The 72,089-nt window shown below is 48.4% G+C and overlaps 1 protein-coding gene across 1 annotated transcript; it reads left to right on the top strand.

Moving 5' to 3' along the window:
• Positions 1-28,316: 28,316 nt before the first annotated feature.
• LOC144103828 (uncharacterized) lies at positions 28,317-48,236 on the top strand. The gene is made up of 2 exons (XM_077636528.1): positions 28,317-28,670; positions 47,849-48,236. Exons 1-2 carry the CDS (start codon positions 28,410-28,412, stop codon positions 48,119-48,121), a joined length of 534 nt encoding a protein of 177 aa, XP_077492654.1. The 5' UTR covers positions 28,317-28,409; the 3' UTR covers positions 48,122-48,236.
• Positions 48,237-72,089: the final 23,853 nt, after the last annotated feature.

Below are 72,089 nucleotides of genomic sequence, written 5' to 3' on the forward strand. Positions count from 1 at the left end.
AATGTATAGAAGTCCACTCACTAGGGAACGCAAGCACGCGCTTTCTTCGAATTAATGCGTTCATGTTTTACGGTACACGAGCAGATCTTTTCAGACAGAGAAGGATTATATTTCGGATCCTCGACTCGCTGCTAAAATGAGGCTAGACTACTGCCTCCCGGGAAGTCCTTCATACACATGCAAATAAAAAAGTCCTATAACCAAACCCATATATACCCGCCTAAATTGAACGCATATTGCGCACGTTCAACGGTATTTAGAACGAAAGAGATGTATTTACGACATAATGATATACAAAAAGGCGGTTTGAATTTTCTCTTCCTACAAAACCCATACCGTGAGTTTTGTAATATATATCCTGCGCGTACTGGATACGAGCTCTTTAAAATGAAAACAAGCCTCTGATTGTTCTCTCCCCTAGTGCGCAATTTTTTCTCACCTTCTCCCCACCAGACTGATCGAATAAATGCCGAGGCCTCCAACTCATACATCTTTGCTGTACCCCGTCATCTTTGCTTGCTCGCAGATAGTGATGAGTGGCTTGCCGGGTTCAAAGGCCAGAATCCAGTGTTTGTCCCACCTTCTTCCATACTAGCAATGTTTGGTTCCACAACAAATACCAAGCGCGTTATTCACTCTCTTACTAGAGATATGCACTGTGCCCTCATCAGAAGTCATTTCAAAATATAACGAGAAAGGCTTGATAAGCAGGCACTTTTCTCTACACGTCCCTGGCCACACTCGGGAGCAAACGAGGCTTGACCTCTATTCACGGGTGAGACGCACCGGAGTCAACGCTTGATAGCACAAGCGCGATAAAGGTAGACAAGCTGCCTTATCGGCTTTCCATGCTCAGCAATTCTGCACAAAAGCACTTTTGAGCGGGAAACTGTTTTAGAATGCAATTTTTTCATAAAATTTAGCATTTCACTGTAACAATCAACATATTCGCAGAGCACCTGATTGCATTGTTGTAATTTTTTCCATTCACGTTTTTTGCTATAGTCAAAAGCGTTCCCTATTGGTTTTCTATTGCAGTCTTAGCTGTCAGATGCGATCGCTGGAAACTCTTTAGAAGAATGATTTTGCTACGCATCTGAAGAATGAACTATTACGTTCACTATTTTCATAAAAGTGTCACAATTTTCCAATTTTCAAAGTTTTCCCCGACAAAGCTGGACTTGCATATATTATAACCACAGCAGTCACAGGAAAAGAAGAAGACTTTGCTGCGCACTGTGGCTCCGCCAGGGATATGTGGCATTAAGCTTCAGGACATCATCATCATCAGCGTGACAATGTGCCATCAATTTTCAAGCAACAGAAGTAACAACATCGTGTCCAGCAAGATTTTGAGTTCATTCTGCAGTCCCCACCCACATAGCGCCCATAAAAATCTTGAAGTAGAGGATAAAGGGCAAACAACAGATGCGTAGCCGGAAAGTGAAGGAAGCAATCCCCAGGGTAGGATTTGCCAAACTTTGATGCGGCTTGGGTGCTAGGCATACTGGGGCTCCGCTGAGCCTCACCGAATATGAAAGTGCCTAACATGTGGGTGCCACTGGACCCTCGGGTCGTCGCAGCGACCTCTGCAAACACATGGGAAGTACCGTACCGGGCGTTTACATGGGTATGCGACCCTGCTTGCTAATCGGACTACAACCTGTACTCGAACTCACTGGTATATATGTCTATAGATATTTGTTTCTAGTGTTTTGTTTGCATACGATTTTGCGTTTCTTTTTACTTTATTTCTTTTCTTTGGATAGGTTGTCTGGGAGGGGAGGGCTCTGTATCGCAACAACATGGACTGCTGCTTTGGAAAAAGGAAGAGATGCCAGGCACGCGCCGGCGAGAACGTTGAAGGCTGAGTGGCAGAGTGGACGTGTTGCTCACTGGCCCTCACCGGTCATTGATACTGAAGCCATAGGCAATAAATGTGGGGCTGCATCTAGCGCACACAAGAAATTACATCTCAATTTACCAGATAAGTGTTTTTTGCCACTATCAACGACCAGTTGTTATACGTTATAAGTGATGATATAAATGACTGTTGGACGTTATAAATGTGATATGGCAAGGAGGAGGAATACAACTCGACAGTGGCCCCAACATCGAATGCAGGGAAACCTCCTACAAGCCTGCAATCTTTGCGGCTGATTTCGCGAACGCCCACAATTTGCAAGATTTTTGAATAAATGATTGCCACGTGCCTATAGTGATTGGAAACTGAACAAAAATGCGATGCTCTACAAAGTGGGTTCTGTATAATCCTTGGCAGAGAAACTGGGTTGGCTATACTAGCTGAAGTAACACATTTGTCGCCTCATAGCCACATTGGGCGTACTGTGGTGGCTACCGACGTGGCGAATAGTTTATAGTTTATTGGGATTTACCGTCAAAAACCACTCAGGCTATGAGGTACGCCGGAGTGAGGGGCTCCGGAAATCCGGAAATTTTGGCCGTCTGGGGCTCTTTAACGTGCGCTGACACTGCACAGCCCACGGGCCTCTACCGTTTCGCTTCCATCGAAATGTGACCGCAGCGGCCGCAATCGAACCCCACGTTGTTCGGGTCAGCAGCCGAGCGCCATAACATCTGAGCTACCGCGCCTGCCCAGACTTGGCGGAGGTATACGACTACGTGTTACATGCAAAATCTTTGACAACATGGAACGTACGGGCATCACACTACAAATCATAAAAGCGGTACATAATCTGCTTAAGGGCAGAGAGTTTTCTCTCTGCAAAAAGAGACAACAAATCGATAATTACACCTCGAACAGGGGTCTGCCCACAAGGTTCAGATATGACACTTTTGATATTTAACATCGCACTCATACGATTGACAAAGAAATTAGCTTAAATAGCAGAGGTGCAGTTAATTATTTGCGCAGACGATGCGCGATTTGGTCTGCCCATAAACAGCTTGAGGCATAAAATTTTTATCTGCAAGAGGCCTTAAATACAATTGATGAGTATGTCTATGGTGCAGGCCTGGAGCTGTCACTACAAAAGTGCACATGGTATTGGCAACTAAAATATTCACGCTAAAGAATGTAAATCAGTCATTACAAGAGGTAGGTGAGTTGAGAATGCTTGATCTTGGCATTGGTAAAGCTTTCTAAGGCGCACAGTGGCTCAATAAGATAAAAAGCAGCAGAGACTTCCGTTAACGTGATCAAACGCATTTCGTCTATGGGAATAGAAGTCCGATTGGAGATGTCAAGACATCTTGTACAATCGGTGATTCAATCCAGAGTACTCCACGAGGCCAAGTTCCAACGACTGACGAGGAGACAATGGTCAGATTTGTAAACAATAAATAGGAACGCAATGCACACCATCACGGACTTACTGAAACTTACCCCCATCCTGATTCTTAGAGAATTTGCACAGGTGAATAGATTGACAGGAGTAATTCAACAGAGAGAGGCAAGAACTCTGAAGCGAAAGTACTTAGCCCATACCTTCCTTGTACAATGCTATTTTAGTGCAAACTTCAACAGGTGTTGAGCCCCCTTAATGGGAAACTACAAATATTACGACAAACCAAACGACTAAACTTCGTCGTAAAGACAAGCTGAGAACTCGACCTCAGGCTGATGTATGCCCTGGAACATGTATTACATACATGGACGTGTCGAGTATAGAAAAGGGTGGTAGAACAGCCGCCACTAGTCCGACGCACAGTGAGCAAAACGTATTACATGAATATGTATCAGACCATCTGAATCTGCTTGTGATAAACCTTTATGCAGTCAGAGATGCTGTGGAGGTCTTAAATGAAGTAGAATACATAACAGAAGCCGATATTCATGCAGGACGTTAGCCGCCATAATAGAACTGAAAAGAGCGAAGAAGGCTGTCAGTCAGGAGATCAACGCAATCAACAAGAAAGCAAGAATGCGCATCCAGAAATAGACACAAGACGATATAGAACGCTGAGCATAGGAAAGTAGACAATCTAACAAACCACGCTCTCAAACATTAAGGCATTCCCCTCTCCCCCCCCCCCCCCACCCAGACTTCATTTTCTAACCTGCTCCGCTCTCCCCATCTTAGCATCCTTATGAAGGGAGCATTCCAGCCACAAGACAAAGGTGTCTGGTGTCCACAAATTTATTAAGAGAACTATTTCAGCCGGGAGAGAGCGGAGCCACCGGCAAGTCGAGAAGGCGCAGCGCCGAGCTCCGATCGCATAGCCGTCGAATTCTGCACTGCGCACGCCCGCCAAGCGTGCCGGAGTATGTTGTCTTCTTCTGGAGCCGGGCACAACGCGCTACAGGGCGCCCCCTACAGGGAGGAAGTGATATCGCAGTAGACAGCGAGCTGGCATGTAGGATGAAACGAGGACGGCAGGGAAAGGTCGTTGGCAAAGCGAAAACGAGGCCGGGTGGAGCTGCCGGTAACAGCCTCAAGCTTCGAGCTATCGGCGAAGGCTGAATCGTGATGGCCGAGGAAGAGGCGGTGAAGTCTAAGGCGGACACACTTGATGCTGGGTGTCCAAGTGCGAGCGGCCAGGGGCAGAAAAGCCACAGCGGCCACAAAGGGCACCTGAAAGGGTGCGGTATTCAGGTGACCCACTGGGGCAACAATAGCGCGGCTAAAGCAGCCTGCAGCAGGCCGGCCGCGGAATTTGATGGGTATCCGGAAGATAGCGAGCAGGAATGCGTAGCTCAGACGGGCGCACTGCAGTGGGTGTTTCCGATACTCTTGGAAAGGGCAGGCGGGTACCAGTAATGGCAACTGCGAGGGGCGTGGCGTTGTGGCAACCACAGCCGAAGCGGCTGAAGCCACACCGTCTTGGCAGGCCAGGACGTTCGGTACGGGTGGAAGGGAGAGGATGATGCAAAGCAGGCGGGAAGACAGGGGTGTCTAACAAGAACAGAAAACTAGGCTAGTTGGTATGGAATCATGTTTAACTGCGCAAAGAAACGAAGACAGAGAAGAAGAAGGCACGACACGAGCGCAGAGTTTTACACTCTTGAGCCTTGTTTTCTGTCTGTGCGCCATCGAGCAGTCAGCTGCAGCATGATTGCTCTCAGGCTCCAGCTTCTTTCGCACAGCACCACAAATCCTTGCAAGCTTATTCTTTGCCGTGAAAATCACGTCCGCCCCGAATCTCGCCCCCACTTTTTTCAGCCAGTGTGAAATTCCATGGACGTACGGAATGCCCACCACTTGTCTACGTCCACCGTCCTTTTTTACTAGCATGGGCACTCCCCACCTTGACCAGGATCCTTTCGGAGATCTGAGCCAACACCTGCTCAGGATACCCGGCTTCCTTCAGCCTCTCTACCTGCCCCAGGAAGCTAGCCTCCACTCTGTGGGTACAGGATTTCCCAAGGGACGCTTTTAAGCATGAAGTCGCGATACCCGCCTTGACGAGTTTGGAATGCCCCGAACTGACGTTCAAGAGAGATTTTTTCGTCGCTCGTGTCGTGCCTTCTTCTCTGTCTTCACTTGTTTGCGCAATTAAACATGATACCGGGGTGTCGCCGTCACCGAGACTGGATGCGAGGTCGGCACTCGGGCAGTGTAGAAATGTTCACCAGGTGATGAGGAAGGCGGTAGAGGTGCGTGTGCTTCGGCACAAGGGCTTTAATTAGCAGTAGGCGGGCCGTGCGGCTCCTCAACACTAATAGTGGCAGAATACGGAGGCGTCGCAGCCGGTAAAAAGGCGTGGGATCGTGAGAAGGCAAGAGGCACGAGTGATGAAACATGTGCCGGAGTTGAGGTCACAACTGATGGAGTTGTTAGCTGTGGCATACAGTGGGATTGGAAACGCAGGGAAGTCGGAGCAACTGAATACCCCTGGCATGTTGCTGTGCTGACGACCATGAACTTGTCGTCCGCGGCCGTGGACAGCGGAACATCCCCAGCACAGTGGGTGCTTGAAAAGGGGCAGGGTGGCGAGCAGTGGTGAGTTCGGGAATCATAGTGCGCATGGGACGAGCAGCGGCGACGAGACCAGGGGGAACGGTCTTCCCTGAGGGATGAGGCGCAAGCGCGATGTGCCCGCAGAACCGTATTGTCGGAAGGCAGCTTGTCGATCTCACGGCTGAGAGCAGCGATGGGGGCGAGTAGCCGGTCTAAGCGGTCACCGGTAGCGGAGGAACAGTGAACCGCAGGCAATACGTTCATGAGCTGGTCATCCATTTGCGCCAAGGAGGGGGTGCCTGCGGTCAACACGCTAAAGATCGCGCGCAGACGCTCAGAAAGGCGTTGCAGGAACACTGCCCGCAGCACTGCTGCGTCCACAGACGGAGAATGGTTAGCAGCCAGGTACATCACATGACGCTGCAACTCGGTGGCCTTGCGGGCGCTAAGTTCTTCCGTGTCAAGTGGGTGTTGTAGGAGACGCTGCTCCGATTGAGAAGTGCGCCAAATGATCGCGGCTCTTAGATGGTCGTAAGGGCGGTCAGTTGGCATTGAGAGCAGAATGTCTCGAACGACCGTACGAGTGACAGGAGGGAGAGCAACAATGACATGATCGTACATGTCTTCCTGGGACGTGATGCCGCTGAGCAGAAACTTGGACTCGGTGATCAGGAGCCAGATTTCCGACTCTCAGGGTCAGAATTCGGGCATCTGGAGCAAGGAGACATCGTGCTCATGCTGGTATTGAGGCGGGGACGACAGAAGCGACGAGGCAGTGGGCGAAGCTGCTGCCATCGGTTAAAGAATCTGTGGCATGCTTCGAAGGTAGACGGGGTCTCGTGCTCCGTCTAGCGGTAGGCATAGGCTGATGCAGGTACCGGCCGGGAACAGAAGCTGGGCAGCTCGAAGTATGGAGTCATCAGTTTGTGGATGGAGCATCCCAGACGCAAGCCGAAGGTGTATGGTGTCCAGAAATTTATTAAGAGGACTTGTTCAGCCAGGAGGGAGCGGAGCCGCCGGCAAGCTGAGAAGGTGCAGCGCAGAGACCCGATTGCGTAGCCGTCGAATTCTGTCCTGCACACGCCCGCCGAGCATGCTGAGGTTTGCCGTCTTCTTTTCGAGCCGGGCACATCGGTCCATGCTGCATTCTCCTTAAAAGGGCTCTGCAAGGGGCTCTAGTAATTTTGCGGTATGCCTGGGATGTTAAACATGCAGCTTGACGAATATTGTGCAGCAAGAATATTTTGATGCGCTTTGGAGAAGCAGAGTTGTGTGTATTCAACATTTCTATTTAGCTTCTTCGCGCTTTTCCATCTGCTCTCGTGAGTTTTTCCCGCTTGAAGGTTGTTGCTCCTCCGCCTCCTCACCTCGGGGGTGAAGGTTCCTGACCCTCGGGAGATACGCGGCTGATTGAACACGGCCGTGGTTGCTGCCTGACGTCTAACCAATAACCACCTCTCAAATTGTATTCGAAGGTGCGAGTGACAGAGGAGGGTGGAGAATGAAAATATTCGGCTGTGGTTCAACTCGGCCTAACCTGGTTAGTTGGAGGGAATGGTCGGTTAATCTGGGTTAATCACGGTTTCTGTTGATTAAAGTTTAATGAATGTCACGATTTTGCTTTCACCTAATTTTTCAAATGCGGGATACTTGCTGGGTCGAAGAAGAAAAGGGGGAACCAGGAAGTGCGAATATTTGGCCGCGTTTCCACTTAGGCGAAACGCTATACTTGCCAAATTTTAATAATTAATATTTACGCTCATAATTAAAGTATTCATGAAAGCCTGAGCACATATCTGGAAGATCCGTTTCTGACACATCTGTGAATTCTCTAGACCGCGCCATCTGCTGGACCATAGCCGTACAATGCGTGTTGGAGTTTCAGTGGGTGCAGCATGATGGCGCTTCGGCTTCACGCCATGCGCGAAGGAAATTAATCGTAAACCTACTTCGCTACTCGCGTAGTTAAAATTTATGTAATTCTCATGCTCATTATTAACTTATTCATGCAAGCCTCAGTACATATCTCAAAGATACGTTTCTCAGATATTTGAGCATACAGCAGACGCGCCTTCATTCACTTCCGAGAAACGAACAGCCGTTGCGGAGTTAAAGCGCCCCGTCTGGCATGCCGAAGGCAAGTGTCTGATACCCATCCACACCACAATTGGGACTAACGGCGCCAATGGAGGCAGGTTTCTCAGGGTTGCTGACTGACAAGAAGAAGCGCAGGTGCCTTCTCTGGTTCCTGCAAGAGAATACCTTCCATAGATTTTAGAGTATACAGCGGACCCAAATTGTGCTCTTGTTGCAAGTGTGCTAATTAAAAAATAACAAAAGATTCTGGGTAAGGGGCGTTGCTCTACTACAACGCCGTAGTAAAAAGCTAAGCCTTCAAATGCGCTTCGAAAAGCAGGGCGCCCAAGCAAGCTTGAGCCGTAGAGAAGATTAGCAGCAGCGAACGGGCGGCGCTTTCGAGAGCGTCCACTTTGTGGTCGTGCAGCGCATATTGACCTCAGACTCGGTAGAGTTATAAGAGGAAGGGTCTCAAATGCTTCAGCAAAAGGGCTGGATTGTAGCTTTATGATGACAACGATTGTTATAGGTAACTAAATAGATATCACCGAAAAATAAAAGTAAGGTTCTCAAAAACTGCAGTTGTGGAAGTATATGATTAGTTGAGCAAATATATTACTGGTTTTCTTTATTTTAGCAAGTGTATTTAATCTGCCATGGAGATTTGCAGCGATTCATGCACAGAATGCTCACCAGTATTATGCAAATTTGTTAATTAGAAATACTAAGCAATACATTAGAAATACACATTTTAGATAAGGCAGAATACCGCACTGGATAAAGGTGTTTCAGCTAAGATTTCCACAATTTTTAAAAATGGGCTTTTCGAGATAGAAGTGTGCTTTTATGGCATGGCGTTGTCGGCGGTGGTGTAGTGCATCAAAATACAACTGAGACGTGCTAACTGGCAAGCGGCTTGTAATTTTAATACTTAGATTTTTAACGATTATGTTTAGGCCTAAAAGAGACATGTAGACCACTGGAAGTAATATCCATATCAATTTCTGTAATTCCGAATACATGGTTATTCTGGCGCTGTGGTCCAACAAATTTTTGCTACGTCACGGCAAAATACATGCACTTTCGAGAAGCTTAATTGCAGGCCAAGCAACCTTTCAAGTTCACGTAACTAGTCAAAAAAGTGAAATTTTGTCGAGCCATTTCATTGCGCCAACCGTAATCGCGTTTTCTAATTCTAAATTCTAAAAACGGTAATGCCCAATATTAATGACCGGCTAATAGCTTCTAATTTCAAATAGGCACTAATAAGCACTTATTGATAGAAAGTTATTATTTAAAAATGAGTTAAAAAGATTCGCCAGTTTTCTGGTGCCCACCAACTTTTCTGATACTATTGCGCAATAGCCATATTTCACCCCAAGAAGTCTATTTGTGAAACTTTAATTAAACTCGTCCCTGAAACACCTGATATACAGCCGTACAGTGAAAGGCGCAATGAACCACACGATATATGCATCAAAAGTGAACTGCAACGGACTAAATAACGCCAATTTGGGCTATAGGGTGCATACTGTTCGAGACGGATAATAATAGCGCTAAAGAATGAAAGACACGCGTAAGACGCACACAGGACAAGGGCTTGTCCTGCGTGCGTCTACTTGTGTTTGTCTACCTTTAGCACAATTATTTTCCGTCTCACGCACTGAAAAACTTTACATAAGTTTACTGACGTTTGGATAAGGGACGAGTTTTCCCCTGAGTAATCCTTAGCTGTTACACGCAAAAATAAATAGCGACTGGAAGGGAGGTTCTGTATTGCTCCTAAGTTGAAACAGCATCGGGTAAAAGAGTACGCTCCGAGTATGGAACCGACATATGCGCGCCTTGCGAAGTGGATGCTGACTTATCGAGTCTCACCTTCGCAGGAAGACGAAGACGTTGTTCGACCTGCTTTCGCCTTAGCTGCGTCTTTACCTAAGTTAGCCTAATTTACTTAGTTTTCTTGGAACACTCGAGGACGGCTACATTTTCAAGCCGGTACTGTCCCTATGGGAACAGTACGGCTGCTGCGGCGCCGGCATGTGTAAAGGGACCACGCCGTGGAGGCTCGCTCAGAAGAGGCGGCCATGGCTTCCCAGGCTGTGGAGCGACCAGAACATGGAGACCATCACCCGTCCAGTGAGACCTCGTCGCTTAGTGGGGATGAGTCAACGATCGTGGACGGTGACGAGTCAGTGGCCGATACGGCTGACGTGGACAACGAGGGCTTCAAGTTGGTGAGTCATCGCAAGCAACGAACGGTCGGGATCCCGGTAGTGGTTGAGCCCACAGGGAAAGGGGTTGATTTAAGAGAGAAGAATCCCATCCTACTTTTCGCGGCCATTCAATCACTGCTGGGATCAGCTCCGATTCGTAGTCGGTTCTCCATGCATGGGGCTCTTCACCTGGATGTCTCGACGGAACTGCAGGTTGACAAGCTCCTGCAATGCAATCAGATTGGTGACATCAAAGTTAACGCGCGGTTGCCCTTTTCCTACATGAAGAACACCTGTGTTATTAAGGGTGTACCAAACTGGTATTCAGAACGCGACCTACTTGATTATTTGAAACCTCAAGATGTTCTGCACGTGAAACGAATCGTGCGTCGTGAGGAGTCTCCAGAAAAAGAATGGGCTGCGAAACCTACCAACTCTCTCGTGTTGACATTCGCTACCAACTCAGAGCGCCCCGAAAAACTGATCTGGGATTTGCCCCGCCGCGCTAACTCAGTGGTTAAGGCGCTTTACTACTGATCCGGAGTTCGCGGGTTCGAACCCGACCGCGGCGGCTGCGTTTTTATGGAGGAAAAACGTTAAGGCGCCCGTGTACTGTGAGATATCAGTGCACGTTAAAGATCCCCAGGTGGTCGAAATTATTCCGGAGCCCTCCACTACGGCACCTCTTCTTCCTTTCTTCTTTCATTCCCTCCTTTATCCTTTTCCTTACGGCGTGGTTCAGGTGTCCAACGATATATGAGACAGATACTGCGCCATTTCCTTTCCCCAAAAAACCAATTATTATTAATCATTATTCACGAAATCCGCAGTGTCCGATTTCACTGATGCTCTTCCACCGTGTTTTAGATGACAACGGTTCGGGCATGTGGCCAAAGTTTGCACAAAAGATCTACTACGCTTTAAGCAGTGCGGTGGCGACCACGATTACAAAAGCTGGAAGGCCGATTTTTTTGGCTAATTGCTTTGGTGGTCATCCAGCGAGTTTCGGAGGCTGCCCTTCCGTGTGAGCGCTCCCCACCGTCGAATATCCTTTATTGCTGGTCCCAAAACCCAACCCTCTGAGACACCTGTGTCAGGATTGGACGAGCTCCCAGTGTTGTAGTATGATACTGTCTCGTTATCCAACAATGTCCCTAAGAGACCTGAGTCCTGCAAGGCGCCAAGGCTCGCTGTGTGCGAGTCGGTTGGTCGACCTCCAGCAAAGTGTCCATGTTCCTGAGCGACCGAATTACAGCCAGGCTCAACAGAAAGGGAGTCCCTCATATGCACAAGTGACAAAAAAAAACGGCTACTGCGGGCAAGAGTGTCCCCTTCGGCAGGTTCTTGGCATTCTTCATAAAGAAGAGAGTGACGCCCGCAGAAGTGAGTGCCTTGTTTGGGGCTGTTCCCCCGTCGTGGGGGCTTGTGAAACGCGTTTGCGAACTCTTAAGGTCAGAACTATGGCGACAAGTAAGGCTATACACCGACTGGCTACGCGCTGCATGTTTTGCGCGCAACCCGGAATGGATCGCGCCAAGACTGTTTCATCACCTCAGAAGTGAAGGTGCAAGACTGACGGAAGTCTTGTGGAACAAGAACTTGAAATGGATTGTTGCTAGCCAGCGCTGTGTTCGTCCTTCTTCTTTTCCGTCGTTTTTTCTATGGCTATGTGCCGTTGCGCTGGAATACTATGAACGTGAAGCAAGAATACCAACTAGCCCAAGAACTGACTCTACTGAAGTACATTTCTTATACATCGGTCTCGCCTTTCCTCTGTGTTCCTCGTCTTCAGGATGCGAATTTGCTCCAGACCAGCATTGCAAGAGCGACGTACCGTGCTAGGTTCCTGGCATTCTGCATAAAGAAGAGAGTGACGCCGGCCGAAGTGAGAACCTTGTTTGGGGCTGTTCCGCCGTCGTGGGGGCATTTAAAACGCGTTTGCAAACTCTTAAGGTCAGAACTGTGGCGACAAGTAAGGCTATACACCGACTGGCTACGCGCTGCATGCTTTGCGCGCTACCCGGAATGGATCGCGCAATGACGGTTTCATGACCTCAGAAGTGAAGCTGCAAGACTGACGGAAGTCTGGTGGAACAAGAACTTGAAATGGATTGTTGTTAGCCAGCGCTGTATTCGTCCTTCTTCTTTTTCGTCTTCTTTTCTTTGGCTATGTGACGTTGCGCTGGAATACAATGAACGTGAATCAAGAATACCAACCAGCCCAAGAAGTGACTCTACCGTCGGGATCTTTTGTTGATGTTGTAAGTACGTTGCACAAAATAAGGAGCTCAAATAACAAAGTGTGTCAGACGTTCTTCATGTTTTGTTTCGGGCCCAGCGTTCATATGTTCCAGCGATGCCGCCTGGTAACCTGATGAACTTCCTACAGGTAGTGCTTTCTTTTGAGTCCCTAATTACCACCTTCGCAGCGAACTTCCTTTTTATCTAATATAGATGGTGTTAAACCTCGTAAATCTAATATCCACCGAAATGTGCCATTTATAACGCAATAGAACTGCGCTGGGACTTCAAGTTGTTTAGCTTACCTGAAACTATTCTTGAAAGAGACTTGTGTTCCAGTATTGGCCCTGTCGGAAGCTGACCTCCCAAGCGGGAGATGTTTTACTGGATATGTCGCCCATAAAAACTGCAGCGTAAAGTCATTTTATGCAGGAAGAGCCGCGCTTCACATAACAAGGGAAATTCCCCATGTTTCTCTAAGCCTTACCGATCTTTGCACGGATGAGATTGAGGTAGCGGCTTTGAGAATTCAGCTCGGCTGTCGCACCCTTTCTATTGCATCCGTGTACGTGTCCCCGCGGAAGAAGGTAGCATTGGATTTGTTTCTACAGCCGCTCAGCGACCACGGCCCAACTCCTCGAAACATCTGCGGTGATTTCAACGCCCATCACGCAGTCTGGGATGACAGGAACACAGAATCCCGTGGACGCAAACTCGTAGACGTTATTGACAGTTTGGACCTGTATGTTCTCAATGGCGGAAGCCCCACTTTCTTCCGGCCTCCAGCCTCAGACCTGACTCTGCATTGACCTGACGTCCGCATGAGGTGGGCAACAGCGCCTGACCGCATGGGAAGTGACCACTGTCCGATTTTTGTGTATGTGCCGACTTTCGTATGCGTGGTCCTAAAATCAGCAATGTGGTCAACTGGCACACGTACAGAGAGCACCTAGAACGTGTTTCTGGTGATGTTATTGACAAAATGTTTTCTGGTAAGGTGGCAGCAACTACGATGGTCAAGTTACCTGATCATTTTTCGGCCCGGATTTAAAACTCAGGAACCTTTGCGCAGCGAGAAGAAGGGCGGAGTGCCAACTCATGCGGAAGAAGGGCGACAGGGAACTGAGGACGTCATTGAATAGGCTGAATTCTGCCATTCGATGGCACACGAACAAGCTCTACAGGTCGCAATGGGCCTCATTCTGCGCTAGGTTGGCTGTGTTCTCACCGGAGACGAGAATAGGAACAGTTATTTCTAGCCTTGCTGGAGAATCTCGCCCTTCGAAGCCTTTTGAAGCTCTTGCAATACGCAAGGAAAAACCTAATACGTGCTTGGCAGAGGAATTTGCAGACGCACTCGTACGCGCTGATTCTGGAATGGATATATATACCCCACCTGCTTCCTTCAGGTCTATCATGGACGTCCCTTTCACGCTTCGTGAGCTTCAGACTGCGCTCAGTGGCCTGCGGCGCCGGTGTGTACCAGGTCCCGACGGCATCACCAATCAAATGCTGAATAATCTGCCCTTGCAACTCAGGATCGAGCTCCTCAACATCATCAATCGAGTTTGGGAGACTGGCGATGTTCCTCTGTCATGGAAAGTGGCACATGTAGTTCCAGTACTGAAGCCTGGCAATAAAATGACGGACCTTGCCTCCTATCGCCCTGTATCATTGAACTCCTGTGGCTAAGTTGATGGAGAAGCTGGTAAATGAATGCTAATCGTGGTGGCTTGAGGACAGCAAGGCACTGCCAACATGTATGACAGGATTCTGCCGATGTCTTATTGCCCAAGATAGCATCTAAGACTTGGTAAGTCACATTAAACACCAGGGAGCTTTCGGCCTTCCCCCTTAGCCATTTTTCTTGACGTTCCAAAAGCTTATGATAACATGCTTCAGAGCGCAATTCTAAACAGTTTGCAAGGCATGGGCATACAGGGGCACATGTTAAGATTCATTTACAAGTTTATAAGTGATCTTGCGGTTCGTGTATGGCTAGGGAGTACCCTGAACCCCAAAAGGGTACTATCACGAGGCATGCCTCAAGGAAGTGTTCTTTCCCCCACGCTTTTTAACGTCGCATTGGCTGGCCTTCCCGAGTCGTTGCAAACAAGTTGCAGGCAAGTGCGTATGTCAATATATGCTGACGACATCTGTATTTGGATTACTCGCTGCCAACACACGCGATTAGCCCTGATAGCTGGACATGCTCCACTTTTGGTACAAGCTTACCTTCAAGGTGTGGGTTTGTCTCAATCATGTGAAAATCCGGCTTTTTTTCTGTTTCCAGGTGCAGGAAGACGTCGAGCGCGGTTGAGGTTAGACTTTGGTCACTCTTCCATCATTCAATTCAATCACACGCTTTTCCTTGGCGTCATCATGGACTCCCGTCTACAGTGGCGAAAAGCTGTCGACGCGATTGTTTCATCTCTGTATTCGCGTCTCAATGTGATCCGTAGAATTGCAAGTGAGCAATGGGGAAACCATCCTTCTTCAATGGTCAAACTTCATGAAGCGCTGGGGGTCGGTCACATAATGTAGCAATAAACTTCAATTTCCCCCTCGGCATCACAGCTTGAACGTCTCGCAGTTGTCCACAGAAAGGGCCTAAGAAGAGCCATTGGAGTTCCTCAGACGGCTGCGAATAAGGCAGTAATTCATGAGTCTCTCCCGAAACATCTTAGTCTTGGCGCTTCTGAGAGACTACTAATGCATCTTGGCCGCCTAAGAGAGACGGTTTCTGGGTGATTCCTTGCCCTGCGGCTCTGCAAGAGATGCAAGTCGAAGGTCTACTTTGCACTTAATACTATTAATTCTTTCTGCCTAAATTTCCGAAGGCTAAGGAAATGGCTGAAACCCCCTACTCTTTTCCAACCCTCCACTGTCAGGTCACAATTCCCCAAGTAAGCGCAAAGCGCAGCTCTCTTTTGATCGTGCGCTCGAACGTGTTCGCTCGTACTTGAACATTTGGAAACAGAGTATGCCCGCTATCTTAAAATTTTCACGGATGGTTCTTTGGGCAAGGTCAAACAAGCTATCGCAGCGGCTTTTTGCATTCCTTCTTTACACTGTAAGTAGTCTGTACGCTTTTTTGCTGTCGTATCTTCAACAAAGGCCGAAAGTGTTTTCCATTGATGCGGCTTTACGGATTATCCGGCTCAACCTGTTGTCATACTGATTCAAAATTTGCCCTCTAGAGGTTAAAGCGCGGATTCCCTACTGATGCCTTGTCTACAAGCCCTCTACGCTTGGTGAAGATTCTGCACAGCAGAGGCTTTACTCTACATTTCCAATGGGTGCCCTCTCACATAGGGGTCAGAGGCAATGAGGTGGCAGAGAGTCTCGTCCATAAAGCTCAGTCAAGGAGTCCATATAAAAAAGTACCTCAAGCTGAAAAAAATCTCTACAGGAAAACGGTGCTCGATCATTTCAGCACCCTGTGGAGTGCGCTCTACAAGCCATGTGTGACCAAGGGTCTGAGAAGATCCCAGGCGACTCTACTACATCGAATTTGCACTACTGCCTGGAAGCATAAGGCGGACATGGCATCGTCTCCGCTACGTTCTTTATGTGGTTATGTTCTTCATGTACTGCCCAGAGTACAACGCTGAAAGGTATGTGATGTTCGCTTCCTTCAAGAAGACTGGAATCCTTCACAGTACTCGTCAGGACATTGTCTAACCGAGTGGAAACCAGACATGCAGAAGGGAGGCTGCACGCTTTAATTTAGCGTTTCTGCAGGACATTGATCTTGTTTCTAACTGGTGTCAGCAGGAATAGTCTATAGTCTACTGTGATTGAATGTGTGCATAAATGGTGTCTCCTGGAGTGGACTATGTTATACTGTGAGTGACTGTGTGTATGGATTGTGGCACTGCAATGGACTGTGTTTCTACTTTGTCTGAATATGTGCATAGATAGTGACTTCTAGAGTGGACTGTAATGTGGACTGTGTGGAGTGAATGTGTACATAGATGGTGACTGGGGGAAGGGATTGTGTGTGATTATAAGCGACTGTGCGCATCGTAAGGTAGGTTCGACAGGTTTCAGGAAATTATTAACATAAAATTGACGCTACGGTGGAGCAATTTCCGGCAGAAAAAGCAAGGCTAATCACACCTGTAGCATTCAACACCTCAACTCAACTCCCACCATCGCATACATCGGCCGTCCTTCAGTTTCACCATAGCGACCACTTTCTAGCCATCTGCAGTTTTTTGAAACCTTCTTCCGCTTTTCAAATCTTTCCCTCGATGAGAGAAAGCGCCCCACCTTCGCACAAATTTCTTCATCCCAGACAACCTCCTCCCTTTCACTGTTTGATCACTTTGTCAATTTTTAATGTTTTTGCCTTTACTGTTTTCCGGATTTCTTCCTGCTATTTTACACTCTTTTCGTTAGATAGACATCCAAGCATATTGAGAGATCTCAGCGGTATTTTGTTCTTCGCTTCTGTTTTTCATCATTTTCCCCATTACTTATGGTTTTCTTTTTTTACTTTCATATTAATTAACACTTTTTAACCTCTATTTTCCGTTTTATGGACCTCCTTCACCCCGCGACGTCACGAAGATGCGGTGGCGCTGATGTTAGCAGCGACTTTCGCATGGTAGGCAAAAAACAGGTTCCGCTTGCCCGTGCCTACCGCAGCTGCCGCAGTTACCGGCGGCTGCTTCAAGCCTGTGCACTGCAGAAGCAGCATATATTGACCAGCTGCGTCACTGCTGGATCCGCGTAGTAGCATAAAAAATATTAGATTAGCCTCGATAGGTTTCTCGCGCATAAATGCCGCATTCGGAAACTGGCTAACAGGCATTGGGCCACGGTAGTAAAGCGCGAAGTCTGGGAGTCGATAGGCACTGCCACTCAATGCACTTAATGCATGCAAGTTACTGCGTTCATTAACCTGAACTTCAGGATAGTAGGCTGATAATTGCTCAAGGAAAAAAAAGACATATGTAGCTGCGCACGTACTTATCACCTTGAGCCGGAGTGCACGGGGCGCCGACAGGTTCACTCGCCCCCAAGGAATGCGTTTTTTTTTGTTAATAGCACACCATGTTTAAATGGCGCGTTTTGTGACATTTAATAGTCACTTGAAACTTTTTCTTGATATGACGACGTAATTATTTCATTCGAGTAGAAAGAAGTCTGGTAAGTTGTGTCAATCTTGCGCGGTCGCGTTGGTGTGCTTAGAATAGCGTACCTTAAGCGTGCTAAACGCCATATGCTTTTTCATTGCATCATGCATGTGTCATGTTTCATGAGGTAATACATGATCGCGAAGCTTGTTTGGAAAGAAGCAGCCGCAGGCGTGCTACTAACAGACACATGGCGAGATTGAGAGGGGACGCGGCATGAAAAGTGTTTTCGTTATTCATGCATGCGATATGTAACTAAACTTGGTGCAAATATGAAATTCCTACGCTAGTTTCAGTCATTCCTTTTATTTATAGCTATACCTGGCGCAGTTCTGGGTAATTATATAACACCGTCGTCAAGTCCCCCCAAGCTAGGTCTCAAATAATTGAGTAGATAGTGCGCAGTTTTTTTATGCCAGCATGTGCATAAAGCCCTGTTCTGTATGATGACGCGATTAGTTGTTTTTCTATATGATCAGTACTTATGCATGCATAGTTACATGAAAACGTTTCTTACAAAAAATAACTAACACAATACTGCACGTGTAGGGAAAAAAATTGAGAGATTTATTACGCTCCTCAACGTCTCAGGAATAGTTTGCGACAAACGGAATCATTTGATTTTCATGCGAATTACGAAGGTGAGTGATCCAGTCGCAGAAAATGTGAGAGGTCAGAAAACGAACCTTAAAGTTTATTCCCTCGTTTATGGCATCTTCGCTTTCGCTTTGGTCAAAAAAATGCGGCACTGAAATCAAAGAAATTACCTCACATTTTTTGACGACCACACTTCTAAAGAGCGTAATTTATAAATTTGTACTCAATATTTTGCTATAATTTTTCGTCACGAAACTAGACTTCAGGGCTAGGAAAGGAAATAATTCTAGAAATCAAAAATTTTCACCAAATCGACCAGCTTAACAAGAGGACAAGTCGGCCTGGCTGGTGCGTGGTCATGCGGCTAAAAACAGCGCTAAGCGAGACAGGAGATCGGGGACACGACTCTGTCCCCACTTTTCGCGCAGCGCGACACGTACGTATGTCAGCAGACGATGAGCGCATGTCTGCTCCGGCGAAACAACGCCAGCACTTCCTTTCACTACTGTCCCGAAGTAAAATCATTCCGGCGAGTGCAGAGTGTCAAAACTTGTTTTATTCAATGCCTAGCGCATAAATAAACGGCAGGAACGCTTTCTACATGTTTACTACTAACCATATATACAATACACAGTGGCAAACTATTTCTCTTTATAGGCCGCACGTGGACAACGCGAGCTCGTGTACTTCGACAAATTACTAAGTTGGAAGCATCGACCATTGCTGTGATTCGCAGAAACTGGAAACGCGCCTACAAGCCTTGAAAACCCGCGCACAACACCTATCCGCGACGCCACTCCCCGACCTTTTGCCTACCACGAGCTCGCTAGCGACTGCAGCGCCACCTCGTTTGTTTACAAACATGGAGGAGGTCCATACTCTTTCAACACACTAAGCTGTTTTCACGTCCTTGTACTACATCGACGTCCATGCTTTTATTCGCCTCTAATTACTCCACAACTAAAAATTTTTTTTGTTTAATTCTCATCCCCTGATTACAATTTAGTCTGTTTTAAACGTGCATCCGGCTTGCTTGCATATTTTCCCACAATTTAGACGTCCATGGTTGTTCTCACGTCCACCCACTATATCGACGTCCGAGGATATTTCGACCTGTAATCGACTTTTTTTGCCTATAACTAACGAATTACTCCACATCAGCCAAATTTGACATGCAGCATCATTTTATCAGCTGCTATCATATGCAATTGTTCTTTCACTCCTAGCACTTCATTCAACGACGCAAAGGCTGCCGACACGTTTTGCATCCAATTTCTGCGGACACGAAACCGCATGCATAGCCAAGCAATGATTTCGCATTAATAAATGCTTGTCTTGTCCTTTTCTCTAAAAAATATGAGGAGTGCAAAAATGCTTTTTAGATTTGTGTAACAAGAATTTCTTGGGGCGTCTTTCTTGAGGCGGACAGCTCAATTCGTCGCAAATGGCAATGAGTGATCGGTGGGAAGAATTGTCAAATGACAGTATATTGAAATTCCCTGTGACTAGGGGGCGTTAGACTACCGAATAGAGAAGACAAACAACTTTGTTACTTCAAAGAGGAAAGGGCTTCAACATCGATTCTCCTCGTTTCACTGTGGGCGTTGTAAAAAATAATTTATAAGCGATTGCGCCTTCGGAAGTGGAATGCATCGAAGACGCCGCCAATTTCGGGGCCCCTCTGTCCGTTTCGGTTATGTATTTTGAATTTGCTATATGAATTTTACAAATATACAGTAATTTCGCTTGTAACTAGCGAATGCATTGCTATTGTTATTTGCCTATTGTCTCTGTGGTGCTTAATACATTTCACGAAAATTGTATTAGAAACAATAACAACTAGTCTATTGAGATACCGGTTGACAACAATCAACGCATTGCAGCATTTCACAAGCAAAAACGTTTAAGGAGAACGTAAGCTGTCAATTCTGCTTTCAGTTATATTCACTTCACAGCGTGCACCATGAAGGGCGGTGGGGGAGAGGTGAGGGCTACGGAATTTAAGCGGCCATGATAAGTAGTTAAACGGCGCAGCTATGCCGTTGTTAGGCTGCTGTTCTCAGGAAAAGTACATGACGGAACCTGAAGCATGGTGACCGCTCCGGGTTATACTTTCCAAATTCAGTGAGCCTGTCCACGAAACATAGCGATGCATATTTAGTACAAAAACCGTCATTATAACCGCCGCACGGATGCCTTTATATTTCTGCAGCTTCCTTAAGAAGATTTCTGGTTTGCATGTTAGAAGGGGGGGATGAAAATGCGTGGAGAGAATGTAGCAGAATATCCTAGCTTGCTCGAAGCGCAATAACGTGAGTCTTAGAGTAAATCAAGCCTCATGACGTGTTTCTTATAACATGATACGAGTGACAGAAACGTCGACACGTCAGGTGTTTCCCTTTGGCCCGGCTCGCTTCTAAATCTAAGATGTGTAAGTGCACTGCGAGCTCTTCAGTTTGTCTCGATGCACACAGCGAGTGCTGCGCACAAACGTGGCAACTGAAGTTGTACCGCTTTCGGTATTTGTAGAGAACTTTGTTCGGTGAGCAGCTATTAAATTATAGCACCATTAATTGCACCAAATTATAGCACCAGTCATGATATGAATTTGAATAACGATAGAGGCATTTTGATTCTTAATTTAGCCAGCACCGAAAGAAACTTGAGGCGAAACTGCGGTGTGTGTCTCATGGCCATGGTATCAATATATGCATAGGCGGTCTTAATCCCACAATGTTGTGGTTATTTATTTCCGCCAAGACACGCAGCCTTAAACCGACACTTTTCCTCGCTAATGTTGCTAAACGAACTTATATTATTGCTGGCATTAGTGGTCTATTTAAAGCTCATTTTCCTACACAGAGCTTTACCGTGCTTTACGTAATGAAAGATGCGACAGCGTGGAGGATGTCTTTGGGCTGCTCAATATTATAGCGTCCTGCTCAGACAACCGCTCATGGATCATGGATGGTTGCTTAACTGCAGCCTAAGAAAGCATTTCATAGTGTTAACTTCACTGTTCCATGTATTGACAGCTCTGCAGTGTAAAAAAAGAGCGCTCGCCGCACGTTGTTCAGCGTAAATTTGTAATCAATGACACCTAGATACGAAGGTAAGCACCTTCCTGAGCGCTCTGCAAATGTGTATGCTCCAGCAGTTAGAGCGCAGAGCGCGAATGTTTGCACAGTCACCTCAACTTCAGAACAGCCGAAGCAGCCCTTTTTTCGAATTTTCTTACTGCCAAGACCACTGATCTTGGCCAGTTATAACAGAATAGCATGGCTGAAAGCGGCGCCGTCATATATTGCTATTTTTGTGCAGTAGGGTAAGTAGTGCGGATTCCTTGAACGGCTTACGTGTTCCTGCGGCAACAATTACTAAGGAGTGTCTGTCGTCTAAGAAATGCTTTCTGTGTGGCGGCACACTAACCGCACAACCGTTTTCGCGACCTTGAGCTACCGACCCTTCAGCGTATGTCCCCAGCCCTTCAAGTAATAGCCCAAGGTTATAAAAATGTTAAAAATTTTGAAGGTGTACAGGGACAAATTATTTGGGTATGCGGTTTTTTAACTTCAAAGAGGCCTAGGGGCCTGGTAATCAAGAAAGTGAATTAGAATGCCTGTGCAAAGAGCTAATAATTTAACACGATTTTGCACTGGCAGTTTCGGTCTCGGTCGGCCCAGCAGATAGAGCACATCATGTGATCAAGGTCGACCCGCTAACCTGGACTAGCACATTCTTGACGACATCGGCTCGCAAGGAAGCGCTTGTTGTTCCTGTGAACAGCCCGTGGGTTCGATGACGTCTCAATAATTAGTGCAGGCGCACCTTGACGCCAATTGATGCGGGTGGAATTGACAAATGGCTCCTTGGATAATGTTCAGAACAATTTTACACTCAGTTCCTGCAATCTGTAGCTTGCAAGAAAGCACCCCCAAATTAGCACCCTTGAGGGCGCATTTCCGTATCTATATTTGGCACTCTTGCAGACTCCCAAAAGGTTGCTAAGTATGGTTGTCACCAGAGGTGGTCATTTTACGTCATATACCTCAACCTCACCTCAAACTCAAACAAAATCTGGTCACATCACTCAACCTCAACGCCACCGCTTGAGGTTTAGGCTTCCTCAGCCACCCTCACGTCCCTTTTACAGGCGCCACTAGCAACCACACTCAATCTCACCTCAACCTCACAACTGAAAAATAAAAGTAAATAGAGCAATTTGGAATAGAAAATTAAAAATCTATCCACCAAGAATTTTGTTAGCGAAACAAGTTAAAATGATGAGATTAGCTTAGCTTTCTAGCAACCAGTTCTGGAATTTAATGGTGCCTAATTATTGGATATGTGGTGTTCAGTGACCGAAGGTGACCGTTTTGATCCAGAGGCGTGTCATTTTGCTGGTTTCGATGCGTTGCATTACAGCTTGGACTAAATGCCGAAACGAGCCACAAAAGCAGTGAGCCATGCAACCTCGACTACTGCATACCACCTTTGCACCTGACAGTATATAAACTCTCCAATGTATATGCAAGAAGAAAAACCGGTATTCGGGCACTAGAGCTCGAAGGGTTTATGCATGCGTTCTTCGTGGGTAGCTACTAATCCTTCATCTCGTTAAGGTCATTTTGGAGGCATAATTGATCAGACGTGTCATTAACGGTTTGATAAAGGACAATATCGTGAGCAATCATAAGAATTTTACAGGGCATACGCTACCGAAAAAAACGGTCGTTAGGGCGTGACAGAAACGAGTTGTATTCATTATTATTTATTAATAAGCTTCTTCTTTGTTTTATATTCAGATCTTATTATTTTTAATATTTATCACGAATGCCCACTTGTTTAAAAATAAAACTAGTGAAAACAGGTAGGCCACAGTTGCAAGTAGGTTGAAATGCGCGTCTTTTACATAGGCTCGCGTGTCAAAGTCTGCCTGAGCGAAACCTTTTCCTCCAAGGCACAGCATCTGAAGCCTCTGTAAAACACCTGAAGATAAGTGGACGATGCTGCCGGTCCTCTACAGAGCAGCTTGTCATCCTATTTCATCTGATATGCGAGGAGGAAAGAAAAGGAAAAGAATGATGAACCCTTGCCAACAGAAATCGCAAACTAAGAAAAGGACAAGCGCCGGACAAAAAAGCATAGGACAACTGCGCCTACGAACTGCACTCCACAACGTCCATTTGTAATCTCCTTTATTCATTAATTTTGAGTGAAAAAAAACAACGGGTGAATAGATTTGTGCGACCTCGACCCCAAGTTTTTCACCCATGATCAGCCCATCTAGCTACAAAATTTGGAGGAAAAGGTACACGTCTTAGGATACCTATGTGCGGTGTAGCATTGGGAATATATTTTTAACTGTGCAAATATTAGTTCCGAAGACAAATTGTCCTCGAGAAAGTGACATTGTTTACGAACCAACAAAATCAGTCAACGCTTGTGCATTAGACGTGTGTGTCAGTCGCATTATATGAGCCAGACCGTGCCATCATACATACCTTCTTTATTTGTGTTGTTTTCCCACTGGCCTGTTTTAGCACAATGCTAGACTATAGATTTTGTCAAATATAGCACGGTGTTTCGCCGTCATCTGGTTCGGTATTATACACAGTCCTGCCTCCTTAGTACGAATTTTCTTATAGATACGCTGAATAATGGACAATTTTCACAAGCACCTAAAATTTTCAGCGTGCTTACGTCTCGTTTGTATGAAAAATCGCATTTTGGGCAATTAAGAGTGCATTAATGGGGCTCTAATAAAGTTACGGTATGCATAAGATATTAAACCAATCCAGTTTTCGAATATTGTCCAGCAATAATTTTTAAAGTGCTTTGTAGAATCTTAGTTATCTGTAGCCAAATTTGAAGATTAGTGTCTTCGCGCCTTTACCTTTCCTCTCGTCCCTTTTTGCACTCTGGTAGGTCGGCGCTTTTCCGCCGGCCCCACCTTCAGGGGTGAAGCGTGCTGACCGGCCAGAGCCACGCGCTTATTGGCCGCGGCCATGGCAGCTGCCTGATGCATGAAAGAATGCAACCAATAGCCGTCTGGAAACTTGTATACGCAGGTGCGTGCAAGCGACAGAGAAGGGTGCGAGCATGAAAAAGTCACCGGGAAGGGCTCGCCAATGCTCGTGAGTAATTGTGGGTTCTGTCCTGCGTGTAAAAGCGTATTATGTGGCTCAGGTCTTCATGACTACACAATGCACTGACTGAGCGAGATTATGTGCTCTCCTCGGAAGGTGTTTCAGAACCCCTTTAAGGTAACAAAGCTAAGAGGCTCACAGTGGTGTGCATAATGCTTTCCGGCGTTTGAGCAAGCATTTCGACCATTTCAAAGCAGTAGCCTCATCTACGTGGCAGCAGACGAGTAAAAATATTTTTTATCGATCCCCTAAACTATACACCTGAGGCTGACCTGATTTGTGGCCGATGAATTTCCTCACCAGGCAGGCAGTCGTCAGGGATGGAGCATGCTAGATAGAGGTAGAACGGTCATGGAGACAAAAAACAGGTATATTCGTTTACTGTTACGGACAAAAAATATAAAATATTCGGAGACAGAAATGATAGCTGTCATGTGGTTCGACCAAATGAGCAATGCGCTCACCCAGTGTCCGTTCGCTGCTTTCCTTTGTGCGACAGTTCTTTCAAAGAGAAAAAAAGGAGTGAATGAACACCAACAGTTGTCTTGCCTGCGGATAGGCAGGAAACTCTGGCAGTGCATTTTCACTGTACATCATGCAGCCCTCGGAAGAAGCACTCCGAATATCGTCACTTCGAAAAAGCGAGACAGCACTTGACTCCAGGTGATAACTATCAACAGCACAGTAGAGTTTCCTGCGCGTCTCGGGTTACCCGCGCAGTGTATGGATCCGGAGCCCTCAATGAACCCCGCTGCCGCCCGGGCGCGGCTCTGCAACATTCAGCAAGAAGATAACCTGAACTGATTTGCCGATAACTGCTACGCCTCCTTGTGGGTTGTCCCGCTAGTGTTCTATTCTCTAATCAACACCATAATAAGCGTAGGGTAGGCAATACTGAGCAAAGCGCGAGTATTCAAAGGCAGCCAGCTGTTACGTCGTCTCCTGGCCTGCTAAAGTACCGTAAAGCGCATTCCGGAACTCGACGTGTCCAGGAAGAGAATTCACGGCAATAGCGAAGCCATCCTAGACGACGTGAGGCTGATGGTGCGATCCTTATGTCGACTGAGAATGCTGATGGTACAGTTTTGAAGTCAGCAAGGCGGTACGAATGCGCGCGGCGATGCTATCGTGGCATTCAACTCGTGGCTGCGTAAACTCTGCGCTTATTTGTGCCCGACCAAGGAAGGGGCGCTTGTCGGGCTAAACTGCGAAAGGCCTAGAACTCAAAATCAAACCTCACCGAATGACGACCTTACTCAACCTCAAACTCAAGAGTGACGTCGAGGCCGATTTTTTTACCTCACTCAAAAAATTTCGAACTGTCGCCGACCTCACCTCAACCTCACCTCAACCGTAAGGTTGAGGTTATTGTGAGGTTGAGGTCGACCTCATGAGGTCGAGGCCTCCTGAGGCTGCCCTCTTCTGCTTGTCACACCTCTACAGTAACTAAGCGATCTTTCTTTTCTACCTCGTTTCCTGATATACAGCGTACTAACCCCCGTCAATTTGGAAGGTTATAAATCCCAGCCCGATGAAATCCATAAAAATAATTGACCAAAATGACATTCCTATTCCTGATACCGAAGTTGCAACCACTCTAAACTCTGCGTTTTGTTCAGTTTTCACCAAAGAACCCGAGGGCAATCTTCCTTGTTTTCCTAACCTACAACATCCTGGCATGCCAGACATCACTTTTGAACCTCACGGCATTTGCAAATTAATCGAATCACTGAAGCTAACCTCATCTGCTGGAGTTGAAAACATCAATGCCGAAGTACTAAAAAACTCCAAAGTAATTGCCAGTGTCATCCTGTCGTACATTTTTCAACAGTCTCTTTCGTCTGGAGTGGTGCCGCTGGATTGGAAAACAGGTAAGGTCATTCGAGTTCCTAAAAAAGTATCAGCATCATCATGTCTTGACTACCGGCCAATTTCCATTACTAGGGTTTGTTCTAAGTTGACGGAGCATATCATTTTTAGCCAAATCATGGGTTTTTTGATTTGTGACTTTTTTCATTCCAGTCAGCACGGCTTCCTTAAGAATTTAGATTGCGATACAAAAGTTGCATTATTCATAAAAAATACCAGCTCCCACCTAGACTTCAACATACCTGTAGATTCACTGTTTTAGACTGCAAGAAAGCTTTTGGCAAGGTTCCTCATAATCGACTTTTCTTGAAACTTTCACGCCTAAATCTTCATCCTCTAGTCTATAACTGGTTAAGCAGCTTTTTAATTGGCCGTCATCAGTTCGTTTCCGCAAATAACCATTCCTCTCCGCTGTCTCCTGTGATTTCTGGCGTGCCTCAGGGCACCATTCTCGGCCCACCGCTCTTCTTAATCTACATCAATGACCTCCCTAACGACATATCTTCTAACATTCGTCTGTTTGCGGATGAATGTGTTATATACCGACTGATTAACAATTGTTCAGATGCCACCATTCTTCAACGCGACTTACAAACTGTAGACAAATGGTGTAAAACTTGGTTAATGTCTTTAAATGTCAGCAAAATGTCCTTAATTACTTTTCACCGCCGCAGTTCTCACGTAGTGCCCACGTATTTTTTGGTAGCCCAGCAATATCATCTGTGACATCTTATAAATATCTAGGTCTTATTTTAACACAGAATCTTTCATGGTCCTCTCACATAGCGAAAATATCTAACGAGGCTAACCGCACGCTCGGCTTTCTAAGGCGAAATCTTAAATTCTGCTCCCGTTCCGTAAAAACCTTTGCTTACAAAACCCTTATAAGGCCAAAGCTAGAATATGCATGCTCAGTTTGGGACCCTCATCAGCCTGATCTTTCTAACTCCATTGAATCTATCGAAAACCGGGAAGCTCGGTTTATTTTTAATGACTATTGTTCCTATACTAGTGTCACAGCTCTAAAATCTGATGCAAATCTTCGCAATCTAGAAACACGACGTAGAATAGCCAAGCTCGTTCTCTACCATAAGTTCTATCGTTTTACAATTGATAACAGCGTTGTATCTCCAGCCCACCGCCATTCATCCCGGACCAGTCATTCCAAGTCTGTATACCCGCCGCACGCGCGCACATCATCGCACCTTCACTCGTTTTTTCCACAAACAGCGAAAGACTGGAATGATCTGCCTGAAGAAGCGGTTCACCACTCCAGTGCGACAAATTTCAGGACAGTCATTGCAAATGTTCTTTTGTGAAGCCACCCACCCATGAAATCGTCTGTGAAGCTGCCCACCCCTCATGTAAAAGCCCTGTCCAAGGGGTGTTTGAAGACTAAATAAATGAAATAAATGAAATGAAATGAAATTACAGTTCTACCCTTTTACAGATTGCTTTGCAGTTTCATAGGTTTTATTGGCTTTAAAGGCGCAAGTTTTTTTTTTGCGTGCACACTTGGAAGGGAAGCTTTACATTCGCTACGATAGGCTGACCACAGCCTGTTTAACTTTGCAGTAGAGATACGGCATTCCCAACAATAATTAAGACGCCTAGATGTGTCTTTCACGGCGTTTCTGAACCCGTTCGCTGTGGAATCACATTTGTGATCTCGGCGTGATGTTTACTGCGTGTATTTTTTACTTTTAAAGAAAGTTCTTTAAAGGAAGCAAACCATTCAGAAAACCCGCAGGCACAGTAACACGATTTTTAGAGTACTTGAAATTTCTTTTTTTCAATCATTACGTAATGCCAGCATTCTTCCATGCTTGCGGTTATCAGGCATTGAGCCTCAGGTTATGAGGAATTGAGCACATGTGAAAACCACTTTTTAGCGCTACACTTCCATTGTGCTTGAAAAACCAAGGAGTTTATCCTGTGCTATGTGAAATTCCAGATATGAACACAAGGCCTCTCTCCCTAAAGACGGCCTATTGTGATTTTAGTACCTTTCTGTAGCGGATAAAGATAAGGAACAAAAAGCGCTCGGGCTCTGACCGTGCGAAGGACAGTAAGAAAAGGGTGGCGAGAGGCTTGGCTATTGTTCTCGCTGTTTTCTTTTTGCTGACTCGTAAGGGCGGTGAAGGGCTTAGGCCAGAGCTGCAAGTGCGTCAGCTAAAGTTCGTGGAACATTTGCAGAACAACAGCAGCCTGCTGGCATGCCGGACGCTACTGAATATGTCGGAGCTTTACCGTTCCTGTGACGTGTACCTCTGCAAGGCTCCGCCACAAGATTATCGCTCTATTTTTATGGGACTGTGCTCCCCTCCACTGAAGCAGCAGTGCATCAACCTTTGGCACAGGCACTGGTTCCTGGCGTTCGACTACGGTGACTCGCTGTTGGTTATCTGCGATGTTACTAAGGACTGCACGGGAAAGTTCACAGGATGGAAGTACTGGAAGAAAAAGGACGACTTCAATGAGACCTACCCAGATCTGGTTAGTACATCTTAGATAAAAAGAGCTAAGGTGCTTACTAAACGAAACTTCCGGCCCACAGCACATTGCATGTACATTTGCGATGTCGGGAGAAAAAAGCTATTATCGTGAGCAGGCTGCGCAGGAAAGCAGATAACGCTTTAACTTATGTGACAGCTCATATTACCTTAAGCAAAGGCGGCAACAAAGACAGAGAGAACAGAGAACATCAATATACCGAGATAATGTCATTTAAGCAAATTTTGAATCTTTGTCCATACTATAAATAGTAGTGTTTTTGATATATATTTCCTTCACTGATATATTATTTTCATAACTTTACGCTTTCTTGGCTTCAGTTATAGTTGTATAAATCTACGGTTTTATTGAAATATATGTGTGTGGTGCATTATTATTGCTGACAATATTTAGAAGCTAAGCTTGTTTCGGTTTTCAAAACTACGCAAAATTATTGTTGTACAGTATCTGCTACTCTAAAAAAATACATCCACGCCTACGCAATTTCTAATCTTCCTATTATTGTGGGGAGCGCGGCGCATATGCGGAAAAGGTAACTTCTTGCGTGCATTTGGACCTGTCAAATCTATCTCAGAATGCCATTGTTTTTAATATTTTTTTGAACAAGCCCTCCGCCACAGAATCGGCGTCAGAAAAAAAAAAAGAATTGAATGGAGTGAAACGAGCTTAGACTCCAACTGCTCATTTTTCCTGAAAACCCCACGCATATGCACAATTAGGAAGCGCCAGCAGGAGAAAGAAAGAAGGAAGAAAAACTGAAAATGAAAGCTAACACCATGAATAGTACCAACATCCTAATAAATATCCGTATAAAAACTTGGCTCTTTCTTCCTTAATGTAAGAGATGGCATGCTTACACACCCCTGTCCTCCAGCAGCAATCCTAGTCCCCTCGACTATCTCCCTAAGACACTGATCGAGCAACAATTCGAGCAACAATTCCGATTTTTTTGACCGCAGGCACGCCTGGCTTAGTACAACGACTAGATTCGTCTATATATTTAGGGCTATGCAAGCTGAGCTAGCTCTCGTTACCGTCATTTGTATTTTTGTGGTCTTTTAATCTGAGGTTTAGGCATCTGTCCGTCTGCCCAATGTATTCGCGCCCGAAAGACAATGGCAGGCGATATAAAATCATCGCAGGTGTGACGTAACGACTTGGTTGCGCATCGTGTTCAATTTTTTGCTCTTTGCTATTGCAAAGGTTTCTTCTGTTGCAAAGAATGAATAGTTTTAGTCGAAAAAAATATACATCAACGCCTACGCATTTCCCAATCTTCTCATGATTGTGAGAAGCGCGGCGGATATACGGAACAGCTTATTTCTGGGCGCATTTCGACCTTTCAAGTCTTCGATCACAGCTTGCCGGCCTTTTTTCAATTTTTAGAAAAAGCCCTCCGCCAGAAAATCAGAAACAATAAGAATAAGTTTATTTTACACAATCAATTAGTGTATACACATATTTCATAAATACAGGGTAAAGTCCGAATTCCAATGGCTGCACAGCCATTGGCTTTGGGAGAATGGCTGACCACAAGATACCAGACAGCCATCTATTTTACAGTGCTAGACTTTCTTGGATCTTGTGTTCGCAAGATTTTGTTAGAAGCGCTCATTAAACAACTTAATAACACTTCGCTTCACGAGATTGGAGCGGGCATATGCACCAGGTACTGAAGCTTCTTCGCTATTGTTAAAAAACGCGTATTACCTCCCGAACGTAACTGAATTCTTATCAGGCAGTTCACGGGTCAATATTAATGGTTTCAAGTTTCGCTTGAATACGTCATGCACGTTACCCGCTGTTTCATGAAAATCCGCCTTGGCGTTGTCAATGATTAATAAAAAATGCTATACTAATCTAAAAAATTTTATTGCACTTGATCCTTCGAGAGATTTATTAACCTTCCTTTCATGCATGGCTAAAATAGGTCGCTAAGGACAGAAGAAATTGATGTCCCAATAAATATTTCGCTTTTTTTGGCATGCAAATACCCTTTTCCTAGGTGACAAAAGTAGATATTAGGTGAAATACATGTCCCACTGCATAAATACATCAACCAATTCATAAGACAGTGCTGTGTACGTGAGATGTGCTACTGCCGCTTACCATGAAGCTATTTACTTGCAAAAACGCGATATTTTCAATGTGTCATGTATTGCCCCTGCCCTTAGCGACCGGTTCTTAGCCATGCATGACAAGAAGATCAACAAACCTCTCGAAGAAAAACGTGTATTTAAACTTGATTTGCAGAAAAACTTCTTGACAAGACCAAAACGGATTTTCATCAAACAGCTGGAGACGTGCTCGTCAAGTGAAGCTGAACTCCTTTACTATCGACCCATGATATTCCAGACAGGTATTATATTATACTAGGCTCTCAGAGCTAAAACTTCAGTTTTTTTAGTGATCACGTATAATCGCGTTATAAAGGTCGAGCGAAAAAAAATTTTCTTTCATGCTGTATCTGTCCAATGCAAGCTCGTGAAGCCAAGTGCTGTAAAATACTGTTTAACAAACGCCATAAAGATATTGCCGACACTTCCTACAAGAAGGTCTAGCACTGTGGAACCGACGTTAGTCTGACGCGGGATACCCGTAACCCCTTGTGGTTTTTGTGACCGAAGGCTTGTTCCAACGAAATGAAAAAGAAAGCCCGGCAATCTGAGATCAAACATGTGATAGTTGCGAATAAACTCAAGCAAATCTCTATTATTGCTTATATCCACCAGGCTTCACGCAATATGAAAAAAGATTCGAAAGCGAGTAGGCGTTGATATTGCATTTTCGGCTTCGTTAAAACTCAAATATATGCCAAAACCGATATCCCCGTTAAGCTGCTAATAGCTTAACGGGGGTACCGGTTCTGGCAGTCTTGTTGCCATAGGTAGCATAAGAGGGCTCTCGCACAGTTTCCGCCCTCGCCGTTAGATGACGTTCTACGTCACACTCGCGGTATAACAGGATGTGCTACGTCCACCGCTAACGTCGAGGGTGGCGCTGGTGAACACTCTCAAGGTTCGCTTAGACGTAGTAAACATAAATACCCACGAAAGCAGCAGATTGGACAGCCGTCGCCGTAGCTCAGTTGGTAAGAGCACCGGACGCGATATTCGGAGGTCGTGGGTTCGGATCCCACCGGCGGCATGGTTGCTTTTTCTGCTGCTTTATTAGTAATTTTCTTTAAACCGATTGATTGGCACTACAAATAGAAAAAAGAAAGATTAAAAACATTCCCCTATGCCCCTTGGTTTCCGTGACTGTTGGCTTCCTTAATATGTTTGTCAAACGAGCCCCTCATTTCCTTTACCTTGTCTGCTAATAGCTTAACGGGGGTATCGGTTCTGGCAGTCTTGTTGCCATAGGTAGTATAAGAGGGCTCTCGCACAGTTTCCGCCCTCGCCGTTAGATGACGTTCTACGTCACACTCGCAGTATAACAGGACGTGCTACGTCCACCGCTAACGTCGAGGGTGGCGCTGGTGAACACTCTCAAGGTTCGCTTAGACGCAGTAAACATAAATACCCACGAAAGCAGCAGATTGGACAGCCGTCGCCGTAGCTCAGTTGGTAAGAGAACCGGACGCGATATTCGGAGGTCGTGGGTTCGGATCCCACCGGCGGCATGGTTGTTTTTTCTGCTGCTTTATTAGTAATTTTCCTTAAACCGATTGATTGGCACTAGAAATAAAAAAAGAAAGATTAAAAACATTCCCCTATGCCCCTTGGTTTCCGTGACTGTTGGCTTCCTTAATATGTTTGTCAAACGAGCACCTCATTTCCTTTACCTTGTCTGCTAATCGCTTAACGGGGGTATCGGTTCTGGCAGTCTTGTTGCCATAGGTAGTATAAGAGGGCTCTCGCACAGTTTCCGCCCTCGCCGTTAGATGACGTTCTACGTCACACTCGCGGTATAACAGGACGTGCTACGTCCACCGCTAACGTCGAGGGTGGCGCTGGTGAACACTCTCAAGGTTCGCTTAGACGCTGTAAACATAAATACCCACGAAAGCAGCAGATTGGACAGCCGTCGCCGTAGCACAGTTGGTAAGAGCACCGGACGCGATATTCGGAGGTCGTGGGTTCGGATCCCACCGGCGGCATGGTTGTTTTTTCTGCTGCTTTATTAGTAATTTTCTTTAAACCGATTGATTGGCACTACAAATAAAAAAAGAAAGATTAAAAACATTCCCCTATGCCCCTTGGTTTCCGTGACTGTTGGCTTCCTTAATATGTTTGTCAAACGAGCCCCTCATTTCCTTTACCTTGTCTGCTAATAGCTTAACGGGGGTATCGGTTCTGGCAGTCTTGTTGCCATAGGTAGCATAAGAGGGCTCTCGCACAGTTTCCGCCCTCGCCGTTAGATGACGTTCTAGGTCACACTCGCGGTATAACAGGACGTGCTACGTCCACCGCTAACGTCGAGGGTGGCGCTGGTGAACACTCTCAAGGTTCGCTTAGACGCAGTAAACATAAATACCCACGAAAGCAGCAGAATGGACAGCTGTCGCCGTAGCTCAGTTGGTAAGAGCACCGGACGCGATATTCGGAGGTCGTGGGTTCGGATCCCACCGGCGGCATGGTTGTTTTTTCTGCAGCTTTATTAGTAATTTTCTTTAAACCGATTGATTGGCACTACAAATAATAAAAAAGAAAGATTAAAAATATTCCCCTATGCCCCTTGGTTTCCGTGACTGTTGGCTTCCTTAATATATATATATATATATATATATATATATATATATATATATATAAGAAAAAAGACCGGCCCCAGGATACTTCCTTGGGGAATGCCACATTTAATATCGTGGACAGTTGATGATTCTCGGCCAACGCAAACGGATTGTTGCCTTCCTGATAAATAGTTCCTTGACAGATCGGTTGATATACCACGAATTCCATAACATCATAGTTTTTCTAAAATAGTGGTGAGATTTATTCGGTAGAAGGCTTTCGAGAAATCAATAAAAATACCTAGTGTCAGCAATTGATCCGCAGTGTTGCGTACTAATAATTCCTTTTGGTGTTACAAAGTGACCTCCGTGGATAAACCTGGTCTGAAGCCATACTCAGCTGAAGTAATAAGGGAATGCTTATCGAGGAAAATGAAGAGTCTAGACTGAATTATTTTTTCCAACGGCTACGTAAACAACTTCAAAAGAGATAGGGTCCAATAGCTACCTAAACTATTTCTGTCACCGCTTTTGAACAAGGCTAACTTTGGCTATCTCGATTTTCTAACGAAACATTTCTGTACTTAAATCTAGATCGTAAATAAGCGTTATGCATGGGGCGATAATGTCTACCACGAAAAAGACTGGTTGCATTTTTATGCCATCAAATTTTTAACATTTGGTTTTCTTAAGTACAATGAATACGTTTAAGACCTCGCTACTGTCTGATAGAGCTAAAATATTGATGATTCGGAAGGAAGCCTCAAATAATTACGCATAACAGGATTGTGAGACCTCTGAGGAAAAAATTTGAAATATTCGTTGAAAACACTTGCGGACATATCTGCAACTGTTTGTTTTATATAGTTAACTCTTTAAAATAAGAAGTCTGGTTACGAGAAAAGATAACTGAAGAAAGCTGCTGCCATTGATCTTTAGTATCCTTGATACCATCAAACATGTTAGAAAAGTAGTTGCGTTTTGCATTCCGAAGTACATCGTTTAGAAGAATTCTCCATTTAATAAATGCCTGCAATGCATCCACATCACGGCTTTTGAGAAACGTCTTCTACAGTTTATACTTTTCACTTATCAATTTCAACAAATGCCGCGTCATCCATGGCTTACGCGCTCGTCTCGGCTTCACAATCTTCTTGTATGGAAAATGCTTTTTATACAGGGAGCTAAACAGATTTATAAATGTATTATACGCTGTTTCCGCAGAAGAAGATGAGAATACCTTGTCCCAATTTGCTTGGCTATCTTCGCACCTTGTCATCATCATCAGCCTTACTACTCCCAGTGCAGGGCAAAGGTCTTTCCCATGTCTCTCCAATTAACCCTGTACTTTGCAAGCTGCATTCACCCTTTGCCTGCAAACTTCTTAATCTGCTCCGCCCACCTAACCTTCTGCCGCCTCTTGCTACGCTTACTTTCTCTTCGAATCTACTCCGTTACCCTTAAGGACCAGCGGTTGCCTTGCCTTCGCATTACATGCCCTGCCCACGCCCATTTCTTCCTCTTGATTTCGACTAGGATATCATTAATCCACGTTCTTTCTCTCACCCACTCTGCCCGCTTCCAGTTTCTAAATGTTACACCTATCGTTTTTCTTTCCATGGCTCTGTGCGTTGTCCTTAACTTAAGCTGAACTCTTCATTAGCCTCCACGTTTCTGCCCCGTAGGTGAGTGCCGGTGAGATACAGCTGTTGTACACTTTTCTCTTGAGGGAAATTGGTAAACTGGAACTCATGATCTCAGAGAACCTACCATGTGTGCTCCACCCCATTCTTATCCTTCTAGTAAATTACTATGATGACAGCGGATGCATTAACAGAGTGAGCAGCACAGATTCACGCAACAGACATCACAGCTACGATGCTAGTTTGTAAACAACAGACATAAAAATGCTAAAAACCATGTTAACATCGCAAGTTGCAATGAACAGCAAAATATTAACAAGCATTAACAAAAAGCGAATACAACTCAACTTTAGAAAGCGCGCGCAAATTCTCTATTGTTAAATTTTTTTGTTTAAAACCTGTGGAATTATAATGAGTAAATAACTCATGATCCGGATCAGCGGTCACTACCTGCCCTAAGTAGATATATTTCTTCACCACTTCCAGGCCCTTGCTGCCAATTGTGAACTGGTGTTTCCTTGCCGGACTGTTGAACGTTACCTTGGTTTTCTTCATGTCAATATTTGGACCCAGCGTTGTGGTCTGCCTGTCATAACTCATTGATCATGATTTGCAGTTCTCCTCCTGTGTGAATAAGCAAGGCAATGTGATCAGCGAATCGCAGATTATTTAGGTATTCTTAATTTACTCTCATTCCCAACTGTTCCCAATTTAGGCCTCGGAATACCTCCTGTAAACAGGCGGTGAATAGCATTGGCGAGATCGTGTCTCCTAGCCTGACGCCCTTCTTAAGTGGAATTTTATTGCTGACTTTATCAAGGACTATAGTAGCTGCGCAGTTGCTATATATATCTTAAAGTATTTTGACATAAGGCTCTTCTATATCCTGATTACGCAATGCCTGTATGACTGCTGAGGTTTCCACTGAGTAGAATGCTTTCTCGTAATCAATGAAGGCTATATAAAGAGGTTAGTTATATTCAGCGCATTTCTCTAACACCTTATTGATAGTGTGAATATGGTCTACTGTGGAATATACTTTACGAAAGACAGCCTGATAATTTGCTTGATGAAAGGCTAAGGCTGCCCTGACTCGATTAGTGATTACGTTCATAAATACCTTGTAGGCAGCGGATAGTAAGCTGACCGGTCTGTAATTTTCAAATCCTTGGCTTCTCCTTTATGAATTAAGATAAAGTTTGCATTCTTCCAAGCTTCTGTTACGGTCGAGGTCATTAGACATTGCGTATACAGGGTGGCTAGTTTTTCTAGAGCGATCTCCCGCCCTTCTTCAAAAGATCTGCTATTACCTGATCATCTACAGCTGCTTTTGCGCTTTCCATTATTCCTAAGGCTGTCTTTACTTCCTCTTTTTTTACTGGCGGGATGACGCATTGCTGTGCGCTACTGTCTCTCTCTCTTTAACGCTATGATTACATTGGCTACTGTACAGATTTGTGTACAACTCTTCGGCTACATCACCTATCTTTTCCATATTGCTAATGACATTGCCCTCCTTGTCTCTTAACGCATACATGTGGTTTTTACCTATGCCGAGTTTCCTCTTCACCGCTTTTAGGGTACCTCCGTTCTTGACAGCATGCTCGATTCTCTTCATATTAAACTTCATTATGTCGGCTACCTTGTGCTTATTTATTATCTTCGATAGCTCGGCCAGTTCTATTCGGTCGGTAGGGTTAGGCGCCCTCGTGCTTTGGCGCTTCTTAATCAGATCTTTCATCACCTGAGATAGCTTTCCCGTATCCTGTCGATCTGTCCTACTGCCTACTTCTACTGCGCATTCCGTAATGATGGCTGTCAGATTATCGTTCATTGTATGAACATCAAGATCGTCTTCCTCAGACAAAGCCGAATATCTGTTTTGTAGCGATATCCTGAATTCCTGCAGTTTGCCTCTTACCGCTAACTCGTTAATGGACACTTCCTCTTCACTAGCTTCGTCCGTTGCCGCTACAAGTCTAAGCTAATTCGATACCTTACCATTCTGTGGTCGCTACAACGCACCTTTCTGAGAACGGCCACATCCTGAATGATGCCAGGTTTAGCGCATAGTATGAAGTCGATTTAATTTTTAGTCTCACTATTGGGGCTCTTCCAGGTCCACCTCCTGTTCTCTCGTTTGCGGAGGAAGGTAATCATGGCTCGTAAATTATTTACATCCACGAATTCGACTAATAGCTCTCCCCTGCTATTTCTAGAGCCTATCCCACAGTCACCTAGCGCGTGGTCGTCAGCCTGCTTCTTGCCCACCTTCGCATTGAAGTCGCCCATCAGTACCGTGTACTGCGATTTTACTGTATTAATTGCCGATTCTACGTCCTCATAGAAACTTTCAACGGTCTGGTCATCATGGCTGGATGTGGGTGCGTAGGCCTACACCACTTTCAGCTTGTACCTCCTATTCAGCCTAATTACTATAGCTGCTGCCCCCTCGTTAATACTGTAGAACTCCTCTACGTTGCCAGCTATATCCTTATTAATGAGGAATCCCACACCTTGTTCTCGTCTATCCTCTAACCCGCGATAGCACAGTATGTGTCCGTCCTTTAGTACTATATACGCCTCACCTGTCCTCCTAACTTCGCTAAGACCTATGATATCTCATCTTATTACAGCTTGTTTCTCGAATAGCACTGCCAGGCTAGCCTCACCAGATACAATTCTAGCGTAAAACGTTGCCAGGTTCAGATTCCAATGGCGACCTGTCCGGAGCCAGAAATTCTTAGCACCCTCCGCTGCGTCACAGGTCTGCCCGCCGCCGTGGTCAGTTGCTCCGCAGCCGCTTGGGACTGAGGGCCGAGGATTAATTGGTTTTTCATAGAAGGTTTTGGCCAAGTACTACACCAGGGTGGCAAAATCCTGCTCTGGTGAGGGAGTGCTTTGTCGGTTCTGCTCAGCGAGATCAAGCCGCACCCCAGGCCTTGATATAGAATTCGCTCAACACGCGGATTTTTTTTTCAAACCCGCTGGAGAATTGCGCGGCACCAGGATTTGAACCCCGGTCGTCGTGCGAGGCGGACACTCTACCTCTACGCCAACGCTGCACCATTGCACCTAAACCGACCCACGTGTCTGTATTTATGTGCTGAACACTCTGTATTTATGTCTGTATATATGTCCTGTACTTATGTCCTGGTTTCCGCTCCCAGACTCGTGGGGTAGCGGTCCATCTCGGTCGCAAAGATGCCCCGACTCAGCGTGCCAAGCTGAGCCAGGGACAAGGTACAAGGGGGTGGTCATTTGATGTTCAGCTTCCGCCAGTCGCAAGCCAGAGAATGGGTTGGAGCCATAGGTTCACAAACAAAACAAAGTTTATACAGCTTAAAGACGATACAGAGAATTTCAAAACCACTCGTACAAGCACATACAACGTGATTGACAATACAATGCAACTCATGCAAAGTAACACTCGAGAGACCTTGCACCTCAAGTGCACTAATATGAGGAAGACAGGTAAATAAACAAAACACAATTCGTTCTTCGGGCACTGCGACCGTCCTACAACCTGAGGAGCACGAAGGAGCCGTCCCGCGGGCTGGCGTACGCTGTCTATCTAGTCCGTGGCTGGGCGAGTGGTGTTGGCACGGGAATCGAGCGGGCGTGCTTCTCTCAAGCTTGAACGGCGGCTCGGGCTGACAGACAGCGGTCAACGCCGTTCATTTATAGGCGCGTCTGTTCGTTCTTCACGCCAAGGCAGCAGTTGAGTCGAGTTGAGGTGTTGAACGGTACAAGTGGAATTAGCCTTGCTTATTCTGCCGGCAATTTCTCCACCGTAGCGTCCCTTTTATATTAATATTGTCCTAAAACCTGCCGCATCTACCCCGCTATGCGCACAGTCTCTTATAATAGCTCACAATCCTCTCCCGCAGTCAACATCTATGCACACAATCACTCCACACAGTCCACATCACAGTCCACTCCATAAGTCGCCATCTATGCACATATTCAGTCACAGTAGAACAAAGTCCATTGTAGTGCCACAATTCATGCACACATTCATTCACAGTATAACGTATTCCGCTCCAGAAGACACCATCTACACACGCATTCAATCAAAGTAGGTCATAGTCCGTTCCTGCTGTCACCATTTAATAACAAGATCAGTGTCCTCCAGAAATGGTAAAAGAAGGCGTGCAGCCTCACTTCTGCATGTCTGGTTTTCACTCGGGTAGACAATGTCCTGAACTGTCCTGTGAAGGGTTTCCTGTCTTCTTGAAGGAAGCAAACATCACATACCTTTCCGCGTTGTACTCTGGGCAGTACATAATATAATGTTCGACATCCCCGCACACACCACATAAAGAACATAGCGGAGATGATGCTATGCCAGTCTTATGCATCCAGGCAGGAGTGCGAGCAGAGGCCGTGTGAATTCGATGTAGTAGAGTCGCCTGGGATCTTCGCAGTCCCTTGGTCACAGATGACTTGTGGGCCGCACTCTACAGGGTACTGAAATGATCTAGCACCCTTTTCCTGTAGAGATTTTTTCATCTTAGATACTTGTTTTGATGGATTCCTTGACAGAGCTTTATAGGCGAGATTGTGTGCCACCTCAATGCCATTGACACCTATGTGACAGGGCACCCTTTGGGAATATAGAGTAAGGCCTCTGCTCTGCAGATTCTGCACCAAGCGCAGACGGCTTATAGACAAGGCATCAGTAAAGCGTACAGACCACTTACAGTCCAACGAAGGAATGTAAAAAGTCGCTGCGCTAGCTTGTTTCACCTTGTCAGCAGAACCATCCGTGAAAATTTGAAGATGGCGTGCATATGTGTGCATATGTTTCGAAATGTTCAAGTACGAGCAAATGCGTTGCTGCCAAAGGAGAGCTGCGCTTTGCGCTCACATGGGAAATTGTTATCTTACATTCGAGGGTCGGAAAAGACCATGGGGGTTTCAGCCGTTTCCTTTGCCTTCGGAAATTAAGGCCAAAACTACTATGAGTATTAAGTGACAAGTTGGCCTTGTACTCATATCTCTTGCAGAGCCGCAGGAGAAGGAATTGCCCAGCTACCGTCTCTCCTAGGCGGACAATATGCATTAGTAGTCTCTGAGAAGCGACAAGGCTAAAAGGTTTCGATAGATACTCATGAAGTACTGCCTTATTCGCAGCCGCCTAAGGAACTCCAATAGCTAATCGTAGGTCCTTTCTTTAGACAGCTTCGAGACGTTGAAGCTGTGATGCCGAGAGGGAAATTAGAGGTAATTGATACATTATGCGACTGACCACCAGCGCTTCATGATGTTTGACCATTGAAGAAGGATAGTTTCCCCATTGCTCACATGCAGTTCTAGAGATCACATTGAGACGCGGCTATAGAGCTGAAACAATCGCGTCGACTGCTTTTCGCCACTGTAGACGGGAGTCCATAATGACGTCAAGGAAAAGCATGTGATTGAATTGGCGGATGGAAGAGTGACCAAAGTCTAACTTCAACCGCGCTCGACGTCTTCCTGTACCTGGAAACAGAAAAAAAGCCGGATTTTCACCTGATTGAGACAAACCCACACCTTGAAGGTAAGCTTGTACCAAAAGTGGAGCCTGTCCAGCTATCAGGGCTAATCGCTTGTGCTGTTAGCCAGTAATCCTAATACAGATGTCGTCAGCATATACTGACATACGCACTTGCCTGCAATTTTTTTGCAAAGAATCGAGAAGGCCAGTCACTACGACGTTAAAGTGCATAGGGAAAGAACAATTCCTTGAGGCACAACACGTGATAGAACCCTTTCGATGCTTAAGGTACTCCCTAACCGTACACAAACCGCACCCTCCGCCTCAAGGCACTGGACCCTGGACTGCGCCTTCGTCGTCCACGTAACTTAGCACGTCGCGAAGCAACATTGTTATGCCGTGTATGGACCGGTGTTGCTTTTACCAACCACTATGCTTTCCGGATGGGGATGGCCGACAGTCCTGCCTGTGAAAGCTGTGGTTGTGAGGAGACCATCGCTCATCTTCACTGGGAGTGCCCTGCATTTGCGATTGCAAGACATACACTGTGTTGTGCCCTGGACCGCCTTGATCATCGCCCATTAACAGAGCAAAAGTTCCTCGGTCCGTGGCCACAGCAGCCGACTGCCCTCAAGGCATACAAGGCACTATTTGCCTGCTTGAGAGCGGCTGGATTGAGTAACAAATTGTGACAGCGTTGTGCGTGCGTGCGTGTTATGCCTTTTTCTCCTTCTCTCTTCCTACTTTTATTCTCCTAATCCCCCTTCTCTAGTGCAGGGTAGTTAACCGGAACCCCTTTCTGGTTAACATCCCTGCTTTTCCCTCCTTCTCTTTATCTATCTATCTACACGAACAGCACGATCAATTATAAACTTGTAAATGAATCTCAACATATGACCCTGCATGCCCATGCCTTGCAAACTGTTTAGAATTGGGCTCTGAAGAACGTTGTCGTAAGCTGTCGCAACGTCAAGAAAAATGGCTAAGGTGGAAAGGCCGAAAGCTCTCTGGTGTTCACTCTGACTCACCAAGTCTAAGACGCTACATTGGGCACTAAGACCTCGACGGAATACTGTCATACATGTTGCCAGTGCCTTGGTGTCCTCAAGCCACCAGGGTAATCGTTCATTTACCAGGTTCTGCATCACCTTAGCTACACAGGAGGTCAATGACACAAGGCGATACGAGGCAAGGTCCGTCATGTCTTTGCCAGGCTAAAGTACTGGAACTACATGTGCCATCTTCCCTGACGAAAGAACATCTAAAGCCTTCCAAACTCGACTGATGAAGTTGAGGAGCTCCTTCTTGAGTTTCAGTGGCAGATTATTCAGCATTTGATTGATGATGCTGTCGGGACCTGGTGCACACAGGCGCCGCAGGCCGCTGAGGGCAGTCTGAAGCTCACGAAGCGTGAACGGGACGTCCGTATCAGACCTGGATGAAGCAGGTGGCGTATATATATTCATTCCAGAATTAGCACGTACGAGTGCGTCTGCAACTTCCTCTGCCAAGCACGCAATAGGTTTTTCCTTGCGTATTGCAAGAGCTTCAAAAAGCTTCGAATTGCGAGATTCTCCAGCAGGGCTGCCAACAAATAGCCATATTGTCGTCATCGATGACAACACAGTCAAACTAGCGCAGAATGAGGCCCGTTGCGACGTGTAGAGCTTGTTCGTGTGCAGTCTAATGGCAGAATTGAGCCTATTGAAGGTCGTCTTCAGTTTCCTGTCGTCCTTATTTCTAATGCGTTGGCGCTCCGCCCTTCTCGCTGCGCCAATATTCCTGAGTTTAAAATCCGGGGCCGAAAATGATCACGTAACTTCACCGCCGTAGTGCTGCCAGCTTACTAGAAATCATTTTGCAATAACATTACCAGAAACAGGTTCTAGGTGCTCCCTGTACTTGTCCCAGTTGACTAATTGCTAAATTTAAGACCACGCATAACAGATTCGGCCACAAACACAAAAATCGGATAGTGATCACTTCTCATGCGGTCAGGCGCTGTTGACCACCTCACGTGGAGGTCAGGTATATGCAGTGTCAGGTCTTTAGCTCTCACTGAGGCTGGAGGCCGGAAGAAAGTGGAGCTTCCGTCATTGGCAACACACAGGTCCAAACTGCCAGTAACGTCTACGAGTTTGCATCCACGGGAATCCGTGTTCCTGTCACCCCAGACGGCATGATGGGCGTTGAAATCACCGCAGATGATTAGAGGAGCTGGGAAGAGGTCGCATAGCTCCTGTATACACAAATATAATGCTACCTTCTTCTGCGAGGAGACGTACACGGATGTAATAGAAAATTTTCGAAAGCCGAGCTGTTTTCTCTTAGCCGCTACCTCAATGTCATCCATGCAAAGAACGGCAACGCTTAGAGAAACATGTGGAATTTCTCTTATTATGTTAAGCGCGGCACTTCCTGCAGGAAATTACTTTATGCTGCAGTTTTTTTGGGCGACATATCCACTCAAACATCTCCCGCTTGGTTGGCCAGCTTCTGATAGCGCCAATACTGGAACACAAGTCTCTTCCAAGAATAGTTTTAATTCAGCTAACCGACTTAAAATCTGAGCACAGTTCTATTTCAATATAAACGACACTTTTTGGTGAATATTAGACCCACGATGTTTAACTCCATGCTCATTAGATCGCAAGGAGGTTCTCCGCGAATGTGGTAATTAGGGACTCAAAAGAAAGCACCAACTGGAAAATCTTCAGGTTGCCAGGCGCCATCACTGAAACATGTGAGCGAAGGGCCCGAAACAAAACATAAAGAAATTCAGAAACATCTTGATTTTTGAACTTCTTTTTTGCGCAACGCACTTACAACATCGACAAAAGGTGCCGTCGGAGAAACACTGTTGGCCGCAGTAGCTGTTTTTTTTTGTCACTTGTGCATATGACAGTCCCCCTTGCCGTCGAGTCTGGCTGTGATCCGGCCGTTCAGGAAGATGGACACTTTTTGCTGGAGGTCGAACAACCGATTCGCATGCAATGGACCTTGGCTTCTTGCTGGACTCAGGTCTCTTAGGGATAATGCTGGGTAACGCAACATGAGACTCCAAGACTGGAAACTCGTGTAATCCTGGGACAGGCGTCTCAGTCGGTTGGGTTTTGGGACCAGCATTACAGGATATTGGACGGTGCAGAGCGCTCACACGGTAGGGGCAGCATCTGAAATTCGCTGGATGATCACCATCGCAATCGCCACAAGCAAAATCGGCCTTGCAGGTTTTTAAGTCGCGGTCACCTCCGCACCGCTTACAGCGTCGATTCTTTGTGAAAAGTTTGGCCGCGTGCCCAAACTGTTGGCATCTAAAACACAGTGGAGGAGCGTCAGTGAAATCGACAACAGCATGTTTTATGAATCTCAAATCAATTTTTTCGGGCGCTCTGAGTTGGGAGCGAATGTCAGCACGCTAGAGTTGGTAGGTTTCTCATCCCATTCTTTTTCTGGAGACTCCACACGTTGCAAGAGTTGTTTCACGTGCAGAATACCTTGTGGCTTCAAATAATCTAGTAGGTCGCGTTCTGAATACCACTTTGGTACGCCCTTAATTGCACAGGTGTTCTTCATGTAGGAAAGGGGCAACCACACGTTAACTGTAATGTCACCAATCTGCGAGCACTGCTCGAGCTTGTTAACCTACTCTTCCGTCAAGACATACACCTGAAGAGCCCCGTGCATGGCGAACCGAATACAAATCTGAGCTGATCCCAGCAGTGATTGAATTTCCGCGAAAATTAAGATGGGATTCTTCTCTCTTAAATCAACCCCTTTTTCTGTGAGCTCAACCACTGCCGAGATCCCGACCGTTCGTTGCTTGCGATGACTCATCAACTTGAAGTCCTCGTTGTCCACGTCAGCCGTATCGGCCACTGACTCGTCACCGTCCACGATCGTTGACTCAGCCCCACTAAACGTTGAGATCTCACTGGACGGGTGGTCGAGTCCATGTTCTGGTCGCTCCACGGCCTGGGAAGCCATGGCCGCTTCTTCCGATCCAGCCTCCTAAGATTGGCGTGGTCCCTTTAGGCTTGCCAGCGCCGGAGCAGCCGTACTCTTCCCATAGGGACACTACCGCCTTGAACATGCTGCCGTCCTCAAATATGCAAATAAAACTAGGTAAATTAGGCAAAATTATGTAAACAAACAGAGCTGAGGTGACAGTAGGTGGAACAACGTCTTCGCATGCCAAGGCCGGTGCGCGCACACACACACAGCTCCAAGTGTATAATTTCCTTTTAACGCTTGCGCCGAGCGCGCGTCACCGTTGGTAAGGCGCCGAGACCGGTTTCCTTTTCTTCTAGATCCTTCTTGCGATGCGCCGCCGCGCCGCAACCGGCGCGCTAGTGTAGAGAAAAGGGCATCGCTTAGCAAGCTCAAGGCTACCCCGTCTCCGTCAAAAATGAGCAGAATTTGCACAAGCCTTCTCGAATTACCGACGGCGCGCTCGGAGATGTTTTCTTTGGCATCGCGCCGGGCAGCAGTGCACACAAGGTTAGGCGCTCTCCGGGGTTTCTTCTGCACTCTTCTGGATTTCTGTACGGCATGCGCGGACTAGATTGTATCCGCGCTGCACCGGCTTCCGGAATGGGCGCTGAATTTTTTGACACTGCAGGGTGTCATTTGATAACAGCGACCGTGAAACTTAATGCAGCGTTCGTTCTGCCAGCTGTGCGTATATTTTACGGCGGGCGCGCATTGTGCGAGTAAATACGGCGGCATGGCGATGCTTTCCTGCGATTGAGTGAATTATCAGCAGCCGTGATCGTTCATGCAACGCGCTAAAGCTTACAAAATCGGGGTGCTTTTTTCATTTCGTTTCATGTTTGGATTCTGGTTTTATTCATTATGGCTTCTCTTCGCTGATACACTTTGTTGTAATGAACGGGATGAAAAAATAATGTTGACTTCCTATCCATCAGGGATGCGTTCATCATCTCGGGGCCGTGGTCATCCCGTAATCAACCAGGTGATCATCTCGTGGCCGTGACCTTCACGCGATTTTAACTGTCAAGTTAAGATGGCGCCCAGCGACGGCATTACCCACTTTCTTCTAAATCACGTGTGTATTGATGGGGGCACTACCCTGAAAGATACAGTATTCTTGTGGTAACCAAAATAGACCACGGAGGAGGCACTTTGCAAAGTCGGAAGGGAGAGTTGTAACTATTTTCGCGAAAGTCGAATCGAGTGCTAGGGCACTGAAATTACTACACTTCTGTTTATGTTTTACGCTGGTTAGTGAACGTTGCTGTGAAAACAACGAATATGTTTCCAAAATACGGGATATTTATAATTACTAACTGCAGAGAATGCCGATTGTTATAGCGGCTCAATTTCCAGCCCCCGAATCTACCCATTTTCTTAAATGTGTGCCTCGCTACAATGATGAACTGCAGATCTTTACATTAGAAGCCCCCTGTACTGGTTAGTTTCATATTATCGCATCCAGTGTAAGCTTCAATCAGTAGAGTTCACCTTACCCTGACTTTTTAGCAAAACTCCTGAACATTTATTTCCCTCAAGGAAGTAATTGAACGATTACTTTTATAGTCTCAAATAAACTGGTGGGCAGTCCTTCGAACAGTGCATATAGGGGTTCATATTGCATATCATCTGTTATTGCTTATTGTAGGGCCTATCAATGTTAAGCCTGTGGGGTGATTAATTTGTTATTTATTTATTAATGCATACTTCAGTTTCGAAGATGCTGTTGCAAGAGTGACGCAAGTAGAAAAAAGTAACCAAGAAAAATACAAGAAAAAAAGAGAACTTCAGTTATAAAGAGTGGTCCCCAAACGCTCATCTATAAGTACCAAGCGTGAGTTTCCAAACATGCCGGGTTTTAAAGCGCAGAGGTAATTAGCTCTGTTTTAACATATCAGTGCGGAAAAAAGAAAGGGCTGTCAGAACTTATGGCGACAACCGGCTTCTGTTTCAAATAATTGTTCAGTGAAGATTGGGGCTCAAAATAAACCAGTGTCTGCAATAGCTATAAGTATTCTGTATGGCGGCCAGATAATGGCGTTGCTAGAGTTGAAGCTGTATAAAGAGAATGAGAGACAAATCTAGGCCATAGCTGCCAAAAATTAAGGATACTGTTTTCTTCTGATTTGGTTCTTATTTCAAACTATCGAAATTGTTATGAAGGTTCCTTGAGGCATTGCCATAATCAAGAATGGAGAGGATAATTGTGTCATATGTCTGCTGTTCGGTGTCTTTTGGGGCATTACGCAGACAGCGATAAGGAAATCTTAGACGTTTAAGAACTTGTTTCATTCGATATCGAAATGCCTTGAGCATGACATATGAAAAATAAAAAAATAGGACCGTGGTATTTAAATTCAGTGACTCTGTAAATCCTGACCATGAGGAGTGTATGTACAAAGGGAACTTATTTTACGAGAAGTTTATAATGGTTTAGCGTCCCAAAGCGACTCAGGCTATGAGGGACGCCGTAGTGATCTCCGGAAATTTCGACCACCTGGGGTTCTTTAACGTGCACTGACATCGCGCAGTACACGGGCCTCTAGAAATTCGCCTCCATCGAAAATCGACCGCCGCGGCCGGGATCGAACCCGCGTCCTTTGGGCCAGCAGCCGAGCGCCATAACCACTCAGCCACCGCGCCGGCCTGTAGAAAGGGAACTATCTCTTTAGTTGTTTTTGTTTTCATTCTTTTTCATTGCAACGGTTTTTGTATTTTCTATTTGATGTGTGTTCGTACTGTTAGATGCCGGTATGTTTCTTAAAGTCACTTGCGCTTTTTATAATTTTATCAGCCTCTAATTAATATTGTTTATTGATGTCATGTGACCGCTGTCATGTGAATGACCCTTGGAGCTGAGTGAAATCGCAACTGTTGTCTCAGGGGACCATTTAGAGTTTTCAGCCTGTACCTAGACCGAAATAAAATATGGTCTCATTTGATATATCAGACCTGACGAAAACTCGGCAACCGCGTCCGCATGCACGCGCACTTGAGGCTTGTAGCCTTTGAGGTGGGTGAGACTTTACTAGGTTGCTGCGCAGCATTTCCCGGTAGGCTTTACAGTATACACTTCGGCGAGACCAAGGACCAAAGCCGACTTCGTGAGGCCTAAATTGAAGGGATAGGAAGAGAATGACACGGCCTTGGAGGTCGGTCGACATACCTACTGCAGCTTCTAATAATTTTTTATTGCGAGACAAAGGCAGCAAGTTATCTGTAAAGTGGGATATCTATCAACATTCATTTTGTTTGATTCATCTCATTTTAGGACCGCTACTTTCCACAATTAATTAGATCGTTCATTTTTAAGCTCTTACAGTATTTCGCGTAATGGCAAGTGTCCCGCTTTTACCTCTCTTTGCCACAACAGGAGCCTATTGGACAGTACACCTACCGGGATTTGGAAGTCGACGAAGCCATTCAGAAGTTGGGCACCGTGGAAAGAGGCGAGCAACCTCACCGCAACTGCCGACACTGGGCCTTGGAGCTGCTCAGCGAACTGAATATCAAGCTGCCCGCAGAAGAGGACTACATTGATACCGGCATTTACTGGAGCGCCGTTGCGCGCCTTGCCATTCCTGTTCTTATTGCAGCTTTAATTCCTATTCCCATCGTTACCTTCGCTGCGTTGGGTTACCTGTAGCGTGGTCTAGATTGTTGAAGCCGTGACTATCAGCAGTGAACCTTAGTCTAACTCAAAAGCAACGCCAAGTATCCTTGTAACACTTTTTGAAAGCAGAAAATAAACCCGCTTATCTTTATTACACATTGTCAAAAGCACTCATAAAAACATATCCCTCCCCTCCCACCTGGAGCCGAAAACGGGAAGTGACGGTAACACGAAAACTTGCCCTTACCTTCGACACCTTAAAAGCACCTGCTCAAATAGTTTTAGATATGGCTATTCGTCGTATATTTGATGCTAATAGTGAATTTTTATAGCCCAAGGGCATCTGCGGCCAAGGAGCACCATGGCACAAGGTATTTTTGTTTGTTCAAGGTTCGATCGAAGACCAATTTCCCAAGAATTTCACACTGATTAAGCCAAGCACCAGACGAAGGGAAAGCTTGTACCCTTTGTATAACCGATGGGTACCTGGCGGCACTGGTGATCGTACCGCGCACTTCCCGCATGCGAGGTGGATGCTCAACCACTTGGCCACCGCTGCGGACTATTCGTCATATATCTCAGGCGCCACGAAAACATCATGCACCAACTAATGCCAAAGAGCATGCAGAATAATCATGTGTTGCGCTCGTGTTCGTTTCTTCTCCATGTGTACACTGCTGCACTACAGCCTCGCTATGAATATTCACCGACAAGCCCAAATAGCCACGCTGTCGAACCACCTGAGGAAACGAGGCAGCGCCGCTTCCGCAAACTGGGCAATAAATTACGCGGTGACTGGAAAAAAACTGCACGACAAGATGAAAAAAAGAGTAAAAACTAAATGCCGAGGCCATTATGTCAGCGCTTATATCTCTTGTTGAAACCGGCAGAGTTGCTCCTAGCTTCGAGTGTAGAAAGGATTAGGAAAGATGAACAGAAGGTCGGGAAAGGGCGAAGGGTAAATTTTGAATGTTTGTGATTCTGGCTTTTTCAAGCGCATTCTTGAAATTATCACTGAACAATACTGATAAAAAAAGTGTCTGCCAACATCGAACGTTTCACGGACCTGTTTCGAAAGCGTTTCCTTGCATTTTCAGGCACGTCATGACATGATTTTCGTTTGCTAGAGATTGGACGTCTAATTACGGCGTACATAAACAGAAACAAGACAAGTTCTCTCACTCAAGATTGATGCATTTGATATTTTCTCGTCTAGTGTGAGCCCGCATGAGATTTGACTTTTTCCTGTATTCTCCTAAACGTCGGAGCTTGCTCAACACAGAAACGAAAACTTCTAGCGAAACACAGTGTTTTAAAAATAATTTCCAGTACACTGGAACATATCTTGAACACTGCGCGTCTTAATTATTAAAATGAATCTGGAAATAGTTTTCTAATCCTTTCAGTATATTGGGGGCTATTGTTGTTGAGGCATAGTGACACACTCGGAACACTGTAACCCTGGCAGACGACGCACGAAGGGAAGACCAGACACACAATGCGCTCAACTAACAACTTTAATATCAAAGGAGGGCGTTCCGCCCGTTTTTATACAGTAGCCTAAGATTAGCCAGTGATTGCAGGGAGCATGCGCAATTTCAAAGCAAAAAAAACACTTAAAAACCAGGGTAAGCGCCCAAGCATAATTTGAACCAATACCATACAGAAGCAAAACACACAAGGCGGTCCGGCCCACCCTGGTCGGCCAGGCATCAGGCACGCTCCTCATTTACACAAAAAGCAAAGAGTGGCAGCGAAGGGAAGAGGGGGAATACACAATAACAACTCTTGGTAAGAAGAAATGTCTACACGCGCCGGCAGTACTGTGTGGCTTGGCGATGACAGAAATAAAAAGGTAGACAGTAAAACTGAAAAGGCAATGACGAGAATGAGACATTAAAATCTCGGAAAACGGCGTGAAGACGTGCATACTGAGGATGAAGTGAAGGAATGTTGGAATGGGCAACAATTGGCAACCTAAAGCCAGCGATGAAAGCCAACCAAGAACACGGCCTAACGCCCAGGATGGGACTGATAAATTAGTCGACGTATCCGAGTTGCCCTCCGTTCTGGCAGCCTCCCAGGCCTCATCTGGACACCTGCTGTGATTGATACGGGACAAATTACTTTTCATAGGGGCCCAAATGTTCTCAATGATGTTCATATCGGCGCCTTTTGGAGTCCGCTCTAGTAGCTGCACAGCCCTGTCTTCAAGCAAGACCTTCACAACTCGCGCAGTGTGGAGGGGACTATAGTCTTGCCGCAGGAGGAATACCCCATCTTTAAATGACCCGTCCAGCGCGTTCATGATGAGATAGTGGCCGAGGACGTCGCAGTAGCTGGCTGCGTTAATTTTGATGGCTGTCTAATAAGAGGGCCGAGGACTTCTGCACTGACAGCTCCCTAGACATTCACGGCACGTCCACTGCTAATTACTTGCGTCGTCAAGTCGGGCTGGTGCTTATGTGCTAAAGGAATAATGCGTTGATCAGCTCCTACACAATGTATAATTAGAAAAACAACGTACATTACTCAAAACTGTGATTGCAAGACCACAGAGAAAAAGAAAAACACTTTTTGGTTTACAGAACTTAAATAACTGCTGCGAGAGGAGTAGCGAAAAAAAGCGGTTTCATTTCTCTACTTTTACTAGCCCATAGCCTACTCTGCTTTAGAACACTGTGCTCTTCACTTCACACAAATCAGGCTTATTCGGACACACCTGCAGTTGCATAGACGCCAAACACGCCGCTTCTGTCCCATCTTGAAAAGAAAGTTTATTCATCTGTAAAGATGACTTGTCGCCAGTTGTCCACAGTCCACTGCTTGTGGGTGCGAGAAAATGCTAGGCGCTACGCCTTCTGTCTTGCCGGCCAATACGGCTTCCGCGCCGCCGCCCATCCGCTTAATCCGGCTTCCTGGAGACGGTTCGGAACGGTGCTCAGACTGAGGTCTAGGCCAAACGCATCCCGAATTTATTTTGCGCTCTTAAAAGTATCCGCAACGGCTGCAGCGACGATGAGTTGGTCAGCCTCAGCCGAAGTACACCGCTCGATCTACCTAGACGTGGAGCATCGCCTTCATCCCTGTAAGCTTTTATGATCCGATTCACTGCAGTCATCGACCTTCCAGTCCCGCAGCATATTTCTCGTTGCGGTGCACCTTGCGCGCATAGAAAAACGATATCGCGCCTAAAGTACAGTGGAACTCGGGGCGGCATTTTTCGTCGAATGAGTATTTCCACAACGTACGTTCATATATTGTGGGTGGGAGCGTGGCTTGCGAAAGGTGTCTGGCCTTCTTCTCATCGATTATCAAGGTGACAGCATGAACGAGGCCAGCTACTGCGACTTGCTCGAAGACTACCTCATCCAATTTAATTTGGATGGCCCGTTTAACGCTGATATATTCTTCGAGCAGTGAGAGTAGTCCCGTCCACACTGCGCAGTCATGAAATTATTGCTGGAAGAAAGGGATGTGCTGCTGTTGGAGTGGACGCCGAAGGACGCCGATATGAACATAAGTGAGGTCGTTAGGTGAACGTTGGAAAGCAATCTACCTGGCATCAGCCGCAGAATGAGTCCAGAAGATATTTGGGTGGGATGCTGTCAAGAAGATGTGGGAAAACCTCTGAAAGCGACGTCGACTCCTTGTACGAATCTATTTCTCGGCACTTCGCCTATGTCGTCAACCTGCGTGGGGGGTTTACCCGTTATGAAACTGTTGAGCTTGCATAAAAAGGCACCTTTGGTGGTTATATTGTTTAACTCTCTTCTCCATGCAACCTTTTTCTACCTTTATTTGTTTAGCGTTTTGTTTTCCAGTGTGAGAAAGACAATTTTTCTTGAAGAAATTGGTCTTGAGTTATTAGCCCACTTGCTATGCCGCATCACTTATCTTTATCAAAGAGCACATGCATTCCATATTTTGTTCATGCGTTCTCTACAGTGAAGCAAAATTTTCACCGCATTTTCCAAGCGTTTCATGACCGTTTATACTCGTCAGCGCACAAACTCGCCGCCAAGTGAAGCGCAAACTTCGGCTGTCACGCAAACAAAGATTATGCAAGTCCTGACGAAGCATAAGTGCACGGTGCCGATGGCAAACATTTCTGCACGGCCCGGACGAACAACAATCCCTTGCATGGATGGATGGTTAGATGATTCCAGCGCTGAATAAGGGAGGGGCTAAGTGGGCTGCAGCCCAGGGCCTCACTTCTGAGAGTAGGAGAAGGGGGCCCATTTATTCTAACCTGCTTGGTACATAGAACCATGGGCAACGGAACTTCGAGCGACATGTATGAAGCGAGGAAACCAGAAAGAGCAGACGGGACCCCGGCCTAATGTAACAGCATGCGTTTAGCATGATCATTTGGGGAGAGCTTGTCGAGCTGCAAAACAAGAATCCCCCGCCACCCTTGCGGGGCCCTCTTTTTTACGAAGCGAGGTGCGTTTGCTTGGAAAAGTTTTCGTGGTTTCCGGTCAGTCCATCTGTCCAGCGCTGTCTGGAGAGGAAGGGCAAGGGAGAAACACTTAAAACTTGTAATCTGGGTGAGAACCTAAATCTTCCTTGCCCCTCGTAACCACCGCGCTGCACTCCACCTCTCAAATATTTCCGCCGCTGTCCTTCTCATAGAAAAGATGTGCTGCCAGTACCCAACAGTGCCTCCCATTCGACTTTTATTTACTGTGATGCTAATTTGGGTGGGGGAGGATGAGTCCACTAGCAGATGATGATGAGTCTGATGGCAGAGTCCAGGCAGGAAAGGAAAGAAGACGTCACACGTGCTTTCGTTCGCGTGCCGTGGGGCATGGAATGTTCGCTGTTCGGGCTAGGGTTGTGGAAGAGTGAACGGGGAAGTTGGAGAGCTGGACACAAAGGCCTGTCTCCAGAGCCCATTCCTGCCTAATGGCAGCGCACCCTCGCGCGCCCTCGCCAGAAAAATTAGGTCACGCTTGCAGCCGAACTTTCCAGAAAGAAGTAGAAAAAGGTGACTCAGAGGCGAAGGAGGGCGTGTAGCTTGACCCACGCCTCGCCCGCCCCTTCGATTTCGCGCTCGGCGTCGAAGGGGCGGAAGAAAAATCGATAACCTCCCAGAATAGAACATTGCTCCTAGCCAATAGGAAGACTAGACCAGAACGGGAGAAGGTGTGAGTTTGTACGGAGGAGGCAATTTGTACAAGGAACTTCGTGAGTATGTTCTTCTATGGATGATGGAAGGATGAAAAGTGGGAGGACATAGGCTTGTCTACTGGAGGGCTAGCCTCTAAGCCCACTGCCAGCGCGTCATAAAAAGAGGTGGGGAGGGGAAGAAAATTGAAAGCAGAGTGTAGGCGCGCAGCCGCAATGATCCTACCAGTTGGCATGTGCTGCCCCTTCAGGTCTAAAGGCGGCCAGAGAGGCCGGTGGCCTCCAGGAAGGAGAGCAGGTGCCGGAAGGCCTTGGCAAGGTGGTGGCCGCCGGAGAACAGAAGGTGTTCCACTGAACAGCTAGGGAGGCCCAAACAGCGATAACCCGCCTCCATGATTGTCCTGGCGGGCACGAAGGCAGTGCACACACATAGAAGATGCTGGGCTGTCTCTGCTGGGTCATTGCAGAGTGTGCACCCAGGGGAGGCGGTGAGGCCAAGGCGAAAGAGGCGGGAGCCGGTGTTGGCGCAGCCCACCGTGAGTCTCAGGAGGAGGCTGCGCTCCTTGCAATCCAAGCAACAGTTGGAAGTGGGTGTGGCGGTAGGCCATTAGCCCCCCTGGGATCTGAGTGGTCAAGAAGGAGGAGCCGATCCACTATGCTGCTGGCCAGGTCCCAGGGGCAGTAGTCCTTGGAGACAGGACTTCCAGGGGACTGTGCCGCTTTGGCCAAGGAAGTCGGCATCCTCGTTGCCCTGGACTCCGACGTGGGCCGGCACCCAGATCAGCCGGATGCGGGTTGCCCTGCAGCAAATTGCGTCAAGCCGCCAAGATAGCCTACGGGTGATGAGGGGGCCCTTGAAGGGCCTCGAGAGGAGCTGGAGGGCTGTCTTGAAGTCAGTATAGATGGCAGACTCCTTGACCCCAGAGCGCTCGCTCAGGATGTCAGCAGCCAAATGAATGGCAGCCAGATCGGCGGTTGTGGACGAGGCCACAAATGAGGGTCTGACCTGTCTGCTCACGGCGAGCGATGGGGGAGTGCAGGCTGCAGCCGCAGACGGGCAGGGTCCTGGTAGGACGGAGCCGTCCGTGAAGATAGGAACAGTGCCACGGGGTTCGGCCTGGAGACAAGCAGCGACTTCCTTCCATAGACCCACAGCAGCAGTGTTCCGCCTCGTCCGGGAACGAGGAAAAGAGATGAATTGGCCTCTTGAAGGTGTCTAAAGTCTGGACGAGGAGGGAGGGTGAACATCTCCGGTTGTCCCCCAACTAGGGCTTCGAAATCCTGGGCCACCTGGTTCATTTTGGAGCTAGGGTTGTTGATAAGGCGGTGCAAGAAGGTTGTGTAGGCGCTCTACGTTGCGGAGGGAGGTGCGCCTGGAGAGGAGCTCCAAGGGCCATGGGCCTGCTTCAGCCAGGGTGGCAGCCACAGGAGAGCAGCGGGGGAGCCCCAGGCATAGGCGTATGGCCGCCTGCAGTTTGCGCTCAATGGCCAGGTGTTGGGCCACTGTGAGCAGGACAAGAGGTAGAGCGTAGGTAAACTGCGGTACGGCGATGCTTTGGTACAGCTGAGATCCCCGCTTGGAGGTGATGCCGTTGCCATTGGCTAAGAGGGACGTTATTGTCGCGAATATTTGCAGTGTGTTCGTTTTTCAAATCCGCCGCCACATAACTTTATCGCTTTGTTTGCTACACAAGACGCGACTAGATTTATCTCGATTGATCGCAGCCAGGCAGAGCTGATTCTACGTTGTTCTGGAATGTTCTAGTAACTTTGCGCTCTTTATCTCGAAAGTTTGCTATCAGCTTTAAATTGAGCACGGCAGACAGCAGCCGGCATTCTGTTCGACGACCGCCGAGCACGCTTGTCGCTTCGCCGCCGCCGAGTGATTCAGTCCATTTTGGGGGCAAGTCAGCCCAATAAAGTTTTTTTAGAAGACCCTTTCGTCCGTCTTCATCGCTGCTTTGACTGCCGTCACCACTACGTGACATCTGGTCGAGGTGCTGGGTAGCCTTCCATGTTCTGGACGCCCCCTTCAAGTCGTGAAGCCAGCCCTGAGCGCTTCGCACCCGAGAACGAGCCAGCAGCTCAGTGAGCCAGCCGACGTCTCCAGGGAGAGGAGCCTGAGTTCGGGAAACTGCCGGACCGCACAAGACTGCGAAAAGACGCGGGTACGAGCACCGCAACCTCGCCGAAGATGTCAACACCGATCATACTGCAGCAGCCGCGGGTGCCGCCAACTTTCAATGGATCCCTAGGCGAAGACCCTGAAGAATGGTTGGATCAATTTGAGCGCGTGGCGTCATTGAACAAGTGGGATGATGCGGCAAAACTTGGACACGTGTTCTTCTCATTGGATGGCTCCGCACGCACGTGGTACGAAAACTACGAGTAGTCCCTTACGACATGGGAGCTAATCAAGAGAGCACTATTGAAAGTATCCACCAGTGTCGTGAGGAAAGAAAGAGCCGAACGACTCCTCGAGTCCAGGATCCAGCTTCCGAATGAGCCCGTCCGCGGTTACGTCGAGGAGATGAAGCGCCTATTTCGCCGCGCCGACCCCGGGATGACCGAGGAAAAGAAAGTTCAGATTTAATGCGCGGCGTAAAAGAACAACTCTTTACAAGCCTCGTCCGCCAGCCGCCAAAAACAGTCGAGGAATTCATGCAAGAAGCCAGCACGATTGAGCAGAGCCTCGACGTCCGAGCTCGGCAGTACAATCGTCTTTCCTCTGCCTGTGCAATCCATTCGGACACGCCGGCCACCACCAGCGACAGCTTTCGGGAAGTTATCCACGAAATCGTCCGAGAGGAGCTACGCCGATTACTGCCATCCTCCCGACAGCCACAAGCCGCGACTCTGATGGACGTGGTACGGGAAAAAGTGCAACAGGCACTTGGCACCCCGACGGCCACAGAACCCCAGGCCATGACCTACGCCGCTGCAGTAAGGACTGCCCAGCCCCAACGACAACCCTCACGTCCTCCCCGAGAAGAGCCACTTGTTCCACAACGCCGCCTCCCAGCCCCCGCCCGCCCAGCCTATGACCGACGCTCAAGCCCCAGGAAATGCGACGTCTGGAGGACTTCCGACAACCGGCCAATGTGCTTCCATTGCGGTGAGGCCGGCCTTATTCTTCGTCACTGCCCGTACCGACGTATCGGTCTTCGAGGATTTGCCATTAACGCCCAACGACGACGCTTTGGGCAACGTCCGCAGGTAATCGACGAGTACCTGCGTCGAGAAGAGTACACGCCGAACCGCTTTTCGCGCTCACCATCGCCATCAACCTCGCGCTTTGCGTCGCCACGCCGCAGCTACGCAGCCGCGGTACGAGGAAGGTCTCCCAGCCCCCGTAGGGGAAACTGAAGGCAGCAACCTCTGGAGGTGAGGTTGCTCAAGAGCCAAACGCCGAAGATCCTCCACCGACCACGCCCCATGAAGACGCTGCACCCGCGACGCCGCATGAAGAACCGGCACTCGCTGCACCAACGCCGCACACAATGAGAATCCCGACCACGACGCAGGCTGCCTTGAAAACGACGCCGCCACCCAGAAGAGCTTCGACCAGACGCCCCACCCGCGACTCGCATACGCGACGAAGCCGTCAGCCGACGCCAAGAGCGACGTGCAATGCAAGAGCCAGCTGCTCTGACTTAGAAGTGACTATCGACGGCCGGAAAGTTACCGCTCTAGTCGACACAGGAGCTGAATACTCGGTGATGGATGGAACATTTGCTGCGCAGCTGAGAAAAGTCACAACAGCATGGGACGGCCCACAAATTCATCATCAGGACGATGCACAGCGCGAGTGACTGTCAAAGGACATACCTATCCTGCGACCTTTGTTGTGCTTCCGCAATGCTCCCGCGAAATGATCTTGGGTATAGATTTCCTTAATGAGCATCAGACGATCATCGACCTGCTATCCAAGCTGATCACCCTTTCGACGGACGAAGCCAACGCTTCGATGAAAACTCGGGAAAATCACGTTGCCTTGAGTGTCCTGGAGGAAGAAGTGAGCGTCCCATCCCGATCAAGCGTTATCCTGACCGTAGGCGCCACGAAAGCCATTAACGCTGAAGGCATCATCGAGGGCAACATTCGGTTGCTCCTAGACCGAGGAATCAGCATCGCACATTTGCGCAATGGCCAGGCCGAAGTATTGCTGACTAACTTCATCGAAGAATACCGGCACATTAACAGAGGAACGACGATTGCTTTCTTCGACGAAATATCTGACGTACGAGACTCCTTCGCCCTCTCCGACCCCTCCGCAGAAGATTCGCCTGACCGAGAGCACTTGCCCACTTTCGACATCAACCCAGCCCTGCACCGGAACAGACAAGACCAGATTCGGAATCTGCTTCAAAGCTACAGTGAGTGTTTTTCGACATCTCCGAAGGTGCGACAGACGCCAATTGCCAAGCATCGCATTATAACGAACCAACACGTCCGACCTCTCCGTCAAAGCCCCTACCGTGTGTCACCGCGAGAACGACAAGCCATCCGGGACTAAGTCGAAGAAATGCTTCGCGACGACGTCATCCAGCCTTCAAACAGCCCATGGGCGGCACCGGTTGTTCTAGTGAGAAAGACGGCGCACTTCGATTCTGTGTGGATTACCGCCGCTTGAACAAGGTAACAAAGAAGGACGTCTACCCCCTTCCCCGCATCGACGACACACTGGACCGCCTCTGCAACGCCAAATATTGCTCAGCGATGGACCTCAAGAGCGGCTACTGGCAAAATGAGGTCGACGAAAGAGATCGCGAGAAGACAGCATTCATCACTCCGGATGGGCTGTTTGAGTTCAAGTTGATGCCATTTGGTCTCTGTTCCGCACCAGCGACGTTTCAGCGAGTAATGGATACAGTGCTGGCAGGCCTGAAGTGGCAAATTTGTCTGGTATATTTAGATTACGTCGTTGTCTTCGCCTCGAACTTTGAAGAGCACCTCAAAAGACTTGGAACAGTACTAGACGCAATCAAGTCGTCTGGCCTAACCTTGAAAGCATAGAAATACCACTTTGCCTACGAAGAGCTGCTGTTTCTAGGCCACATCGTTAGCAAAGAAGGAGTACGCCCAGACCCGCAGAAAACAGCTGCTATTGAATAGTTTCAACCGCCGGCCGATAAGAAAGCAGTGCGCAGATTTCTCGGACTATGCACATATTACCGACGATTTGTGAAAAACTTTTCGCGCATCCCCGAGCCCCTGACCGAACTGACGAAGGCAGACGTGCCTTTTAAATGGGAAGCGCCGCAAGCAGAAGCCTTCAAGGAACTTCAGCGTCGTTTACAGTCCCCACCGATCCTTGCGCATTTTGATGAAAACGCCGATACTGAAGTTCATACCGACGCAAGCAGCGTGGGACTAGGCGCCGTCCTCGTTCAAAAAAGTGACAGGCTGGAGAAAGTCATTGCATACGCTAGCCGTTCCCTCTCCAAGGTTGAGGCTAACTATTCGACAACTGAGAAGGAGTGGCTTGCCATCATCTGGGCTACGTTGAAATTCCGCCCCTACCTTTACGGACGACCATTCAAGGTGGTCAGCGACACCACGCGCTCTGCTGGCTTGCCAATTTGAAGGACCCCTCTGGCCGACTCGCTCGATGGAGTCTGTGTCTCCAGGAGTTTGACGTCACCGTCGTTTACAAGTCCGGACGCAAGCACTCTGACGCTGATTGCCTCTCACGAGCCCCTGTAGATGCACCGCCGCCGGACGACGATGAGGACGCCTTCCTGGGACCCATCAGCCCCAGCTCTTTTGCTCAGCAGCAGCGCTGGGACCCCGAACTAAAAGGCCTCATCGAGTACCTGGAAGGCAAGGTTTCTTCACCCCACGCTTCATTCAAGCGAGGACTGTCTTCCTTCGTGTGCAGAATGAGGTCCTTTGAAGAACTTTACAGCGAACAAAACAAGGAGGTATCCTTGTTGTACCTACTTTTCTCCGCGAAGAAGTTCTACAGGCTTCACACGACGAGCCGACAGCTGGACATCTCGGGTTTACTCGCACCCTCCGCCGCATTCAAGATAAGTATTACTGGCCCCGACTGTCTGCCGATGTCGCACACTATGTGAAAACCTGCCGAGATCGTCAGCGACGAAAGACTCCTCCCACACGACCAGCAGTATTTCTGAGCCCCATTGAACCTCCCTCAAGGCTCTTTCAGCAGATTGGCATGGACTTGCTTGGCCCTTTTCCAACGTCAACATCTGGAAATAAGTGGATCATCATAGCGACCGTCTACCTGACCCGCTACACCGAGGCGAAAGCCCTACCGAACGGAACAGCAGCAGAAGTCGCCAAATTTTTCGTGGAGTGCATTCTTCTTCGACACGGCGCCCCCGATGTGCTCATCACGGACAGAGGAACAGCATTCACGGCGGAACTAACGCAAGCCATCCTGCGCTACAGCCAAACCAGCCACCGCAGGACAACTGCATACCATCCTCAGACCAACGGACTGACCGAGCGCCTGAACAAAACCATCGCCGATATGCTCGCTATGTATGCCGATGCTGAACACAAAACCTGTAATGTCATCCTGCCTTACGTCGTCTTCGCCTACAACACCGCAGTGCAGGCGACCACCCAGATGACGCCTTTTAGGCTCGTCCATGGCATGGAGGCCTCGACCACGCTAGACGCCATGCTGCCCAACGTTACAGAAGAAGAGAACGTCGACGTTGCCCGCCTACCTTCAACGCGCAGAAGCTCGAAGGCTTGTCCGATTACGGATCAAAGACCAGAAGCGGTCCTACGCGAGACGCTACAACATACGAAGACGCAATGCGGAATACAGGCCAGGAGACCAAGTCTGGGTGTGGACGCCCATTCGCCGCCGTGGATTGAGTGAAAAGCTTTTGCGCCGCTATTTCGGCCCGTACAAGGTTCTTCGTCGGCTGGGTGAACTGGAATATGAAGTCATCCCTGACGCAATGACTGCATCCCAGCGACGCCGCGTACGACCAGAAGTTGTCCATGTAGTCCGTCTGAAGCCGTATTATGCGCGCTAAAGGCCGCTGCATTTCCATGCTCTATTTTCGCAAGATACGTTTTTTTCCTTACTAGTCGCATTATTTGTTTTAATGCATCGGGTCGATGCTTCTTTAAGAGGGGAGTAATGCCGCGAATATTTGCAGTGTGTTCGTTTTTCAAATCTGCCGCCACATCACTTTATCGCTTTGTTTGCTACGCAAGACGCAACTAGATTTATCTCGATTGATCGCAGCAAGGCAGAGCTGATTCTACGTTGTACCGGAATGTTCTAGGAACATTGCGCTCTTTATCTCGAAAGTTCGCTATCAGCTTTAAATTGAGCACGGCAGACAGCAGCCGGCATTCTGTTCGACGACCGCCGAGCACGCTTGTCGCTTCGCCGCCGCCGAGTGATTCAGTCCATTTTGGGGGCAAGTCAGCCCAATAAAGTTTTTTTAGAAGACCCTTTCGTCCGTCTTCATCGCTGCTTTGACTGCCGTCACCACTACGTGACATCTGGTCGAGGTGCTGGGTAGCCTTCCATGTTCTGGACGCCCCCTTCAAGTCGTGAAGCCAGCCCTGAGCGCTTCGCACCCGAGAACGAGCCAGCAGCTCAGTGAGCCAGCCGACGTCTCCAGGGAGAGGAGCCTGAGTTCGGGAAACTGCCGGACCGCACAAGACTGCGAAAAGACGCGGGTACGAGCACCGCAACCTCGCCGAAGATGTCAACACCGATCATACTGCAGCAGCCGCGGGTGCCGCCAACTTTCAATGGATCCCTAGGCGAAGACCCTGAAGAATGGTTGGATCAATTTGAGCGCGTGGCGTCATTGAACAAGTGGGATGATGCGGCAAAACTTGGACACGTGTTCTTCTCATTGGATGGCTCCGCACGCACGTGGTACGAAAACTACGAGTAGTCCCTTACGACATGGGAGCTAATCAAGAGAGCACTATTGAAAGTATCCACCAGTGTCGTGAGGAAAGAAAGAGCCGAACGACTCCTCGAGTCCAGGATCCAGCTTCCGAATGAGCCCGTCCGCGGTTACGTCGAGGAGATGAAGCGCCTATTTCGCCGCGCCGACCCCGGGATGACCGAGGAAAAGAAAGTTCAGATTTAATGCGCGGCGTAAAAGAACAACTCTTTACAAGCCTCGTCCGCCAGCCGCCAAAAACAGTCGAGGAATTCATGCAAGAAGCCAGCACGATTGAGCAGAGCCTCGACGTCCGAGCTCGGCAGTACAATCGTCTTTCCTCTGCCTGTGCAATCCATTCGGACACGCCGGCCACCACCAGCGACAGCTTTCGGGAAGTTATCCACGAAATCGTCCGAGAGGAGCTACGCCGATTACTGCCATCCTCCCGACAGCCACAAGCCGCGACTCTGATGGACGTGGTACGGGAAAAAGTGCAACAGGCACTTGGCACCCCGACGGCCACAGAACCCCAGGCCATGACCTACGCCGCTGCAGTAAGGACTGCCCAGCCCCAACGACAACCCTCACGTCCTCCCCGAGAAGAGCCACTTGTTCCACAACGCCGCCTCCCAGCCCCCGCCCGCCCAGCCTATGACCGACGCTCAAGCCCCAGGAAATGCGACGTCTGGAGGACTTCCGACAACCGGCCAATGTGCTTCCATTGCGGTGAGGCCGGCCTTATTCTTCGTCACTGCCCGTACCGACGTATCGGTCTTCGAGGATTTGCCATTAACGCCCAACGACGACGCTTTGGGCAACGTCCGCAGGTAATCGACGAGTACCTGCGTCGAGAAGAGTACACGCCGAACCGCTTTTCGCGCTCACCATCGCCATCAACCTCGCGCTTTGCGTCGCCACGCCGCAGCTACGCAGCCGCGGTACGAGGAAGGTCTCCCAGCCCCCGTAGGGGAAACTGAAGGCAGCAACCTCTGGAGGTGAGGTTGCTCAAGAGCCAAACGCCGAAGATCCTCCACCGACCACGCCCCATGAAGACGCTGCACCCGCGACGCCGCATGAAGAACCGGCACTCGCTGCACCAACGCCGCACACAATGAGAATCCCGACCACGACGCAGGCTGCCTTGAAAACGACGCCGCCACCCAGAAGAGCTTCGACCAGACGCCCCACCCGCGACTCGCATACGCGACGAAGCCGTCAGCCGACGCCAAGAGCGACGTGCAATGCAAGAGCCAGCTGCTCTGACTTAGAAGTGACTATCGACGGCCGGAAAGTTACCGCTCTAGTCGACACAGGAGCTGAATACTCGGTGATGGATGGAACATTTGCTGCGCAGCTGAGAAAAGTCACAACAGCATGGGACGGCCCACAAATTCATCATCAGGACGATGCACAGCGCGAGTGACTGTCAAAGGACATACCTATCCTGCGACCTTTGTTGTGCTTCCGCAATGCTCCCGCGAAATGATCTTGGGTATAGATTTCCTTAATGAGCATCAGACGATCATCGACCTGCTATCCAAGCTGATCACCCTTTCGACGGACGAAGCCAACGCTTCGATGAAAACTCGGGAAAATCACGTTGCCTTGAGTGTCCTGGAGGAAGAAGTGAGCGTCCCATCCCGATCAAGCGTTATCCTGACCGTAGGCGCCACGAAAGCCATTAACGCTGAAGGCATCATCGAGGGCAACATTCGGTTGCTCCTAGACCGAGGAATCAGCATCGCACATTTGCGCAATGGCCAGGCCGAAGTATTGCTGACTAACTTCATCGAAGAATACCGGCACATTAACAGAGGAACGACGATTGCTTTCTTCGACGAAATATCTGACGTACGAGACTCCTTCGCCCTCTCCGACCCCTCCGCAGAAGATTCGCCTGACCGAGAGCACTTGCCCACTTTCGACATCAACCCAGCCCTGCACCGGAACAGACAAGACCAGATTCGGAATCTGCTTCAAAGCTACAGTGAGTGTTTTTCGACATCTCCGAAGGTGCGACAGACGCCAATTGCCAAGCATCGCATTATAACGAACCAACACGTCCGACCTCTCCGTCAAAGCCCCTACCGTGTGTCACCGCGAGAACGACAAGCCATCCGGGACTAAGTCGAAGAAATGCTTCGCGACGACGTCATCCAGCCTTCAAACAGCCCATGGGCGGCACCGGTTGTTCTAGTGAGAAAGACGGCGCACTTCGATTCTGTGTGGATTACCGCCGCTTGAACAAGGTAACAAAGAAGGACGTCTACCCCCTTCCCCGCATCGACGACACACTGGACCGCCTCTGCAACGCCAAATATTGCTCAGCGATGGACCTCAAGAGCGGCTACTGGCAAAATGAGGTCGACGAAAGAGATCGCGAGAAGACAGCATTCATCACTCCGGATGGGCTGTTTGAGTTCAAGTTGATGCCATTTGGTCTCTGTTCCGCACCAGCGACGTTTCAGCGAGTAATGGATACAGTGCTGGCAGGCCTGAAGTGGCAAATTTGTCTGGTATATTTAGATTACGTCGTTGTCTTCGCCTCGAACTTTGAAGAGCACCTCAAAAGACTTGGAACAGTACTAGACGCAATCAAGTCGTCTGGCCTAACCTTGAAAGCATAGAAATACCACTTTGCCTACGAAGAGCTGCTGTTTCTAGGCCACATCGTTAGCAAAGAAGGAGTACGCCCAGACCCGCAGAAAACAGCTGCTATTGAATAGTTTCAACCGCCGGCCGATAAGAAAGCAGTGCGCAGATTTCTCGGACTATGCACATATTACCGACGATTTGTGAAAAACTTTTCGCGCATCCCCGAGCCCCTGACCGAACTGACGAAGGCAGACGTGCCTTTTAAATGGGAAGCGCCGCAAGCAGAAGCCTTCAAGGAACTTCAGCGTCGTTTACAGTCCCCACCGATCCTTGCGCATTTTGATGAAAACGCCGATACTGAAGTTCATACCGACGCAAGCAGCGTGGGACTAGGCGCCGTCCTCGTTCAAAAAAGTGACAGGCTGGAGAAAGTCATTGCATACGCTAGCCGTTCCCTCTCCAAGGTTGAGGCTAACTATTCGACAACTGAGAAGGAGTGGCTTGCCATCATCTGGGCTACGTTGAAATTCCGCCCCTACCTTTACGGACGACCATTCAAGGTGGTCAGCGACACCACGCGCTCTGCTGGCTTGCCAATTTGAAGGACCCCTCTGGCCGACTCGCTCGATGGAGTCTGTGTCTCCAGGAGTTTGACGTCACCGTCGTTTACAAGTCCGGACGCAAGCACTCTGACGCTGATTGCCTCTCACGAGCCCCTGTAGATGCACCGCCGCCGGACGACGATGAGGACGCCTTCCTGGGACCCATCAGCCCCAGCTCTTTTGCTCAGCAGCAGCGCTGGGACCCCGAACTAAAAGGCCTCATCGAGTACCTGGAAGGCAAGGTTTCTTCACCCCACGCTTCATTCAAGCGAGGACTGTCTTCCTTCGTGTGCAGAATGAGGTCCTTTGAAGAACTTTACAGCGAACAAAACAAGGAGGTATCCTTGTTGTACCTACTTTTCTCCGCGAAGAAGTTCTACAGGCTTCACACGACGAGCCGACAGCTGGACATCTCGGGTTTACTCGCACCCTCCGCCGCATTCAAGATAAGTATTACTGGCCCCGACTGTCTGCCGATGTCGCACACTATGTGAAAACCTGCCGAGATCGTCAGCGACGAAAGACTCCTCCCACACGACCAGCAGTATTTCTGAGCCCCATTGAACCTCCCTCAAGGCTCTTTCAGCAGATTGGCATGGACTTGCTTGGCCCTTTTCCAACGTCAACATCTGGAAATAAGTGGATCATCATAGCGACCGTCTACCTGACCCGCTACACCGAGGCGAAAGCCCTACCGAACGGAACAGCAGCAGAAGTCGCCAAATTTTTCGTGGAGTGCATTCTTCTTCGACACGGCGCCCCCGATGTGCTCATCACGGACAGAGGAACAGCATTCACGGCGGAACTAACGCAAGCCATCCTGCGCTACAGCCAAACCAGCCACCGCAGGACAACTGCATACCATCCTCAGACCAACGGACTGACCGAGCGCCTGAACAAAACCATCGCCGATATGCTCGCTATGTATGCCGATGCTGAACACAAAACCTGTAATGTCATCCTGCCTTACGTCGTCTTCGCCTACAACACCGCAGTGCAGGCGACCACCCAGATGACGCCTTTTAGGCTCGTCCATGGCATGGAGGCCTCGACCACGCTAGACGCCATGCTGCCCAACGTTACAGAAGAAGAGAACGTCGACGTTGCCGCCTACCTTCAACGCGCAGAAGCTCGAAGGCTTGTCCGATTACGGATCAAAGACCAGAAGCGGTCCTACGCGAGACGCTACAACATACGAAGACGCAATGCGGAATACAGGCCAGGAGACCAAGTCTGGGTGTGGACGCCCATTCGCCGCCGTGGATTGAGTGAAAAGCTTTTGCGCCGCTATTTCGGCCCGTACAAGGTTCTTCGTCGGCTGGGTGAACTGGAATATGAAGTCATCCCTGACGCAATGACTGCATCCCAGCGACGCCGCGTACGACCAGAAGTTGTCCATGTAGTCCGTCTGAAGCCGTATTATGCGCGCTAAAGGCCGCTGCATTTCCATGCTCTATTTTCGCAAGATACGTTTTTTTCCTTACTAGTCGCATTATTTGTTTTAATGCATCGGGTCGATGCTTCTTTAAGAGGGGAGTAATGCCGCGAATATTTGCAGTGTGTTCGTTTTTCAAATCTGCCGCCACATCACTTTATCGCTTTGTTTGCTACGCAAGACGCAACTAGATTTATCTCGATTGATCGCAGCAAGGCAGAGCTGATTCTACGTTGTACCGGAATGTTCTAGGAACATTGCGCTCTTTATCTCGAAAGTTCGCTATCAGCTTTAAATTGAGCACGGCAGACAGCAGCCGGCATTCTGTTCGACGACCGCCGAGCACGCTTGTCGCTTCGCCGCCGCCGAGTGATTCAGTCCATTTTGGGGGCAAGTCAGCCCAATAAAGTTTTTTTAGAAGACCCTTTCGTCCGTCTTCATCGCTGCTTTGACTGCCGTCACCACTACGTGACATCTGGTCGAGGTGCTGGGTAGCCTTCCATGTTCTGGACGCCCCCTTCAAGTCGTGAAGCCAGCCCTGAGCGCTTCGCACCCGAGAACGAGCCAGCAGCTCAGTGAGCCAGCCGACGTCTCCAGGGAGAGGAGCCTGAGTTCGGGAAACTGCCGGACCGCACAAGACTGCGAAAAGACGCGGGTACGAGCACCGCAACCTCGCCGAAGATGTCAACACCGATCATACTGCAGCAGCCGCGGGTGCCGCCAACTTTCAATGGATCCCTAGGCGAAGACCCTGAAGAATGGTTGGATCAATTTGAGCGCGTGGCGTCATTGAACAAGTGGGATGATGCGGCAAAACTTGGACACGTGTTCTTCTCATTGGATGGCTCCGCACGCACGTGGTACGAAAACTACGAGTAGTCCCTTACGACATGGGAGCTAATCAAGAGAGCACTATTGAAAGTATCCACCAGTGTCGTGAGGAAAGAAAGAGCCGAACGACTCCTCGAGTCCAGGATCCAGCTTCCGAATGAGCCCGTCCGCGGTTACGTCGAGGAGATGAAGCGCCTATTTCGCCGCGCCGACCCCGGGATGACCGAGGAAAAGAAAGTTCAGATTTAATGCGCGGCGTAAAAGAACAACTCTTTACAAGCCTCGTCCGCCAGCCGCCAAAAACAGTCGAGGAATTCATGCAAGAAGCCAGCACGATTGAGCAGAGCCTCGACGTCCGAGCTCGGCAGTACAATCGTCTTTCCTCTGCCTGTGCAATCCATTCGGACACGCCGGCCACCACCAGCGACAGCTTTCGGGAAGTTATCCACGAAATCGTCCGAGAGGAGCTACGCCGATTACTGCCATCCTCCCGACAGCCACAAGCCGCGACTCTGATGGACGTGGTACGGGAAAAAGTGCAACAGGCACTTGGCACCCCGACGGCCACAGAACCCCAGGCCATGACCTACGCCGCTGCAGTAAGGACTGCCCAGCCCCAACGACAACCCTCACGTCCTCCCCGAGAAGAGCCACTTGTTCCACAACGCCGCCTCCCAGCCCCCGCCCGCCCAGCCTATGACCGACGCTCAAGCCCCAGGAAATGCGACGTCTGGAGGACTTCCGACAACCGGCCAATGTGCTTCCATTGCGGTGAGGCCGGCCTTATTCTTCGTCACTGCCCGTACCGACGTATCGGTCTTCGAGGATTTGCCATTAACGCCCAACGACGACGCTTTGGGCAACGTCCGCAGGTAATCGACGAGTACCTGCGTCGAGAAGAGTACACGCCGAACCGCTTTTCGCGCTCACCATCGCCATCAACCTCGCGCTTTGCGTCGCCACGCCGCAGCTACGCAGCCGCGGTACGAGGAAGGTCTCCCAGCCCCCGTAGGGGAAACTGAAGGCAGCAACCTCTGGAGGTGAGGTTGCTCAAGAGCCAAACGCCGAAGATCCTCCACCGACCACGCCCCATGAAGACGCTGCACCCGCGACGCCGCATGAAGAACCGGCACTCGCTGCACCAACGCCGCACACAATGAGAATCCCGACCACGACGCAGGCTGCCTTGAAAACGACGCCGCCACCCAGAAGAGCTTCGACCAGACGCCCCACCCGCGACTCGCATACGCGACGAAGCCGTCAGCCGACGCCAAGAGCGACGTGCAATGCAAGAGCCAGCTGCTCTGACTTAGAAGTGACTATCGACGGCCGGAAAGTTACCGCTCTAGTCGACACAGGAGCTGAATACTCGGTGATGGATGGAACATTTGCTGCGCAGCTGAGAAAAGTCACAACAGCATGGGACGGCCCACAAATTCATCATCAGGACGATGCACAGCGCGAGTGACTGTCAAAGGACATACCTATCCTGCGACCTTTGTTGTGCTTCCGCAATGCTCCCGCGAAATGATCTTGGGTATAGATTTCCTTAATGAGCATCAGACGATCATCGACCTGCTATCCAAGCTGATCACCCTTTCGACGGACGAAGCCAACGCTTCGATGAAAACTCGGGAAAATCACGTTGCCTTGAGTGTCCTGGAGGAAGAAGTGAGCGTCCCATCCCGATCAAGCGTTATCCTGACCGTAGGCGCCACGAAAGCCATTAACGCTGAAGGCATCATCGAGGGCAACATTCGGTTGCTCCTAGACCGAGGAATCAGCATCGCACATTTGCGCAATGGCCAGGCCGAAGTATTGCTGACTAACTTCATCGAAGAATACCGGCACATTAACAGAGGAACGACGATTGCTTTCTTCGACGAAATATCTGACGTACGAGACTCCTTCGCCCTCTCCGACCCCTCCGCAGAAGATTCGCCTGACCGAGAGCACTTGCCCACTTTCGACATCAACCCAGCCCTGCACCGGAACAGACAAGACCAGATTCGGAATCTGCTTCAAAGCTACAGTGAGTGTTTTTCGACATCTCCGAAGGTGCGACAGACGCCAATTGCCAAGCATCGCATTATAACGAACCAACACGTCCGACCTCTCCGTCAAAGCCCCTACCGTGTGTCACCGCGAGAACGACAAGCCATCCGGGACTAAGTCGAAGAAATGCTTCGCGACGACGTCATCCAGCCTTCAAACAGCCCATGGGCGGCACCGGTTGTTCTAGTGAGAAAGACGGCGCACTTCGATTCTGTGTGGATTACCGCCGCTTGAACAAGGTAACAAAGAAGGACGTCTACCCCCTTCCCCGCATCGACGACACACTGGACCGCCTCTGCAACGCCAAATATTGCTCAGCGATGGACCTCAAGAGCGGCTACTGGCAAAATGAGGTCGACGAAAGAGATCGCGAGAAGACAGCATTCATCACTCCGGATGGGCTGTTTGAGTTCAAGTTGATGCCATTTGGTCTCTGTTCCGCACCAGCGACGTTTCAGCGAGTAATGGATACAGTGCTGGCAGGCCTGAAGTGGCAAATTTGTCTGGTATATTTAGATTACGTCGTTGTCTTCGCCTCGAACTTTGAAGAGCACCTCAAAAGACTTGGAACAGTACTAGACGCAATCAAGTCGTCTGGCCTAACCTTGAAAGCATAGAAATACCACTTTGCCTACGAAGAGCTGCTGTTTCTAGGCCACATCGTTAGCAAAGAAGGAGTACGCCCAGACCCGCAGAAAACAGCTGCTATTGAATAGTTTCAACCGCCGGCCGATAAGAAAGCAGTGCGCAGATTTCTCGGACTATGCACATATTACCGACGATTTGTGAAAAACTTTTCGCGCATCCCCGAGCCCCTGACCGAACTGACGAAGGCAGACGTGCCTTTTAAATGGGAAGCGCCGCAAGCAGAAGCCTTCAAGGAACTTCAGCGTCGTTTACAGTCCCCACCGATCCTTGCGCATTTTGATGAAAACGCCGATACTGAAGTTCATACCGACGCAAGCAGCGTGGGACTAGGCGCCGTCCTCGTTCAAAAAAGTGACAGGCTGGAGAAAGTCATTGCATACGCTAGCCGTTCCCTCTCCAAGGTTGAGGCTAACTATTCGACAACTGAGAAGGAGTGGCTTGCCATCATCTGGGCTACGTTGAAATTCCGCCCCTACCTTTACGGACGACCATTCAAGGTGGTCAGCGACACCACGCGCTCTGCTGGCTTGCCAATTTGAAGGACCCCTCTGGCCGACTCGCTCGATGGAGTCTGTGTCTCCAGGAGTTTGACGTCACCGTCGTTTACAAGTCCGGACGCAAGCACTCTGACGCTGATTGCCTCTCACGAGCCCCTGTAGATGCACCGCCGCCGGACGACGATGAGGACGCCTTCCTGGGACCCATCAGCCCCAGCTCTTTTGCTCAGCAGCAGCGCTGGGACCCCGAACTAAAAGGCCTCATCGAGTACCTGGAAGGCAAGGTTTCTTCACCCCACGCTTCATTCAAGCGAGGACTGTCTTCCTTCGTGTGCAGAATGAGGTCCTTTGAAGAACTTTACAGCGAACAAAACAAGGAGGTATCCTTGTTGTACCTACTTTTCTCCGCGAAGAAGTTCTACAGGCTTCACACGACGAGCCGACAGCTGGACATCTCGGGTTTACTCGCACCCTCCGCCGCATTCAAGATAAGTATTACTGGCCCCGACTGTCTGCCGATGTCGCACACTATGTGAAAACCTGCCGAGATCGTCAGCGACGAAAGACTCCTCCCACACGACCAGCAGTATTTCTGAGCCCCATTGAACCTCCCTCAAGGCTCTTTCAGCAGATTGGCATGGACTTGCTTGGCCCTTTTCCAACGTCAACATCTGGAAATAAGTGGATCATCATAGCGACCGTCTACCTGACCCGCTACACCGAGGCGAAAGCCCTACCGAACGGAACAGCAGCAGAAGTCGCCAAATTTTTCGTGGAGTGCATTCTTCTTCGACACGGCGCCCCCGATGTGCTCATCACGGACAGAGGAACAGCATTCACGGCGGAACTAACGCAAGCCATCCTGCGCTACAGCCAAACCAGCCACCGCAGGACAACTGCATACCATCCTCAGACCAACGGACTGACCGAGCGCCTGAACAAAACCATCGCCGATATGCTCGCTATGTATGCCGATGCTGAACACAAAACCTGTAATGTCATCCTGCCTTACGTCGTCTTCGCCTACAACACCGCAGTGCAGGCGACCACCCAGATGACGCCTTTTAGGCTCGTCCATGGCATGGAGGCCTCGACCACGCTAGACGCCATGCTGCCCAACGTTACAGAAGAAGAGAACGTCGACGTTGCCGCCTACCTTCAACGCGCAGAAGCTCGAAGGCTTGTCCGATTACGGATCAAAGACCAGAAGCGGTCCTACGCGAGACGCTACAACATACGAAGACGCAATGCGGAATACAGGCCAGGAGACCAAGTCTGGGTGTGGACGCCCATTCGCCGCCGTGGATTGAGTGAAAAGCTTTTGCGCCGCTATTTCGGCCCGTACAAGGTTCTTCGTCGGCTGGGTGAACTGGAATATGAAGTCATCCCTGACGCAATGACTGCATCCCAGCGACGCCGCGTACGACCAGAAGTTGTCCATGTAGTCCGTCTGAAGCCGTATTATGCGCGCTAAAGGCCGCTGCATTTCCATGCTCTATTTTCGCAAGATACGTTTTTTTCCTTACTAGTCGCATTATTTGTTTTAATGCATCGGGTCGATGCTTCTTTAAGAGGGGAGTAATGCCGCGAATATTTGCAGTGTGTTCGTTTTTCAAATCTGCCGCCACATCACTTTATCGCTTTGTTTGCTACGCAAGACGCAACTAGATTTATCTCGATTGATCGCAGCAAGGCAGAGCTGATTCTACGTTGTACCGGAATGTTCTAGGAACATTGCGCTCTTTATCTCGAAAGTTCGCTATCAGCTTTAAATTGAGCACGGCCTACAGCGGCCGGCATTCAGTTCGACGACCGCCGAGCACGCTTGTCGCTTCGCCGCCGCCGAGTGGTTCAGTCCATTTTGGGTGCAAGTCAGCCCAATAAACAGTTTTTTTAGAAGACCCTTTCGTCCGTCTTCATCGCTGCTTCGACTGCCGTCACCACTACGTGACATTATGACCCCTGGATTCGGGGGGACTGGGCCAAGAGGTGACGCACTGCCGGGCTCCATGCCGGTCGGGCGTCGATGAGGAGACCGAGGTATTTCACCTCACGGCTCCAGGTTAGGTCACGGTCAGCGACATGGAGGAAGGTGCGGCCAGGGCGGGCACCAACCGCGGTGTTCAGTAGAATTGCCTGGGTTTTGGTGGGAGAGATGCTAAGGCGAACACGGTCCAGGAAGGCCTCGATAGTATTGATGGTCCGCTGGACGTTCTTGATGGTGTGGACCCTGTATCTGCGGGGCCCACGGCACCAGATGGCAATGCCATCCGCGTAGATTGCCACGTGGAAGGGTAGCCGGAGGTCTTT

The sequence above is a fragment of the Amblyomma americanum genome, chromosome 9, assembly GCF_052857255.1.
Source record: "Amblyomma americanum isolate KBUSLIRL-KWMA chromosome 9, ASM5285725v1, whole genome shotgun sequence".
Classification (NCBI taxonomy): domain Eukaryota; kingdom Metazoa; phylum Arthropoda; class Arachnida; order Ixodida; family Ixodidae; genus Amblyomma; species Amblyomma americanum.

Excerpts from the sequence above, each read along its gene's own strand:
- LOC144103828 (XM_077636528.1), top strand. The coding sequence starts at position 28,410 with ATGTCGGAGCTTTACCGTTCCTGTGACGTGTACCTCTGCAAGGCTCCG. Across the intron at positions 28,671-47,848 it reads ATGAGACCTACCCAGATCTG|GAGCCTATTGGACAGTACAC; the intron begins GTTAGTACATCT and ends TTGCCACAACAG.